This window comes from Vidua macroura, chromosome 2 (assembly GCF_024509145.1).
Source record: "Vidua macroura isolate BioBank_ID:100142 chromosome 2, ASM2450914v1, whole genome shotgun sequence".
Lineage (NCBI taxonomy): Eukaryota > Metazoa > Chordata > Aves > Passeriformes > Viduidae > Vidua > Vidua macroura.
Genome location: NC_071572.1, coordinates 56,379,762 through 56,451,850, shown reverse-complemented (window position 1 = coordinate 56,451,850; position 72,089 = coordinate 56,379,762). Strand labels below are relative to the sequence as shown.

Below are 72,089 nucleotides of genomic sequence, written 5' to 3'. Positions count from 1 at the left end.
ACAATCATTAGATGCTATTTTTCATCTTAAAATCCATTGAAGCACCAGAGTTATGTCTTGAGGACAGTCTCCCAAACTTTAGTGAACCTCAGTCAGGAAGGGTTTTTAGTGACTGTCTGAAGAGTTTCCTGAAAAGTGATTATTTCCTCAGTTGAGACAAACCTATTTTGCAATCACTTTCTAGACAATCCTTGTGATATTTTGATATGGTAAGTGATAATATTATCATAACGTTATAGTTAATGAAACTGTGGCAGACATTGTGAGTTAAAACCAGATTTTCAAATTAAGTGCTTAACATAAATTATTAGCTTTTCAAAATATCTCATGTTTTTTGAGATCACTTGTTCCTACTGATAGAGTAAAGGGCAACACTGAAGAAGTGGTCCCAAATCATCAGACTCTGGACCTAAAAGGAAGTTGATTTATAGCATATTCAGTGAGGAGCATTGCTTGCAAAAGACAGTTTAGAAGAAACTAAGACCTTTTTCTCCTGGATAGTGTAGGAAGTGTAAGTGATCCATTCCAAGTAAGCAGTGTGGATGAGATTGCCCCAGGTTTTTTTGCATTCTCTACTCTTCAGTACTATCCCAGAATGCTCTGAACCTTCAGATGCCATTACCTGTCCTACTGACAATGTGCTATTTATGCAGCACAGTCACATCTTCCTGCTTTTCAGAAAAAAAATCTAGTTGTCTACAGCACAGTCCTCAAACTGTTTAAAACACTTGGACTGAGAATAACACCCAGTCTCCCTCTTCCTCATCCAGTTTTATCCTGTGGCAACCAAAGTGCAGTATGGAGCCAGGAGACCCAAAGCTGAAACCTGTGACGTCTTGATGCAGCCAATCTGATGTAGATGGGGCACCCATGAGGAGAGTGGACACAAGCCTGTGTAACCCCTCTTTACCAGGGACCCCACATGGTACATATTCAGCAGCATATCTGTATCTTTAGTAATCATTTGTGCTGAAGGTGGTACAATACACTTTCTTTCTGGTTAAAGATAAAACCAGCATGTATTGCATTTAAATGCACTGAATTTGTTGTAGAATTAAAGAAATTTATTGTGAAATTTTAAGGAATTTGATGCTTGATCTGATAAACTATTCTGGCAATAATAATATTTTTCTTTGTTATCCATTTATCTGGATATATTTTTGAGGGGAAGTTAGTGTATTGGGAGGTTGTTCACATAAGAACACAAGTCTGTCAGATACAATTATGTCTGCTATCAGTACAGCAGCAGAAGGTCCTTTCTTATCTAGAAAAGTCACCAAAACACTGACTCCCTATGTTCAGCAGACAATCCTAATACGGCTTTTGTGTGCACTTCTATTCCTTAATAGCAAACTAATATGTTACTGCAAATTACTGAAGACTAAATTAGAATTAATGATGGAAGAAAACTCATTAAGGATAACATGTTCATGAACCCATATCTTCTATAATAATAAGATCATTAAACATTTTATCTCATATTAATAGTGCTTTACATTTTGAATAAATATAAGCTAGTAAATTCTTGAAAAATTTGGGTGTGGTAGTTAAATAAATATTATATACTTCTAAGGTATTTTTTTAATAAAATGAAAAACTTTTATCCAGGCGATTGTAACCAATCAACAGTGTAACAGGGGATCTCTATTCAATTTTAGCAATGGTTCAGTGTTTTTCTTTAATTTTTTTCCCCAGTTTATTATTTCTATGCAATGAGCACATTCCCATTTTCTTTGCATGAATCCATTGTCAATTAGGTGAATATCTTGTCATTCGTACAGAAAATGTTAGTACTTTTCGCAGGAAATTTGACATACTTCAGACTGATTATTTTTTGGAAGAAAAAGAAATCTTTTTCTTGCACTAAGTAAATGATGTGAAGTCTCTACTGCATTGCATGAACTGAATATCAAGTATCTTATTTATACAGTGTTAATTTATACAGTAGCAGCTGATTATGGAAAATATAATCTGAAGGTTTTTTCCAGAACATTTATTGCTATCACACTTATTTATTAACTTTGCTGGTTTAGATAAAGACCATATACAAGAATTCATTGTAAATAAAATAAAAGTAAATACAGAAGTATTTCAGTTTCTGTGTAATAAAATGAAATTTTTAGTCTTTCTTCTTTCATCACTATTAGTTCATAATCTATCTAATTTAATGTAAATTTATGGGGAAAAATTACAGAGATTTTAAAGACCATTACATTGCCTCCTCAGAGAGGACTAATAGTCATTTTCCTGTAACACATATTCACTACTGGTCGGATCTCCACACCTTTTATTCTATAAAAGAAGTGAAATAAACAGAGTCCAAGATCTGACCCATTCATAAAGTCATGTAATAAAACTCTGTGAAAGACAGACAGAATATGATATTCTAAAAGACAGAACCTGAGGGCTAGAATTTACAGGGAAATATGTCCATCAATGAAAGTCCTATTTCAGTCAAAAGGAAGAGACTGTTTCAACTCAAAGGTGACATCTGTAATGGGTTAAACCTTAGTTCAGTGTTTATTTAGAATGAATATAAATCTTTTTCATTTTAGTAATTATATCATGTTGGCATTTACTCATATTTCTTATTTATTAATGTGTAATGGCTTTTTTTCCAGTATATGAATTAGATGTACTTCTTATTTGTTGATGTGAAATAGCTTTCCTTTCAACATATGTATAACCATATAGCTCCAAAATTTGTTTTTAGTCTTAATGCATTTGGGGTTAGAGAGCCAGTCTTCAGGCCAATTTCTGCACTACTTGCCATGATACAAAGATCTAGAGAGAAAAAAAAAAAAGAAAAATCAGCATTTACTGCTAAATGCTAAGTATGTTACTGCACAATGACTATCATCACTGTATAATAACATCTGACAAATAGGCTATTACTATCAGAGGGGAGGCTTTTAAATCAGGACTTAACTACTTTTATTAAAGGCTTAGAAGGTAATCACTGAATTTTTTTTTTTCTTGAGTGTTTATGCTTCTGTCTAGAGTCTTTAGAGATTTGCCAGTTACAATCTATCTACTCCCTGTTGTGAAACACTGGTAAGGAGATAATACAAGCAATTAGAAAAACATTGCTCTCTCCTGAAGTGTAATTATATTAAAGTAAGTTTTCCAAAGGGAATGCACAATAGTGCTTCAGTGACATTTCTTGTTCCTATATTTTCTTAGAGATACCTTTTGTTTCTTACATATTCTGTCTAATCTGTAACTCACAGGTGGCTACAGAATATGCATTAAATATACTCCCTTAGGAGTAAGTAACATTAAATCTCAAATCCACAAAAAACAAGGTCACTCTACGATCCCTTTATACACTATGTCAAAACAAAGTCTTTATACATTATGTCAAAACAAAGTAACTCAACACCCCTTCTTGGTTAGTTTTAATCTTATGTGTCTTAAATATTTCTAAATCTGTAATCTCTAGACATGCCACAAGGTTACACAAGTAATAGTGAAAATTAAGATGTGAATCTTAGCATACTGAAGTAAGCCCACATATCTCCTGCTTGCCATGCTGTGCTGCATCTATTTTCCCAATTTGTGACCCTCTGTGATGGTCCCAGCTGGTCACTCCAGTCTGTGACTCACTGAAAGCTTCTCATATGGGGAGACAAAACATGGGCTTTCATAAGATGGGGTTATGACCTGAAGCCCACCACTTTGCCCTCATATCTGCCAAGGGCTATTGTGCTGTTTTGCCTCTTATCTCTGCCAATATAAAGCAATTCTGAACTTTTCCAGACTGTTGCTAGTCTCTGAGAAAGTAGGAATGGATCTACAAAGTGATTAGTAGGAACAGTAATGAAATATATTAAAAAAACCTTCATCACCTCACGTGTTGCCAGTACCCTTCCTGTTGGGTGAGTGTCCAGCCCTGCAGGGGAGGTTGATCAGTGGATTCCTGCCCTGTTTTCAGAAGGTCTATATTATGAAGTACCTCTACCTTGGACAGTAAGCTCTGGAGCTGAAGCTGGTAGAGATGAGTTCTTCTGTCCACACGCCCAAGGGTGTTCCCTCACAGAAAGGCTGGACATATCCGCATAGTATAAGATTTGCTTTCACATCTCTTCTGAGCCCGGAGTACAGAATTTAGGACTAAAAACCCCACTTTTTATGTGTGTGCTATTTGTTTTGTTTTGTTTTTACTTCAGAATTAGCAGAGCTCACTAGAATCATGTACTTTTTAACATGAAAATGAAGGTACGTGGTGGACATAAAGGACATTGAGGACATAAGGCTTTGCTGGCATGTTGCTGCAAGACCATGTTAGAGGACAGTAAAACTTGTCTTCTGCAGTACTCTATCCACACCAATTAACACAAAAAAGGTAACCAAGGTTCAAGGGTAAATTTAATTGCTAAGTTATTTCACAGTGTAGATGTCCCCTTCACCTGGTTTTGAATACGTCTATGCCTAAGTAGATTAGTGTTTCTGGAAAGCTAAAGAATTGGGTTCACAAGGGTAGCAAATTCATGTACTTGTTTCTCTCTTTCCACAGTCTGCAAAAAATATTTGCAAAGTGAGTAGATAATGTAACTTCTTTTATTCTACTAAATGGATAGGTGATTTTTACACACAAATATTGAGAAATTCTGTTCAGAAACGTGAATTTTTGGGGGCTTACCTGTAACTCTTATCTCTTCGAACTTGAGTTGGAGAAAAAAATCAGTACTGTTTATATTCAGCCCTACAGAACATATAGAATTACTGTATCATAAAACTATTTTGTCCAGAAGGGACTTAAAGGGTTGTCTAGCTTCAATTCCCCTGCCTTTGACAGGGACACCTTCCACTAGACCAGGTTTCTCAGACCTCCATCTAGCCTGGCCTTGAAGAGTTCCAGGGATGGGATGTCAACAACTTCTCTGGCTGACCTGTATGCCTCACCTCACAATAAAAATTTCTTCTTTATGTATCATTTAAATCTACCCTTTTTCAGCTTAAAACCAGACATACTATACTTAGAATGCGATGCAGGAAAAAAAAGAATTCAAAAGTAACAGCCACAGGAGCTGTATATTTTATAAACTTTTTGGTTTATTTTTTCTGATTGTGATTTGTTTTATGTACTACTTTCCTAGCAACTTGTCTTATGGCTTGTCTTACAGTTTAAACCACACTATTTATCATTTTTTCAGGCAAGTAAAAACGTACTTCTTGTTTTCCTCTTAATGTGTTTATTTTTTAAGAAACTGCTGTTCTTACATATGGTATTGTGGCTCAATTACAACAAAAACAACATTCATGCCAGAAAAGTGAGAGGTTTTTTAACTTTTAAAGGATACAAATTGGTTTTCAAAATCAGGTGTCATGGTCAGCTGAAGTTAAATCTCTCAAGCACATTTTTTCATCTCTTTTGATAAGATGAATATGGGAAAGTTCATGGCCACCAGAAACTGTAAAATGAAGGACAAACCTATATGATCTATCATAAAAATTATAACTCTTGTTGTACATTTTTCTTTGAAAAAAATGAACAAAATATACTTATTTAAATTAATAGACTTACATTAAGTATGATGGAAAAATAGAAGCAATAGCTACTTTGCAGTCAATTAAAACACTTTGCATGGTGAAGATACAAGTGGCACTTATTCCCTTTGAGCCACTTGGTTTATTGATATATTCAGGGCCTGAATCGGTAAACAGCAAGGAAGTTTAATGTCTAGGGACTACTTCATTGTTTGCTACCCTTGTAGAGAAGATAGCTCCTTAAGCAAGCCTGTGGGTGATGCTTGCCACATTAATCTCCTGTCAGATCCATTTCACAACCTATGTAGTTGAAATATACATGAGTTCAGTTGATAAGAAATGCAAAATAATAAATCATGAAGAAGCTCAGTTAGTAAGGGGCTAAAAGAAACTTACTATTTGGTCTGTACGTATGTACATGTATGGAAAACCTCTTTGCAGTCATGCGGGTCTTAACTGGAACTTTGACATCATAAACTCAGGTCAACTTCACCAGGTGCTTTAGGATGGAAAGTTTTATCTAAATCATCCTTTGCTTTATGGGTATAGATAGGCATTGGTTCAAAAAAGGGTACATTTTTGTATATGTACATTTGGAAGCAGAATGTGGAACTGATGGAATAAAGAGTCTTATACTTCATCTATATTTTGAAAGTGAATTAAAGAAATGTCAAGTCACAATGGACATTTAAACTAGAATACTGCAGTTGTCAATACATCAGAGACACAAGTCAGTGGCAGTACTATATAGTAAACAGTAATTTAATTAAGTATATCAGTATGTTTGCGTAAAAATCAAGTTATAGTCAATATCTGACTTTTTTCTAAAAAGAGGAAGCTGAAGGCTGATGAGAGAAAGTCATAGACATAATATGTCCATGCACTAACTTACAATTCAATTTCTAAGTACTACACAGGCTGTTAGCTAAGCAATTTCAATTAGAGAAGGCAAATGAAAGCTTATTTCCTACTTTCAAATTGTAGATGTAAAAATACTTTTTGAAATACACCTACAAATTTGGTGAATACATTACAGTACTGACCTACTGGCTTGGAACTCCCAAGAGAAAGAAAATGTTTTAAATGAATGGTCAGAGGCGGGAATAGCTGCTAAAGCAATTCTGCTCACTTTGTAAAGCAATGACACAGAGGAAGAGATGTGCAGTAGAGATAAAATTTCCTGATACTAAAACCCAGAGTAGCCATTGACAGAAAAAGTATAGTACAAAATTACTCTGATAGACTGATTGCCTGGACTGGAAAATGCAGCTAATTATTGAGAAATTTTCCTGTAGCTGGAGAAAATTTGATAATAAAAACAAGAAAATAGAACATAATCTAAATGACTGAACACAACAGACTTCTGAGAAATGTCTGAGAATAATGGCTGAAAAGAATAAGCAAATATTTTAATTGTTTTTTTCCTATTCAGAATCATGGTGTTCAAAGTGTCATGTGATGTACTGAGAATAAACTCCATGAACTTGACTGATGCCTTGGGAATCTTACTGGCTGTTCTGACTTATCTGGCAGTTGGCTTCTCTATTCTGTACCAGCTGTGTGCCTTGTCAGTATTTAATCACTGTACTTGGGTGTCTGGGGTCCCAGTGACTGGTAAATGTAGTGGACATCAGTGTATTGCACTCTGATATACTCCTCTGATATATCCTATCTCTTTCCATCCTTCACACATGATAATTTTGTTACTTCTGTTACACCATATTAGAAAAATAAATGTTAGGCACTTTTGGTTTTGAGCTTGTGGAATCACAAGGTAATTCAGGCTGGAAGGGACCTCAGGATAATATCCATGTTCTTGCTGAAAGTGTGGTGAGTATCAAGGCTGGACTAGATTGCTCAGGGCTGATCTAGCCTAAAAAGTATCCAAGGAGAGAGATCACAGAGTGTCATTGGGCAAAATCTTTCAAGGATTTATTGTCTTTGTGAGAAGGTTATTCCTAAGCAAGGTAGATAGATATCACTTGTTGAGTTTTGTGGAAGCAAGTTTCAGATTTTTCTGATTAGAAGTCATACGGTTTCATTCAAAAATAGATGATCATATAAAGTAGCAGAGAGATTTCTGTGAGTGATGCAAATCACTGTTTTCATAGGGAGTTCATGAGGCTCTGATCACATTGCAGTAAATTCTTGCTCCTATGAAAAATTCTAGTCATGTCAGTGGAGATGTTACATGGACATTTTAGGTTGGCAGCAGATATCAATATTAAGCCCATAAAAATAATCTGAATTAAATTTCATTAACTCAACATGCAAATGTTAGCTCTGTGAGAGAAAAAAAGAAGAGTAATTGTGATTCAGGGAAAAGTAGTAGAGATTCAGGGAAAAGTAGTAGAGTTTTCAGCTCATGTTGAGTTAGATCTCAGGACTGCATGATGGTATGCCAAGCTATATCCTCAGAGGAATTGCTGTGCTTAAGAGAAAGCAGATCCTAAAGGCAAACAAAATTATAATCTGAAATGGGATTCAAACTGATAAGAGGCTTAGGAGGATCTGTTTCATGGATATGGCTGCATTAAATGATGCAGAAATTTACATGTTATTGTATGTCAGTGCTAGGAATAGTCACACTGAATAGTGTCATTAACACTGGCAGAATGTTATATCTGTTTTCATAATTAGAGACCATGATTAATTTTACCATCTTACTTTCACAGAACAGTGAGCCTGAGTAATTTTGTGGGTTACATGAATTCACAACATGTAAAAAGCCAATAATACCTGTGGTTGATGAGCTGCAATTCACACATGCCTGTCGTATGCCAGGCAGTCCAGCTCCCAAGTCACCATTTCATAGCTTTCTGTGTAGGAAGGGATTTGTCTGTCTTTAGATATCAAGAATTAAACATCTGTGCCTGGGGCAGTCACAAAATAAGCATCTACAAAAGGTGAGTCATTTTAAGATATGTACTTTAATAACATCTCTGGGGGAGATGAGTTTTCTTTTACCAGTTTTCTTTTATTATTGTTTGTTAGAGGAGAAAGAATTTTACCTTTTTCTAATCCATAATTAGGCATCTAATTTGGATGAGGAAAGATAATTTCTACCGTATTTTTTTTATCATTGCATTTTTACTTTACTGCATTTTATGTAACCATTTCTAGATTTTCAAAGGTGATCTGCATTTCTTGTCCTGACATACAAATAGTCTTACCAAGTTATTCAGATCTGTTTCTTTATGGAAATTGGTAGATTCAACACAAGATAACCAGGATGGTAAAGGGAATACAAAAATATGGAACCCTAAGAAGAAAAAACTGAGTATATGAAGAATTATACCTAAAGTTATTAATATCCTTGAAGAAATTGCTTAAGCCCTGTGCATAGCTAGGCCAGGGAATCTATATAATTACTGTTCTGCAAAAGAAACCGTAAGAACTGTTTAATTCTGCAGCTAACAATTTACTACCCACCACCAAAGGTTGTAAACAAATATAAAGAACAGATAAGAAATAAAGCTGAATTTCAACTGAAGTGTAGCATAAGTGATGTTCTTTACTGATGCTTTCCAGTTTCACTTCCTTGTGTTTGTTTAAAAAAAAAAAAAAAAAGGAATTCCAGTTTATTATTTTTAAAGTTGGGGAATTGGGGTTTTCTTTTTTGCTTGTTTGTCTGTTGGGTTTTTTTAATTTTCTCTGTTTTTTTTTTTTTTTTTTATGTTTTTACTGGAGGCCTCATTTGTAGCTTTGTCAGCTCACAGATATAAAGTAGGAAAGCCAGCACTGAAGAATCTTAAATGAGAATAAGTTGTAGAAAATATTCCCTAGTCAACAAGGAGGGTTGGTCTGTGTCAGTTGGGTTTCACTCCTGACTCAAAATGTCATTAATATTGACGTGCTGGAACTGATGCTGTGTCTATAAAGCTTCACATACTGAAGCTTCCTACAGCAAGGGGTGGACAATATACTTCTACAGTCTTCAAGGCCTCCCTAGGGCTCAGATAAGCACCGACTCTGTTTCTTCTCTCCTGTTATTTGCCTGGCCTATTGCCTGACCATCTGCAGAACTCTGTATTTATGTTACTATTTCATTTGCTTTTCTGAGGTGAGCTTTAAGGAGAAGGCAGCAAGATGAATTTAACCTTGATGCACGATGTCTTAAGATCTGTTGTTCAAATAGGGCAGCCCTAATCTAGCAAGCCAAATTAAATCCTACCTTGTATTAACTCACAGGCTGTGTGGCAAATAAATAGCCATGAAAGGAAAGGAAAGTTCAGTGCTTTTAAGAGCCTTCTTGCACTCTGATAATGGCACAGAAAGAAACAGCTGTGGCTGTTATAGCTGTGGTTGTCTGATAACAGAGGAAAGAAAAAGTTTGCAGGTGAATGGAAGTGGTTTTATTCAAACAGGTGAAAAAAACATAGGAAAATTCAAATTCACAGGCATACAAGATCTGCTAAAGTAAGTATATACACTGGGAATTTACATTTGAAAGAAATAAAACATCTTGCTGTTTCGAGGTATTTCTGTTTACAAAGGACAGAAAACTCTTCAGGTCAGTGAGAACTGTGGCCATCAGAAATGTGTTTTAAGTTGTGTATTAGGAGATACTTCCTGATATGTTTTAGCTATCAATAGAATTTACATAAATTTTTTCCACATTATTTCCCTTTTGAAAACATAATATATATTGGGAAAATATTTATGGCTTTATTCCTCACACAAACAATACTCCATCTATAATTCTCTGTCCCCATCTCTGCTCTAGCTATATTACAAAGACTCATAGAATAAAGTGAATCTTTCTCCTCACTTGTACTCTTTTCCTTTGTCTGTGGCTGCCTCCAAAATTCTATTTTGACAACACAGCTATGTTATCAGGAGGATTTATAAGCAGTTAAATATGACACTTGACATTTACATGCTTCTTTTCTTTCTTAGATCTCAAAGAGAACTATGAAAAAGTTTAAACACTCTCAAAAATTCATGCGGGGAAAAAAGTAAGATACAGTCAGAGGCAGAACTGAGAACAGAACCAGTTCTTCTTATCTCTAGACACAAGCTTGTCATTTTAGACCAATTATATTATCTAGTTTGGGTTTTATGGTGAAAATAGCCCATATGTCTGAGACTCCAGTATGCAATGTGAGAAAATGTATGTAATCATACCTCTCATTAAGAGTTTCTTCCTTGCAGAAATAGCCCATCTAAAAAGTCTGCTTAGTTTTTGCTCAGGCTCAGTGTTCTTCCAGAATAAACAAGATAGGAGGTATTTTTATGTTTCAGCTTCTCACTAAATTGTGAGTAGCAGACAGAAACCTTTCAGAAAGAAAAAAAAATTGCTGAGAAACACATGAAGGAACTTTGTATCTCCTAGGCTAATTCTATAACCTCTGGCTGTAGATCTGAAAATGTTTATGAGTGAAGATGTGATTTATGTTTTAAAGTAAGGAAAGATGATAAAGCTGAATTAGATCATCCAGTCTATTTGATCATATCATAAGCTGCAGTGGCAATTCTTTGATAGAGAATGAAATCATATTAAAATGATAAGAACAGAATTAGCAGGGAACCCAAAAGAAAGAAAAAATATTAAATGAGATGGTTTTAGGGGACCAAAGAGCAGAAAAAAAAAATCCTTGAATTGTGAATAAGAAAAGGCTCATTGTGAAATAGAGGTTCCAAATTTGGTTTTGGGAGCTTAAATATCAAACAGTGCTGTAGAATTACCTCAGAAACAGCAGTTCCACTAGCAGTTAACCAGTTAGGATCAGGAGGAGATAGTCAGCACACTGCATATTAAGTTCTTCAATAACATAAAATCACATATTAATTTAATTATTGACATGAGTAGAGCTACTGCAGGTCACATAAGGGTTTCCAATGGTGTCTTCTGTTTTTATAGACCCATTTCATCATCAGCAGAGTGAGACTGATGTATGGTTCTTTCAGGTAGCATTATGGGTTTTATAAAATAAATATGGGGTTCAGTTTTTTGTTACGGTGTTTGTTACAGATCTGTTTGGGCACTGCTCAGAAAATTTTCCCTTTGGGAGAAAAAAGGCAATGCCCCTCCTCCCAAATAAACTGAAAATTAATTTTAAAATACATTGTTTATAAAGAAGAAAGTATTAAATTAAATATCCTGGTTTTCAAAGCAAGTCTGAAGTGAAAATCACATGGGATTTGAATCCAAACTCCACGCACCCAAGTTTCTGAACATTATAAAAGGCTATTAATAATTATCTTTCTTCATTCTATGCTGTTTGGTGCAACTTAAGCAATTCATTTAAAATACTTGAACACAATAATCTGGATTTTGCTCATTTTTGCTATTTTGTTCATTTTGCACTGAACAAAAGAGAGGTGGTGAGGAACACTCTTCTTTTTATTCCAGCATTAAAGGTCTTCCTTATTTTAGAATTCTCAGAATAACAACAAATCCCAACACCAGACATATGACACACTATGGCTTTGTCATAGCAACTAGAAAAATCTAGTCTAGCATTGGGAAAAGAAGTTTACCCTTTCAAATTACTGTGGAGCATTCCTGTACAATGGCTGCTTGACTGTAAAGTTCCTCCTGGGCAAAGTGCCCCTGAATACCTATTAGAGCTCTGCCTTTCAAAGACAAAGAAAAGTGGTTTATGTTGCTATGTAAGCTGAAAATTCTGGTTCTTAGGTACATTACTTGACAGTTCACTGTGTGAAGTGATTACTAATTAAAGAGCTTTGTTTTTAGAAGTTTGTGAATTTCATAAAAAGTTTAGAAAACAGTGTTTACACTTAATGCAAACAATCCAAGCTTAGATTCAAAATACTTACTTATTCATGAAGCTTTGGGCTTGCAGGGCTTTTAGTTCCATTTTGTTCCCTACTTGATTACATGTGTGTGTTTAAGATTCTTTTTATTTTTCTTTTTTCATTTCCATTACAAACGTTACTAATTCCCAACACAAAATTAGCAATCTCTGCATGGTGTTTTTCTCTTAATAGATGATGTTGATGCTGTGTGACATGAGTTAATATAATTTCAATAATAAGTTAAAGTGCAGAAAATGCCTTTAAAGGTAGGTGACTGAACCACTTTGATGGAATCTTTTGGTAAAAAAAAATAAAGAAAACACAAGGAGGACAAAAAGCCCAAAAAGCCAGGGAAAAACTAAATGAGAAACAGAAGAGGAAAACAGATGTGTTAAAAGACATAAGCGACACATTTAGCACAGCCATCATAAAGAGTTTCTAGCAGAAGTCCATTTATGCAAGTCCAGTGATATATTTTGCAATCCTTTATTTGCGAGGAGAAGAGATTCAAAGCAGAATGAGAGGGTGGGCAGTTTCATGAGTACCTGCTGATCTAATTATTAGCTTTATTAATATTTTACCATTTGGTAATATATTGTGTAGGTCAATGTGAGTTGATAATATAGAAATGCAGAGGTAAGTATTGTTTTTACACTAAGCAAGCAGATTAATTTTGTATTTACTTTTAAATTTTTTATATTATAGATATGGAAGAACTTGGAAGGGTTTTTTTTTTTCTTCCTGGAAAAGGGATTGTATGGTATAGAAACCACTTTTCCAATAGATTTTATTGCACCTAGATAACCTTTTCTCCTGATCTCAGATGCAGGAATTTGAGAACATTATTAAATTTAATAGGAAATATCAGATATTTATAATGAGACTCTTGAGACCATCACTGTTCATTCAGAGGTCCTGAGTCACATGAATAAACTGAACTGTACTCTTCAGCAGCTATTGTTTGCTTTTCCAAATTCAATGAAGGTTTCTGTATTGATCATTTGCTTAATGTCTTATTTTACTTATTCAGTTTTTCCTACCTTAGGTAAAACATAGTCACAGAATAACTGATATCAATGCTGTTCCCTCAAAAACCTCTTTACTGTGTTTGCAAATTGAAGAATTTCATCATTTGCATGTAAGTGCACAATATTTATTTTTTTCCCTACTGTAGCAAAAGTAGCATTGATGAATAAACATCAAGGAGAAGTTCTTCAATTTGCAAGTATTTCTCCTATCTGAAATTTTGTACAAGACACCCTATGTTGTATTGTTCTGAATGTGCTTTAAGTGTAATAACTGCTGCTTTGTATGAACAAAGACCAGTATTTTCCACAGATTTTGCATGAAGCTTTGACTTAGATAAAATGAAGTCAACACAGAAAGCAATGCCAGTTCTTATTACTATCTGGATTTTAGCTTGAGTAGAAAGAAGGATGAGAAATCTAATCTAGTGGCTTATGACACTGACTACTGGAGTCAGATATTGTATTGTTTCCTGATGCTACTAGAAATACACATCTTGAACCACAAAAGCTGAGGCACGTTTCCTCTACAGCCTGGAAGAAGAACTGAAAAGTTAGTGAAAATGTTTGCCTGAGTTGCACACAAACTCAGTAAGCAGGCCAGGTATTTTGAAGATGTACTTAACAACAGTAACTTTCTTACAGATGCTCTGGAGAGTAACACTTATCTCCCACACCATTTCAAGCATGAGTTAGTCACTTTGTCAATCAGCTCAGCACAACAAAGCACACTGAAAGGTCATTGTCATTCAGTTTCTTGACACAGGTATAGGACATGATTTGATGGCTTTCAGTAGCCACATGTGAAGTTAGTTGCAGAGGCAGAGGCCTCGTAGATTTCCACTTTATCGTTATTCTATAAAATATGGTAGATAATTTCCAAAGAAAATATGCCAGTGTGGCTGTAATGCTGTTGATAACTCGTCTTTCATCTGTGAAATTGCTTTTAGACTTGGTACCTGCCTTGAACATAAGCACTGCAGCTTCGCTACTCTGCTGGATTCATTTGAAAGATACCCTGCTGCTATAGCCTGGAAGAGCTACTGTTGAATTTTAAAAGTTGTTTTGGACTAATGCAATGATCACTGAGGACAGGTATCAGAGACATGATATTTACATAACAGCTTTTAGAAATACTAGTAGAAAGCAAAATATTGTAAAAGTGTGGAGGGAACTTAGCACCAACCTATCCTAACTACCTTTCAATGTTCAGCTGGCTCTTCTCTAGTGTCTGTTCTAATGATACCTACCCTGATTACAGTATATTTAATAGAAACATGCTCAGCTAATATCTCGAAAGTAAGCAGGTATACAATCCACTTAACAAATTAATTTACAGAGAAGTGGGTGGCAAAACAAGAATTCAGATCTCTGTCCTTTGGGTTCATACTTACTGCTTCAAGCAAAAAGGGAGCTCTGTTATCTCAAGCCAGAAAACATGCTTTCAGATTTATCCACTAGTTCTTTTTATACTATTTTAGAGCAATGTTTATCTTTAAAGAACCACGGGAACTTAATTAAGAGGGACACTTACCACAGCCTTCAAAGTATACTGCAATGTCTAATTGATCAATGTTATTTCCCAGGTGTGAGTGCAGATTAAGGAGAAAAGAAAATACAGATCATGATGATTATAACTACAATATGGGCATTACCATATTTATATGTTTCAGTTAGAGTTGAAAAATTTTTGCCTTCTTGCTATCATATATTGAAAAAGGTAGACATTTAGAGTGTAATGGATATTTTTTTTTTCTTATTGACCGTCATTTCTAATAGGGAAAAATTGGATTTAAATTTTTTTTTCCTCTTTAATTAATCTTAAGAAGCTGAGGTTTTAGTACTTTGGGTTTCTTGCAGGTCGTGAGCTAAAATGTTTTTTGTGGATTATGAAATAAAAAAATCTGAGCTGCACTAGTTCCTTGTTTGTGTGTCCCCAAGTTGTCAACAAAACCCCCCAAGCATTCTCAGATGCCTGAAATGGGAGGCTGGGATGTGGCGGGGAGAGACAGGGAAGCACAGAGAGCAGTAGGATGATATTTATGTGAACCATATCCTTTTGGAGCAGACATCCTTTCAAAAAAATTATCTCTTTGCTCAGATAATTAGTCTGAGTTTCAAACAGCAGGAAAAAATAGTACATGCCTAGTTTGCATCTGCCTGTTCACTTTACTCATGCAAATATTTAGAGACATAAGACACTCACTTTGTTTTTCTGGTTACCTGAAAATCAACTCATAGTTCAAGCAGGGGCAGCAGTTCTGTGGTTGCACACATAGAGCTTGCAGCAGTGATCTTTCTCTTTGGATATGCAGGGGTATGGATATGTAAATCCAGTACTGTTCTTAACCATTGGAACAGTGTGCTCTCCTCAGATGACATTTCCCACTGTGTAGAGCAGCTACAGTTTCCCTTCGGGAAACACTTTGAGCTAAGCTACAAATGACCCTGTCTTTTATTTTGGTCTACCCACAGTATGCTGTTGGTCTCACACAGGCAATAACCAGTGTGAACAAATGTTTTTTTGCCTTGATATCAGATTTTTTGCCCAATAAGATTTTTTTTTTTTAATAAACAAAGAAAGCTGCTCTTTGCTGGCCAGCTTATTTATTTGAATTGGAAATAATGTATTACTTTAATATTTGCTGTATGGTCCTGCAGCTAGGATCCTGAATTCTAGGATTTGCCATTCCAGGATGGGTCAGAACCCAGGATGGGTCAGGAACAAACAAATAAAATGGAAACAGGTACTGATATCAAAATTATAAATTTGAAACATTCAGAAAAAGATATTAAATTCTTTCAAAATAATAACTATGGCTGAAATTAAAAAAAAAAATATGCAAATGCAGTCAAGGGAAAGAATTTTTTTTCCTTTGTCTTTTTTCAAAATATATTTTATCAATATTTTATTGGACTTTTCAGCTCTGGAGTCATCAGACTCACAGTAAAAGCATAAAAATTGGTAACTCTGTGGAACAGCATTTGTACCTCCATAGTGAAGATTTACCCATGTACGGCGTTTACTCTTTCCCCCAGGTCCGGAGAATGTCCGGTGCCCTCCGGCGCTGCCTCCCCCTGGACTTCCGGGTCCACTGCTTCTCTCCCGCGTGCCACTGACACTGGCACGCCGGTCGAGGACTGCCAGGTTCAGTCACCCGCGCGAGGATCCGAGGTAAAGAGGGAAGGAACGTCCAGATCACTCACGAAGGAAGGCAGGAAGGATTTATTGTCGCTGAGAGCTGCAGTGGGCGGGTAGCGACCCGCGCTTCCCACTCCACGTGGGGGAAATGACACTGGGACCCAGGAGGGAGAGGGATGATATAGGGGATGTGATAGGGAGGGCAGATGCCCCCCCCCAATCAGTGCGGGTGCCGCGATGATGACGTAGGAGACCGACCAACCAGGGAACCGCAGGGGCGGACACCGAGCCTCGGGCTGAGTGGGATCGTGGGGATGGGCGGCGGACACGGGGGCTCCCAGGACTAGACAGAGGAGTGGTCACAGGAGTGGCAGGGTGGGGCAAAACTCAACGTCAGGCAGCATGGGGCCAGAAACTGCGGTGGGGGGAACGACATGGGGGAAGCACGGGGGCACACAGGACTCGGCTAGTTAACACAAATAAGAACCCCTAAAACCCAATTCCAGGATGCAACAATTCCCTCTTTTTCAAAATATAAAAAAGAAGAACGGCTCCTTGATCTTCTTCGCTGCTCATCTGACTGCTTCTTCGCTCAGCTTCTGCTCTTGGTGTTTCAGCTGCTGCAACAGCTGCCCTTTGCAGATGGAGAGGGCCTGCTGCGATGATGCTGGGGTGGTTCTTCCCTGGGTGCTTGGGGATAGGGGAACTGGGACAACTTTATTACAAGCATGGGGATTTGGGACACACACAGACTGGGGTGGCTGGAAGGTTTTTCTGGGGCTTTGGGGAAAAGAATTTTTTAAAGAGATGGTAGGGTCCTTTTTCTTTTTGCATTGCCTGCAGTTTGATGCAACCCCCCGATTGGTGGGGTCATCTGCCGCACTCACAGGCACCCTGATATTTTGAACTACCACCTGCACAATTACTTGATAAATCACAGCTCCCCTTAAGGTGCTGTGGCCTGCCCTATTTTTATCTTCACGCGAGGAAGATGCGCATTATTTTTTCAGTTTTTTTGAGGGAATGGGGTCTCCCTCCTCCCTCCTCTCCCCCCTCCCACTGTCCCTGGGAGTGCCCTGCCCAAAAATGGACATTGAACGACAAAATGTCCCCTCTGATTGCAGTGGAAGCATTGATGGAGGCTGCTTCGGACCAGCGTTCTTTGGAGGCACAGCATCCAAGGCAACCACGTGGCTTTTGGGCCTTTTAGGGATCTCAAGCTGTGTGTCAGTGTTCATGGATGCCGCTTCCAGGACAGACTTGTCCTGAACCTCTGGTCCCTCCACATGCCTCTCAGCTGCCACCTCGACCCATTCCACGGAATCTGGAAAATGCTCAGAGACCTGCCTCTGCTTCCCCCTCCCCCTGCTTCCCTCCCTTCCGGGTCTCCGGGAACCGTGGGACTGCAGAGTCAGGGTCTCTTGTCCCCCTTCCCTCCTCTTCCCTCCCTCACGGGTCTCTGGGAATCATGGGAATGTGGAGGCAGGGGCTCAGATTCCCACCCCCCTCCTTTTCCCTCCCGCCCGGACGTCCAGGGCCCATGGGAACTTGGAGGTAGGGGTTCCCGTCCCCCTCCCCCTCCATGGGAAGATGGGGATAGGGTGTGGGGAACAGGACAGGGGCTGCCTCCCTCAGGCAGCGGGGCGGAGACGGCAGAGCTCTCCCCCGTGGGGGAGGGCAGGGTCGATGACTCAGCAGGGAGGACATGCAAGGGACTCGAGGGAACGCCCACATGAGGGGGAACAATGGGTGAGGGAGTAACCTGACCTCCCAAGGGGGCGGCGCCCATGCCTACAGGGAAGCAGGTGGGGGTTGGATTAAAGGTGGGGACACCGGGAACGAAGGACAGAAAGGGGTTGTGGGAAGAAGAGACCCTGCCATGTGGCTGCCCTCCATCATGGGAAGACAAAGGGATCGACCATGTGGCCTCAGCCTCCTCAGGGAGACAAAGGAAGGGGTTTAAAGAAACAGAGCAGTGCGGAGCAGCTCTAGAACTGGGATTTTCAGCGGGGAAAAAGAGATTGGAAAAGGGGTTTAGGGTCATTGCCTCAGTGATTCGGCTGATCTCACTAAAGCAGAGGTGCCGGGGGAGCCTGGGGGAGCCAGGAGCATGGCCCACGCTTGTGGGGCTGCCCTGTGCCTTAAAACAATGGAGTACCCCCCCCCCCGCCCACCTGGGTTAGGGGAAGAAGGGGTAGGAAAGAAAGAGTTCGGGGGAAACAACATTTTTGTACGATGGCTCTTTCCCCTCCCTGCTTGCTTCTCGTGCGGATTCAGCTTTCACCACTTCTGAAATCCGCAAATGGAGGGTGGCAAAGGAATCTTTCACAAAGGGATCCCTGCATTCGATCCCCTCTGCCAATTTCGCTCCCACCTGCTCCCAGAGCTCTTTTTTGCAAGCATCCCCCGTGGTTACGCGTGGGAAGGAAAAGTACAGCCACCATACAAACTGTTTCACCAAACTTTTTGGGTAGGGGCCCTTCACCAATAGAGTTCCCTTAAGTAGGGTATAAAATTCCTTCTGGTCGGCAGATAGCACAGTCTCCCTGCTACTTCTACCCACCACCTCACCCCTGGTGCAGAAAAAGAGGAAAAAAACCCAAAGAACCGCAGCAGCCGCCGCTTCACACAGCGCGCTGCATGTCCGCACACTCAGAAGCGCAGCAAAGCCCACCCAAGTGAAGGAGAGTACAGCCCGGGTACCCTCCCATCACCAAATACTCACCAAACCGGGATCTCTGCAAAGAAAAAGCTGGCACCAGGGTCCTCAGTCCCGGGAAGCTTCTCTTCTTTGGCTCTTTGTGGCCAAGAAGAGTTTCACTTCCCCTCCCACACGGGGGGCACCACATGCCTCCCTGTGGGCGGCGGAGAGTTCGCTGACCTCCTTTGGGGGAGTCTCCTTTCCCATTTTCAGTCTAACACAAAGCACAGCTCCGGCGCAGCTCTGTGCCTGCGCGGCGGCGCTCCGTGCGGACCGCACACGCTCGGCTCAGCAGCGCTCTGTGCAGCTCCCAGTACTTCGCAGTGAGTCTCCGCCAGCTCAGGCAGGAGACCCACATTGGGTGCCATTTCCAGTGTTCACTCTTTCCCAGGGTCCGGCGCCGCTCCCCCCGGACTTCCGTGTCCACCGCTTCTCTCCTGCGTGCCACTGACACCGGCATGCCGGTCACGGTCTGCCGGGTTCTGTCGCCCGCGCGAGGATCCAAGGTAAAGAGGGAAGGAACGTCCAGATCACCCACGAAGGAAGGCAGGAAGGCTTTATTGTCGCTGAGAGCTGCAGTGGGCGGGTAGCAACCTGCGCTTCCCACTCCACGTGGGGGAAATGACACTGGGACCCGGGAGGGAGCGGGATGATATAGGGGATGTGATAGGGAGGGCAGATGCCCCCCCCCAATCAGTGCGGGTGCCGCGATGATGACGTAGGAGACCGACCAACCAGGAAACCGCAGGGGCGGACACCAAGCCTCGGGCTGAGTGGGATCGTGGGGATGGGCGGCGGACACGGGGGCTCCCAGGACTAGACAGAGGAGTGGTCACAGGAGTGGCAGGGTGGGGCAAAACTCAACGTCAGGCAGCATGGGGCCAGAAACTGCGGGGGGGAGGGGGGTTACAACACGGGGGAAGCACGGGGGCACACAGGACTCGGCTAGTTAACACAAATAAGAACCCCTAAAACCCAATCCCAGGATGCAACACCCATGGCCAAAGTGAAATCATACCATAGCCATAATCATGACTATAATGTTCTAAACAGCAACTCCAGTCAGACAAGTCTGATTGGGAGTGACTGCATCAGAAGTCCTTATACTCCCTTTTGTCTTGGATGTTGCATTACTATTATACAGTCCAGCAGAGTGCAGTCATCTCCAATGTAGCATTTTATATACATTGCACAGTCATGAATTATTGCTAATGCAGCATGCTTCCCTTCTGCATCAGTGTTCTTCCCATTATTCTGAGCACTACTGTTAGTGTACCCATAGCGTCTACAATATGTTTTGGGAAGTTTGCACTGTGTAAATGTAAATGGACAAAATGGAAGACTTTGCTGCAGAGTTTAAGAGCTGAAGTGATGTAACAAACTGGTATAACTCACAAAGGGAAATGTCTCTTTTAGCACTGGGAAATTCACGTGTTTCTCTGAAACTGCCCAGAACAGATGTTCTCATATTGTTGTCCTTGAATCACAATTGATCTTAAGGACATTTACTTTTCTTATCCATCAGTTATTATGTTCTGCTCTCTCTCCTTATTTCTAAATAGTACTAAATTTCACTCAAAGATGGCTATATATATTGAGCCCTTTCATAATATCACTTTACTCAGTTGGCCACAGGCATGGTATCTGACAGTTTGTGGCAGAAATACTCCACATAATTGAAAAAGAGAAGGAAGCTGTACTGCCAGGTGTTCTCTGACAGGTGCTTCTCCTTAAGAGAGTGATTAATCTCATCCAATCTTTGCCATACATAAGGTAGGTGTCTAAGTTAGTTCTTTATGCTCTATTTTAAAAAAGGACGAGAGGTAAGAGTCTTAAACTTACCTTGTTTTGGGCTCTATTAAGTTCCAGAAGAGCTTGCTGCTTTGCAACAAGAGGCCTCAATATCTGCTTGAGCCTAGACAATGATTTTTTAAACAGTTGCAGTTCAGTAAGATGAAGTTCCCATTCATGTATCAGAGTGCTGTGCATTGAACACAGTCCTCTGTGACATGAATTCGCTTTACCAGTTGCTCAGCCTGGCCAAATAAAGAGCAATTAAGATAAGGTACCAGAGCATCAAGACCAAGGGTATATTTTCAACACTTCTCAGAAGCACTTAAGGGTGCATATGAGAGCACAGATTCACTTTGTTATTCCCATTCTTCTGACAGAGATTCTTGGAAATCACATATGATAGTTACAACCAGTTGAATCAGAAAGAATTATTTACTTTTGCATTATTATTGCAGTCATAATTTGAATTGATAGTCTTAGTTTTCATATCCAACTTTTACTTTGCTTGCTTCTTTTACATCCAGCTTTCCTAAACTAGTCTCATACAATATGCTTGGCTATAATGTCACATGCAAAATAAAGCTGAAAAATTTTTGGGGGAGCATCTATGAGAGAAGCTGCCTTCTGGCTCATATCTACTTTAATGACTCAGGTATCCCTGGTTTGATTTGAAAACATGGACATATTCAAAATAAAACATTGATTTATTCCAAGTCTCTACTTGAACCTAGGAGTGGTGACTAAGCTCATTTGCATGTCAGAGTTCCTTACACTTTTCAGTGTGGATTAATTGCAGGACTGGGTTCATTTCCTGAATTTGCATCTCCAGCTTAGTAAAGGTATTTAGAATTTCATTATCTATGTGCATTAAAAACCATGCTAAAATCCTTTATTACTAAAAAGAGTTCAAAACAATGGAATTTTAAATACAAATCCCTTGAGCTGTTATGTAAGTGCCATGTATTGCACAAAATTTAATTTAAATAATAGTAGTAACAAAGAGAAGTTAAGCATAAAACAAAGAAATTTTCTATGCTAATTTAAATTTGTTTTCTTATGTTTGTATATGCAAAGGTTCTTGGGAAAATGAGTTATTAACTTCTTTGTCCAGTGTTGACTTAATAGGTTTAACTTGACAGTATTTAAAATTCAGATTTATGTTCTGAGGTTTCAACATCTTTCTATTTGGCTCAAGTAACTATGCTTTATTTCCAAGTGTGTATATAACAGTGCACTGCATGAATCCTTTACTAGCATGACACATAAATCTCAGATTTTGGATTTCTGTATTTGGTATCTCTTGTTTCTTCTCTGTCTAACAGCTGTAAATGTTCACAGAAGGTTTAGATGGAAAATATTTAACAAGAAGAAAACCTTTTTCCTTTTACTTGGCCTTCTCAGAAAATTGCTTTGAGTTTTGTCTGCACTTCCGCATTGTGCATGTATGTACAGGTTGAGTGCTTTGTGTATGCATTATATGTTGCACATGATCTCTTTTATAACATAAACTATTTTATATATTGTCGTGGTTTGATATGGAAGTGAATTTTTTTAAGAAGTTGATTCAAACCAATCAGTGGTTAGATTTGGATATTAGCATTTGGACTGACCACTGAAGGTATGGACATGCCTCTGAGAACACAGGGGGTTAAAATCAAGAACTCCCAGGGGAACTGTCTCTTTTTAGTTCCAGTCATCAGAGAGTGCAGATTCTCTCCTGCCCAACCACAGGCTGGGAGGGGAAGCCATGCAGCCTGAAAGAAGTAAGCTGAGGGGGCTGAAAGACTAAAACCGAACCAGCTCCTACAAACAGAAGAGTAGAGAGAAACAGAGATACCTTTGTTTCCCTCCCCCCACAGAAGGAAGGAGACAGAGAGTGTGACAGTATCTAAAATTTACCAGCAAAAGAAAAAGAGAAGCGGGGGGAGATGCCCAGTGTAGAAATTAAAGTTAGTTCTAAACAGAAATTTCAGCCATCCGGGGAGTCTAAACTTTTAACCCTATCCTGAGATATAAAATCTTTGTAAAATATTACTCCTCCTCAATTTATAGTAGAAGAGAGACAGTCCAGGACCTAAAATGTTAGAAGAAGAAATTTTTAAGTAAGAGGAGATGATAGAGTAGCTTTTAGCTAGACTTTTCTTGTTAACCATAAACTAAACCAAATTCTCCTACAATAGAAACTGCATTTTTAGAGAGATGCAATAATAAACCAAAGAGACCTGCTTCAGCAAATACCAGCACTGGAATGGCAAGAACAGAAAAAAGCTAAAAAAAAAAGAATAGTGATACCCTCTGTCTTCAAGAAAAAAATGATCTCTGTTCTTAGACCCTCAGCCCCAGGGGGAAAGAAATGGAGGGGGGGGGGGGGACGACTGTAGTCCCAAAATAAGAAACTAAACTGTTACCTCTTTAAGTCCGTGGCAAAGCATCCTTAAAAAAGCCCTATAAACAATCTGCCCATGCATAGTAGTAAGAGCACTGTGACATAGAAAAGAGAATGTCACACAAGCAGATTTTCTCCAGGCAGTTGCCATGTGTGATATGGAAACACAGGAAGTAGCAACTGTTTCCTAGGGAGTCTATGGTGCAAGAAAGAGTCCTCTCTGCCTTAATAGACTGAGTATTAATTATCTGAAAAGTTGCAACTTAATCAGGAATCCCGAGTGATATCTCACTGTAGTTGTTTTAGAAATTGGGTAGGAAAAAGAGTGTTTTAGAGAATCTTCATTCTGAATTTAGTATATGTGTCTTTTACAGTAGTAGTAGTTTAATAAAGTTTTTTTTTCTTTTGTTATTAAACTTAAGCTTGCTCTACTCTATTCCTAATAACATCTCACAACATTTATGTTAAGAAAGTATATTTTCATAAAAACACTAACATTGCACCAGTGTCAAACCATAACATTTTTGGTGCATTGGCCGGGAATGAAATTCTGAGCAAGATAAGATAATGATAAAATGAAAACTGTGAGATAAAATCAAAAATGAATAAGAGCAAAGCATGTATTAGGTTATTGTTTTATATAGAACTGTGTTAAATGTAATTTTGATAATAATTTTAGAAATGTGTGTTCTCAGAGGCGAAGAGTGGAGTATTGTGGTTTGACATGGACGTGAATTTTTTCAAGAAGTTGAGTCAAACCAATCAGTGGTCAGGTTTGGATATTAGCATTTGGACTGACCACTGAAGGTATGGACATGCCTCTGAGAACACAGGGGGTTAAAATCATAACATATATATATATATGTGTGTGTGTGTGTGTGTGTGACAGTTAGTTGCTCCTTAAATAAAATCCAGTAGAATCCTAGCTTGGTAAATGCCACACACTTCTTTATCTGGTTAAGTATAAAGTAATTTTCTTTGCTTTCTATGACTGTGTATCATAGAAATGGTTGATGAGATCCCTTTGCCTAAGTTAGATATTTAAATGTTACAAGTCTGTGTGCAAATTACAGTCTACCCCTTTATAGCCAATAGAGAGGAAATATATTAAATTAATTGGCATATGGATGTGCATATTTTTATTAAATTTCAAAGATTCTGGTATGAATAAATTAGTTGCTTTCCATGTAACTGGGTCATAGAACTAAGTCTGGGTGGTTTTGACCCAATAAAAACACAGTTTATGCCTCTTTAGAAGATAATTCTGCCTTCTGCCTCAGGTAGGATGCTATTTGCAGGCAGATTTGCAAGATAAGATTGATTGAAAAAGGAATTCACATAATCCCTCCCTATCTTCTTTTTCTAAAACTGTTTACACAAAATGTTTATATCTTTATTCCTAGCTCAGATTTGTATCCAGACCATTAAGATATCTGCAGAGCTACTGAACTCTGGTTCTAGTTAGAGGTCTTTTACTGTTGGCAATTATCTTGAACAAATCTTTAAATTACATTTTTACTCTGTATAATATGCTTTTGCAATACTGGTAAATACGCATATCTGCAAAACGTAATGGTCTATCTTTATTCCATATTACCCAGAGAAATAAAAGTTTTAAAGCCAAAACTATTACTACTATCAAGTGACATACCTATCAGATAATGATCTATTCCTTAACTTATGTTTTGTTGCTGTTGGTGGTGGGGGTTTTTTTGGTTGGTTGGGTTTTTTTTTAATTTTTCATATTTTTCTGAGACACCCTTAGATGCAATCACAATTTTGTCACAGAATATTTTTATTCTCTGGAACAAGTTAGTGCATATTATACTTTGTAAAATAAGGTAGTTTCTTATCTATATGTGTTGTAACTACTGCATTTTGGACTCTAATAATTTAATTCTTCATAATAAAATTAAAATTATTGAATACTGCTGCTTTTACTTTCAATTATTTTTCAAGTATTCCATTTTAATTTTCAGTATTTAAGCTTAGGTGGTTCCTCCAAAATGCACACAGCCTCTTTTCCTGATAACTGTACTTAAAATTTATAGCACTTTCGGCAATGAGGTAGGAAAGAAGTGACATTTAGTATCAGCTTGATTTGAGTACTCATTCAAAAAATCTTTTAGCTTTGATTGGCATGATAACAACATCAATTCTTATCCTTCACAGAGCTTGCTGTGTGCTGAAAATGAAGAATTTCCATTAGTTCCTCTACACTATGTGACATTAAAAAGAAGTGATACAGGATGGTCCAATATCCAGTTAGGTAAGGGAGTATGTACAATATTTTGTTGAATTAAATTCCCATATGAGATAATAATAAAATGATATCTATTTAAACTCTTATTTCACTAGCACATTTACACAAATCTTAAAATCTTAGACAGCAACCAATCTCAACATTGCTTACTGACACTGTTATAGGAACTTAGTCCATTCTGGACTTAGCAGATGAATCATAGAATCATGGAATCATAGAATGTCCTGGGTTGGAGGGGACCTTAAAGATAATCTAGTTCCAGCCCCTCTGACACTGGCAGGGGCACCTTCCACTACACCAGATTATTCAAAGACCTATCAACCTCGCCTTGAGCATTTCCAGGGATGGGGCACCCACAATTTGTCTGAACAACCTTTCCAGTTGTCTGAACAACCTTCACCCTCACAATAAAAAAATTTTTCCTAATATCTAACATAAATCTGCCCTCTTTCAGTTTAATGCCATTATCACTTGTCCTATCACTACATTCTCTTGTAGAATTCCTTCTTCAGTTTTGTAGCCCCCTCTAGGTACTGAAAGGCTTCTCTAAGGTCTCCCCAGAACCTTCTCTTCTCCAACCTGGATAATCTCAGCTCTCTCAGCCTATCTCCACAGAACAAGATGAATGCCTCTACAGTTAGATAATTTTTTTCTTCTAATAGATTGTTTTATTTTTGTATTCATTCTACAGGGTTGTGAAGATTGTCTTTATATAGGAGTCAGTAACAAAGGCTAATATGTCCTTAGAAACATTGCAAAGCAGAAATTTTTGGGACTAGAAAGTACAAATATTTTAGAAAAGGTATTTTCACAGCGTGAGACTGCTAATAGCTGATAGCTTATTTCAGCAATATTCCAAATATATGAAAAAAGGGGTTTATGGCTAAGAGATCTAAACATATGTGACAGTTGAGAGGCTGCTGGGTGCCAATTTTTAGCAGACACCTGCTTATGAGTGTCCATTGCTATAACTGAATGTAACTAACTGAGTATATCTTTAAAACTCTGTAGAAGATTTATGGCACTATTTAATGCTGCCTTTTATCTCTATTTTTTAATAGCCTGATGTTTAATCTAAAACAGCTCTTATTTTTTCATTATTGTGCTTACTGCTAGGCAAATGAGATTATCATGAGTATCTAGCCTAACTAGACAGGAAGTAATGATTTTGTTTTGTTTCTTTGGGGCAGTTTATGGTTTTGGGCTTTTTTCCCCTTTAGTTAGGACCTCTTATGAGTGGTATCCTGGGGAATCAGAAAGAATAAACATTAAGGAATAGTTTTTATATAAACAATATCTACACTGTATGCATGCAGATAGTCATAGACTTTTGCTGTTGTGAGTCAAATGATTCCATTATGTATGTATATCTATATATCTAATCTTTATCTACATCTTTCTATATCTCTGTCTATATCTCTCTATATCTATATCATCTATATCTAGATCTAGATCTATCTATATAATCTATCTATCTATCTATCTATCTATCTATCTATCTATCTATCTCTCTACCTTTTTATACTAGCATTGAAACAGAATTCTGCCTTAAATCATACTTACCTGTGCAGGCTGCTAGGTCCTTGCATCATCAGAGTAGATGGGAGTTGATGAATTTGATCACTGACCTTCACCAGTTTTGAGATTTACTAGCTTAGTCCAATATACAGGCTTTCCTCAAACACTCCAATATTCAGAGCTTTCCTCAAGGCAAATGAGTTGTACAGTAAAATTATTCTGGGATTTCTCCATTATTAATGAAAAATTTACTTTCAAACTGTGGAACAGAAGGGAAGAATGGATGTTTTTATATGGCTAATGTGATATGTCCATAACAAAAACAAAACTGATTTAACTTTGCTTCTTAAACAAATTATACTCTTTTAAATAACTTTATTATTAGATTTAGTTCCATTCATTAACTTAATTTTTATTGCAAGGATAGGTACCATCAGTGAGCTCATGTCTTAACAGAGGTAGTTCATAAAACCTGATGGTGCATTCATTGTTTCTCATCAGATGTACCCTACTTGCTAGGATTTTCATAGGGGTCTCTTGTTTATATCCAGGATTTTCTGAGGGAAAAAAACCCATGTATTTGTGCTGTGCACTGCATGAACAATGCTTGTACAAATGACAAATTGTGTATCCTGTCATGGTAGATTTACTGTGTGTATTTGAGCCACGTTCATGCAAGAAGCTCAGAGGCTTCCTTGTGGTGCATGTAGTGTGCAGATGATACATTCTCCCTTTCACCATTTAGTGACAATAGCATTTATCAGAACATCCTCTTGATCCTCAAAGACTTTCTGAGACACTGCAGCCTTTGCTAATCAAAACAAAGAATTAGAAAAATAGAACAAATTGGCAACATCATGTAATAAACTAGAAGGAACATCAATATCTTAATCTTGAATATGACATTGCCTCTCTCTGTGCTTTATTTGCATTATATCTGCCACCAGAAAAATGGTGATCACAGCTTAAGTTATCTTGGAAATATTAATAATTTAAGACTTGTGTAAGTGCTTTCAAAGATGTCAAAAAGTTTGTTATATGGATTAATTTGTTTATTTAATTATCTTTCTCAAGTTATAGGATAGAAGAACTGTGAAGCTCTACAAATGTCTAAAATCTTTGCCTGACTATAGTTGAGAGCTTGGAGTAACAGTAGCTTTGTAATGCAATATTTTTAGGGAAGCACAGTCATTTACAGTTTCTGTAAATTCTTTAAGTTAGAATGCATTGTAACAATCAGGTAAATTGATGGTTGCTATGGCAAACTTTTTTTTTTTTTTTTTTTTTTTTTTTTTACTTTCCAGATTTTCTGCATCCTATTAGTTCCAAATGCTTCAATAAAATATCTGATATGTTACTGGCAGAACTGTTTCTACTGTTTTCCTCTCCTTTCAACTGTCAGACTCTTTGAATTTCATGACATCATTTAAATATTATTTAGACTTAGAAATAAAGTTTCCAACAACTGTCAAAGGACTAGAGAGGCCATGTAAAATATTCAGGGACAATTGTTTTAAAGTCCCAAGCAATAGGTATATTTATTTCTCTCAGAAAATCCTTTTGCAGCAGAGGTCAAACACACAGAGTGCCTCCTCTACAATTGTCACTTTGGGGGCATTTGCCTCCTTCTTTTTCTTCTCTTTTCATGAGGCCTTTCCCTCTTATTCTTACTCTCTTTGTTGTGTCCTCCTTGTGAATTTCTTATTGTTACAGTTTTAATATTTTCATTTGTTCCAGCAGCTTAAATAGAAAATATTAGGGTCAGCCTGAGATTGCAGTGCTCTTTCTTATACAGAAGTTGAGAAACAAGATTGGCCTTTTCAACACTTCCTTCTACATTTTCAAGTGCCATGAAAGGGGAGTAGTGCAGACCTAGATGACCCTTTCCTGCTTAGTAATCAGTCTTTATCTTTGCTCTCTGTGAACAAAGCAAATACTTCATTGACTGCAACTTCAAAAATTCAACTGTAGATAGTTAGAATAGGGAACTACAGCTACAGGGTTTAAATATTTTTTTTCCCTTGAAGATCTAAAATCTTCAAAGATAATCGATGCAGTATTGGTTATTGTTATCTATTTTCTTTATTAAGTACTAGTAATGATTCAAAATTACACTAAAGCAAAACTCACCATACAAACACCTAAATTTTGAAGGAGGGAAGATTGGAGGAAAGAGATTTTCGAATCTTCATAGGAAAATGAGGCTCTACTGTCACCTTAATGACCTAACACTGAGACCTAAACTGTCTTGATTTGCCTGTCCTGACTTAGGACTGAATCTGGTTTCCAGCTTTGTAAGGAACTGGCTTAAACAAGATACAGTAGTAATGCATTCATTCTTTCATGTTCCTTTATTTATCTTTACAAAAATATATTAAACATTCACTGGAACCAAGACTTCCAAATTCCATCTGCCACAGAAGGTGTGAAGGTCCTGCAAGCCAGCAGTTCATTTCCACATTTGTCAATATATATTTAGCTAATTAAGAAAGAGCAACATAAACAGGAACTGCTGAAAAAATACTGCCTGGGTTTGTCTCTTTAATTTAGTGTTTCAGGCTCTCATCTTGAGACACAGGCTTGAAATTACCTAGGGACTTCTGGAATGCCTATTTTTGTCTTTAAAAGTGTGATTTCTTTGCTCTTATGTGTTAAGAGATCCTGTTTATAGGTAAGACAAAAGATTTTCATCTCTCTCAAACAGGAGAACAGAACAAACTGATGTCTACAGGAACGCAGTACAAGCAGGCCTGTCAAATAAAAGGGCAACAGCATTACCAGCTCATGTAAGCAAAAGAATTTTTTTCCTGTTCTGGAACAAACCAGTAAGAAACAATGTTAAATTTATTTCTTGCTGGCCTAAACAAGATAAAAAAAGAATATTTTCCATTCTTTTGTAGAACAAAACGCCATTACTTTCTGTGATGATGGTCAAAATAATTTCTTAGGAAAAACCCTGCCCAGCACTTTTTTGTGACCATCTGAGTATCTCTCTTGGAAAAGCTGACAAACTCTACTAATGCATCTTGTGTACCACTCCAGTCAATAAGTAGATGCTGTAATATCACAAAGTCCTGCTAATATAATTAATCCATTATATGCAGTTTTTCATCAAGGAGGGTTGAGTTGGAGATTAATTTAGTAAACTGCCCATATACAGATAATGCATTCAAAGGTGAGCTGGCTACTGTTATTAAAAGGCCACTATCAGCTTTCAGAAGTTGTGATGGCCAGTACAGTACTCCAATACCTTGAAAAAATCTAATATATTCAGTTCCTAGGAAGAGGAATTCTGGCTGCATACTAGGCTGCATCCAAGAAAGGCAAAAGCTCCAGGAAGACAATTGTTCATCTCTTTTCAGCATATAGGAGGAGGCCTGTTGGAGTCCTGTGTCCAGCTTAGGGCTCACAGCTCAAGGGAGATAATGACAAACTGGTGAGTTCAGTGGAGGGCTTATAAAGGGAATGGAGCACTTGAAAGGCTGAAGGACTAATGTGGATTTCATGGAGCAATGGAATTTTTAAGTAGATACAGAAATATATTAAAATCATTGCAATCAACTTTGGTAACACTTCAGAATAAATGTTCATGGAGCTATAACACTTCTATGTGCTTTGAAGTATGCAGGTGCTATCGAAGTAATTGTACAGAAAATGTATTCACTTGGCTCCTACTCGAGAGCCAGAATCCTGTGGCACATCAGGACAATGACATAACAGGATTAAGACTTTCTCAGCCTACTTCTTATGCAGAAATGTGTGTAGTTGAATTCTTCCTGCTGAACAGAGCATCAATGATATCTGATGTTACATCTGGTGTTGCCAGGGATTACTGCAAATGCTAGAGTCTGAACCAAGTGGCATGTTTAAAAAAGGAGGGGTGTACTATATTTTTTAGATTTTAATCTCAGAGCAGTGAAATTCCATTAGTACATTTGTTGCTGAAAAAAATGATTAAAAATGATTTGTGATTCTGAACCAAACTATTTAGTTTGTTTAAACAAACTGCAACAGGTAAAGACCTATCACTAGCACATACAGGTACAGAAAGTTAAAAGCAGTCATTCTGAAGGTCAATTTTTATTTGGCCTTTAAATATTTGGCTAAAATGTATCATTTCACCTTTCTCAAGTGAATTTTCTCTCTTTGTGAGAAACTTTTCACAAAGAGGAATGTGGAAAATTGAAATGTGGAAAATTGTCCTAGAATCTCAGATAGATATGTGGAAATTTGTCTTAGAATCTCAGAGAGTATAAATTGCCCTTGATTTGCTAGTCTATAGTGATCTATCCCATATTTTTTTTCCTCAGTAATGACATAGAATGCTAAAGAAGAGGAACATGAAATGATGAGCATTAATTCCTTAAAAAAATAAAGTAAATATTTTAACTAAAAATAGGTGCAGTTTTAAGTGAGTTCAGATTTTTCAAGGCAGCTGTCTTGAAAAGCCAAATTTTGTCTTAAGCCAAAATTTGTGAGAAATGGAAATTTTGGGTTCAAAGAAAATAATCTGAATTGAAACAGCCAAATTCTACTTCACTCCATAAGGTATTTTCATCCTCATATGTCAACTGTGTTTTTAATTTCCAGATCATTGCTTTGGTATTTTTAATTGTATTTCAGAAAGTTCTAGGACAGCAATCCTCTTTAAAATACAAAAACTAAGAATGTTCTTTAACATGAGGTTTTTCCTTCCAACATGAAAACTACTTTTGATCTGGCCTAGATCAACATCGCCATTGTCATTGCTTGGTTCCATTTGCAGAACCTCGTACTTACTATACCAGGGCACTAGGAAGGTGGGGCAGTCACAGTGGAGACTTACTTTCTGCATCCAGCAGGAACTTTTCATCATTGTCCCTTACCCCTTAAAGTTACTGTGAAGAAAGCATATGGAATGAAGAAAGGATAAGGAATCCTCTGTATCATCTGTATCTGCCTGTTGGGCCTGTCTTAGCAAAGGTAGGATAAAATTCCAATAGTTAGCCTCCTACTCTCCTTGATATATGCTCTGCCTACTCACCTCCCCCCAGAGCTCTGTCACTAAGCAGAGGAGTTCCTTTACCTTGGACAAGCCTATCTAGTACTGGTACTTAGGTCCAAATTAATCCCACTTAAATTTAGGCCTCAAATTTAAAAGCATATTTACTGATATTTCATCTATGCTCAGTGAAGAGATGCAGCTGAAGAGGGTAATACACCCTAGAGGGATAAGTAAGGAAATCCTAAACAAACTTGAATTCAGCACTTTCCACTGTCGATACCTTATCACCAGATTAATCTTACTGCCTTTCCATTCCATTTCATCCAGACGCTCAGTGTGCAGCACCCCAACTTCAACAGGAGGAAGGGACACTGCTCTCTGCCATTGTGGCTTTGTGGTAATGTCATACTCCTACCACAAATATTTGGGATTCCTTTCTTCCGTATAGGTAGATTTGGAGTTGGTCCTTCATCTTAGCATTTGGCTGATACCTTCTACCCTGTTTCCAGGAAGCTATTTTGGAGGCTAAAGTAAAGTGGTAGAAGGCTTTGTGTCAGATGGGTTTTTTAAATGTATCTTTGTTCTGCAACACACATGGTAAAAAGCTGTAACAGTTGCATGTTTTCATTGTTCAGCTGTTGGTACTTTGATTCAACAGAAACTTCCTTTTGGAGGGAGGGATTCGACCTTCCCAAAAGTCAGCTAAGAGAGGTCTACTGGAGAGACGTGTTAAGAGCAGATGAAGAAGAGACAGGGTGTGTTGGAGTTTGCAGTATAAGCAGGGACTAGGAGGGCATTGAACAGGGGCCCAGACCTCAGAGGACCCAGAAATAAAATATATTTTTCCTGTTACTTTGAGATGACTTTGTAGAGTTTGTGAACCCAGGCAGCCAGTTGAAGTTACTGGAGGAAGGATAAGGAAAAGATGCATTGTACATAGAAACAGGGAAATTAGAGTACTTGGAAAAATATTTGTCTGATAAAATAAAATATTCCTTTCAGGTAGTTTTAGAGAGCAATAAGGTTCTCCCTCCCCCTCCTCTTCTCCAGGCTGAACAACCCCAGCTCCCTCAGCCACTCTTTACAGGATTCTTGTTCAAAACCCTTCACTGACCTTGTGGCCCTTCCCTGGACACTTATGAGTTCTGTGCAAACTTTGTGTTATTTGGATACTGCTAAGTAGCGAAGGAAATGGAAATTCTTTAAATTTCTTATCCTTGTGAGCCGAAGTGTATTAAAGATTTGTGATATACAGACATGACATGGAGAAAAACATTAATGGTCAATGACTATTATCAAAGCATTAGAAGTTTAACCAATACTCTATTCTTCATACAACATTTTCAAGTGTTAAAATTTATATGTAGATGTGAAATTTACATTAGGGTTTATGTGATAATAAAAACTTCTTTTTTAGTTGAATGTTAAGTTTGCATTGGTTATGACAGAGAGAAAAATTATTTTGTTAGCCCCAGAATTTGTTAAGTTTTTGCTGAGAGTTATTAAGAACCACTCAATATCAGAGAAAGCTGATAATTTCAGAATAGATTGCTTGCTTATTGTCATCAATCTTTTAATAAGGCTTTCTGTTGCACTGAGGCTATTTATTTGACTAATATACTCCAGATCTTGGTGTAAATTTTGTTCCTAGACAATATGCTTATTTGTCCATTGTCATTTTCTTTTCAATATTAAGTTTTTTTTTCCTTAATTCAAAGGAACTTATGACTTTTGCATATGATTTTAGTGCACTGTAAAATCATATTAATCTATTTTGAGAGTAAGTATATGATCTCATCTAAATGGTATCATCCACTGTCTGTGGATGTAATTTTACAATTACAAAATTGTAGAATAGCCAAAGTAAAAGCTAAAACAGTAAGGGAAAGGCAGAGCAACAAGGAAACTTGTACAGCTGCTCCAAAAAATGTTCCTGCGGAAGCAGAGTACAGCTTATTCCTTGTGTATGTTTTTTTTCCCCCTTGCATTTTCTTTGTAGCTTGGATGTAATGCCATTAATTTCTTTAAAAATCGTTGCTAATCTGATTTAATGATTTTGTGATGTCATTTATGTTACTGTGCCTGACATTGGCATTAAAATCTTTTCTGTTTAGATTTTCACAAACTGAATTTTGTATCTTGTCAGTCTTTATAATATAAAAATGTGTGAAATAGGCAGGAACCTTTTAGTCTTTGATGGATGTTTAGAACTGGGAAATGAGATATGACCTGGATGATACAGAGTGTAATTCAATAGAGTTAACAGAGCTGAAGATGGCTATTTGAAAGAAAATTAAAGAATGTTCATTTCACATATTATGTTTTAATAAAAGATGAATCTTGGCCTTGTGTAAGTCAGCATAGATTCATGAATACTAAGAGAGATCTGTGGAGCTCTGGCTGTTAACTAAGAGCTGTTAAAATTAGCATCTTCAACCTTTTGTTTTCTTTGTCTTTCAGATGGGTTGTGTGTGATGGCAAAAAATAACAAAACCTGTTATCTGTATTTTATTTTATGACTGCATTACTATTTTAAAACAGATACTTGAGTCTGATTTCTTCACATTTTGTTCCAGGTACGATGGCTATAAACTGATTTTAAGTGATGCCATTTAACACAAATAAAGTTTCTCTGGTTTTGTATTGTAAGCACTCTAAACAAACTGCACAACAATATCAAAGGTGCATAGGTCCATATTTCGATACTAGGCTAACTGGCTGAAGTTTGCAATTACACGATGAAAGCTCTAAGTTATATGAAATGATATATTCATGTTTAATTAGAAAATATATTCTGATATTAAGCTGTGATTCTGGGTGAGGCATTTAAAAGAAGCAAAAAAAAAAAAAAAAAAAAAAAAGAGCTTATTTGGTTTAATTCCGACACTGCTATTCTAGAACATCTTTTTCTTGTTTTCATGTTCATTTCCTGATTTCAAGTTTCTATATTACTTTAAATATTTGCAATAACGATCATCTTTGAGTCCAGAAAAGGTTCTCCAAAAACTACCAATAAATCAAAATGGTGGCTTTAAAAGTTATTTTTTACAGGCATTATAAGATTTAAAACAGAGCAGATAATAAGAAATTTTGTGGTAAAAAATTATGGTGCTGAGATGAAGTCTCTTTTTAGACAAGACTTTTGAGTTGTCTAATATTCTAATGCCATTTTTATCCCATTACCTCAGCACCACTGTAATTCTTATCTTTATGTGAACTATACAGAAGGCCATGTTATGATGAGCTAACTAATTTAAACCAAGAATCTGATTGCTGAACATAAAACTTGTGTTGGCCCACTGTTTTTATTTTTTAGTCTCTGTAACAATTCTTTTTTTTCTGATTGTTCCACATCTCAGTATTAATTTTGACGGTAATTCTTATAACTATTTTAAACAACTCTGCAATCTAACTAAAAAACTTAGGGCTAATTATGACTTGGGGTTTCCTTTTGTTTTGAAAGTGAGTTTATGATATTTTTCATATGGTTGAAAAATTAAATGCCAGCTAACCATGGTTTGTTCTTGTTTTGTGTAGTGGTGTGCAGCACTCTCCATCCATCTAGTAGCAACACTGCAGTTACATTTTTGTTCTGGTTTTACTGCTTGGATTCTCTCTCTCATCCCACTGATGGGCATTTGAGTGAGTGGCTGCATGGTGCTGAGTTGCCAGCTTGTGTTAAACCATAAAAAATTTTAATTCACCTTCTGGCTGGCTGATAATGATCTTTAGACCAAGAAACCTTGATTGCAGATTTTCTCCAATTCAGTAAAGGAACTTTTCTTTACAGTTTACTATATCTTTCTGTCTCTTGCTAGAGGTGAGGTTTTAATGGAGTTCTAGCCTTTCTCTTTTGTAACTGCTGCTTGGACTAGTATGGAGTAACCTATGGAATAGTTGCTGCGAAAAACAGAAGTGTAGCATTTAACATCTCTGGTTTTGATGTCATGGACCAGCATGTCTTTTGAAAAAATTGCAGGCTGTTAATCTTTGATCCTATAAACTCTCCCAAATGAGTTACTCCAGGGTTTAAAGGCCTTTGACGGTAACAGGTTGATAGAGGATTAGCATATAAATATGAGTTTTCTATGTTCTGACACTTATCTTTATTATTCCATATTGTACAGCAAGGAAAAATGCCAGGGTAAGATCCAGTCCAGTTAGGACTAAGATGTGGGTGCCAGGACAGAAAACTGATGTGCTGACTGTCAGAGATATATCAGCTTTAGTTAAAATGTCTGCCACAAGAATCTTGGGTAGCTTAAAAGCCTTATAGTTATTTTGACATTTTCAGTAGAAAACAAAAAACATAATTCATGTATACAATTGCTTTAATTTTATGTATAAATGCAATGTGGAGAGTATTACAAAATATTTTGGGACTGCAGCTCTAGGAGGTATCAGTTTAGGTTTCTTCCCCCAGTTTGATAACCTATTTTATTTACTGTCTTGAATTAGCTTTCTCACTCTCTTGCTAAACTCAATACCTAGGTATTAAACAAAAGAAAATATTAAAAGCCATTTATTCCTGTTTCTTACATTATTGAGTCATGATAACTTGAGGAAAGAACAAGATAACTGTCAGAGATATAATCTAATTCAGTTTTTTTAAAGTAAAAATCACATTAATTAGAAATCAATTTCTCTCCTGCATCACTTTCTTTAGGAGAAAAAAAAGTAAAATAAGCTTACTTCTATTCAAATCATCTGGATTCCTGGGTTTGATTCAGTATTCATTCTATGTGCCAGGAATTTAAAGGTTTCAATATGTAATCAGTGTCATGTTCTTTTTATTCATAACAAGATAAAATGACCTAATGCAAAATGAATTTTAATGTGCTTCTTCAAAGGATGTAATGTGCTACCAGTTGAAATGTAACTTGCTACATCAATTTGGACTTTATTTGTTAAGACTAGGGAACAATGACACACTACTTGTTCTCGTGTTACATCAAGCTGTTTCACATTCACACTAGATACGTGGTGAATTAATCGGTTGCAGTTTTTCCACCAGCAAATAATGATTACTCTAAAACCATTATGATTTTGGCCTTTTCCTGACATTTGTTGTAGTCTCAGTGACATGCTATTACCCTTGTCACAATTTGGTGTAAAGCATCTCTCATTCAAACACCATTCATTACCCTTGGGCTAGACTCACATTCAGTACATGTCAGTAAAGGGGCAGGAGGTCAAATCTCAGTAAATTAGCTGTCCTCTGTGAAAAAAATAACTCATCTCAGAAGATAATTTACCTTTAAACAACTGCAAGATTTCCACTTTTGTAAAGTTAGATTCAATTTGGGCTGTATGCTGGAAGAACTGCTTGCAAAACATGTTTACATTTTTTAATGTTTCCTGGATTGTCCCCAGGTGCCAATTTGTGCATACTGGTCTCTGTGTGACATGGTCTGAATGCTTAGTACCATAGTCTCAACAGCAGTTCTGAGGTACGCAGCCTGAAATGCCTTTTGATTCTCTTCAGAGTGTGAAATTTTGTTCAGGAAAATATCATCTCTTCATTTTATAAATCATCTTTTTGGGTACCAAATGACTGTTTGTTGATTTTCATCTTTGAAGCCATTTTGTATTAAAAAATACAGTGGTTTTACACTCTGATTGTAATCCTGTCCATGTAATTTATATAACTGGCTCAAACTGGAATTTTATGCACCCAGTTAAGTAGGCCTCATGAAATATATATACATTTAAATTGTGCATTACTTCTTGGCCTGTAAGGCTGATTTTATGGTGTGGCTGTGCCTCAGATTCTTTCTCTGAAACACCTGGGCGATGGTTCAAAGAGTCTGTTGCTTACACTTAACTTGAGTCTGTAGCATAATTTCTTGCTTGGTGGCTTGGTTTCACAATGAGCTGGAGTCCTGTACAATTTCTATATGGGGAGAAGCTCAGACTGATTATGTTCAATGATAATATTACATCTGGATCCTCGATTTGGTGTTTCAGTCCCTATGTCAACCCTCAGTGGTGTTGATCATGTTGAGCTGGGAGTGTTTTTGAGAACAATTCTCCAGAGGCACTTTTCTTCCCACGCACTTGCACAGGCTTACATTCAGTGATCCCAGAAAACCCTTTGTGAAGGCACATGTAATAAATATAAGGGGAGGAACTGATGTTCCTGCCAACTCTCTGTTCTCAGCCTGAGTCCAGCGGATATGAAAGGAAAACACTTTGTGAGGTTTGAGCTCTCCAAACAAGTCTGGTCTTCTGTTCACTGAACAGGAAATTTAGCTACTGGAGTATTATATTTTAGGGATGTGGTCTTACCTCCTTTGGGCAAATTTTAAAGGAAGAGAGTTTGTTTTGCTAAGTTTTCTACAAAGATATTGAGGCATTCTCCATGGAACGTACCACCTCTGTACTTCTCAGTTCTTGGCTGACATAGGGTTCTGCTGGTCTCCTAATGACCTGCGCCATGTCTCAGCTTTGACCAAGAGGCAACTACAGAACAAGAGGACACATCTTAAGCTGTTCCAGGGGAAGCTTAGGCTAGAAATTAGGAAAAATTCTTCACTGAAAGAGTGATTGGGCACTGGCATCATCTGCCCAGGGAGGTGGTGGAGTCACTGTCCCTGGAGGTGTTTAAAAAAAGATTGGATGTGGCACTCAGTGCTATGGTTTAGTTGATGAGGAGGTGTTAGGTCATAGGTTGAACTAGATGATCTTAAAGGTCTTTTCCAACCTAGTTAATTCTTTGATTCTGTAAAAGGCACATATCTTTGTTCAGAAACTCCTGCTGACTCTCAGCAGTCTTTTTCCAGATTGCTCTTTTACAAGACTGTTTCTTCCTCTGTCAGGGAGACAGAGGATAAGTGGCTTGTCCAATGAATCTGAGTGCCAGAGCCTTTCTTCATATAAGCTGTGACAACAGTCACTTTTTAAAGCTGAACATAAAAGATCCTTATGCCTTTTTCAGGTTTGAATCTTTAACACTTGACTTACAATGTATAGTGACATTTTATAGTCTCATTAAAATCAAAGTAATTTGGGGAAGAGTTGGTGAATTCCCTTGATACAAACCACATCCTCATTCCCTGATTTTTGACTATTCCTATGAAATTAAAGAAAGGAAAAAAACAACAAATTTGACTTTGACTTTTGCCATTATGTAAATTACATTTATATAAAAAAATAAATTGAGTGAGTCACAGAGACTTGAAAATCAGGGCCCACAGTGGAACCTGACAGCTTTTCCTCAATGTTTTTAATCAGGCTTAATTGTTGTCAGCTGAGTGATCTATGAAGGCCTTACCTTTATGAGAGGCTTGTAGGTGTGGTTTTTTGCTGTTGTTGCTAATTTGGAGCCAGAAATAGTTGTATGTAATTAAGGCTCCACAGGTAAGGTGAGATTTTGTGTTCATTGAAAGGGACTTAGCAGGGATTCATGTGATGTGACATAATTTTTTTCATTAGGATAAGAAGCTTATATTCTTTCATTGTTATCACCTCCTCAGGAAAAAAAAACTAGAGCTCCATACCGATTGGCTAGAACTTTACATGGCCCTGTTATTGAGCACTGAGTGTACTTGGTTCTTCATTTTTCTCTAAAAATATTACATTTTCCCACTTCATGCAAGTTGAATGCATTTATTAAAAAAAAAAAACAACACTCTAAAGATTTTTACATTTCAGAACAAAATTCCATACACATGTTATTTTCTCATATGTGAATATACACGTATTTACCTGTAGCAAGCCAAAGACATAGTTGGAAGAAATGCTGGCTGAACTGTAAGTACTAATATAAAGGAAGCATACATCAAATAATATAGTGTAAGCATAGAAGAAATGCTGATGTGATGTTTTATAGATTGATTTTCAGAAAAATGTTTCTTAAAACGTAAGGAGGGATTAAAATCTCACTAGTCTGTAGAACGAACAGCCAAAAAAGTCATATAGACTAGCCACTAAGAAACAGAACAAAACAACAACAGCCAAGGTGTTTGAAAGTCAGGATCTTGCTTACTGTTTTTAGGTGACTGCCATGTGATAAGAGATGACCAGAGTCACCATCCCCTTTCTCCAGTGGAAGACAGCAGTAAAGAAGCATGCAGACATAATGGGACCAAACATGCAGGCAGCTAGGCTGTGCCTGTGAATCCTTTTCCCTTGCCCCTCAAGCACACAGGTGCCTTAGGCACCTTTCTACTCTGATTAAGCCTTGAGTCATTTCTGACTTCAGGGTGCTGCATGCTGAGCATGCTGATTGTGGTTTGCTCACTTCAGAGGGTACTGACTCCTTTAGATCTTTGTCTGTGGTGTCTACCTCTTTTGTACAGAGAGCCTAAGCAAATTCCACTGGAAGGGTGAATTGCGTGTAAGTTACAGATATATAACTTATGGTACTTTGATACATAACTTTTGGATAACTAAACTTTTATGGGAACTGGCCTACTTTTTGTATTGACCTTGTTAGGAGTTTTTCCAGAAAGTTTTGTATTGTAACCCTGGAAGTGCTGCCAAAATAGAAAGTATTACAGCAATAAAAGGCGCATTGTAATTTATATGCCAGCAAAAGATCAGGGTTTAAATGGTTGATGGTTCCTATTCCTATCTGATTTTAATGTTAAGACAGAAAATTTCTGATCTGGGAAAAAAATACCAGAAGGACCATAGAGAAGACAAAAAACTTCAAGACAGGACAAAAGACAAGACAAAACCATGGCTGACTTGTCTGGTGCTCGCAACAGTCCTGCTGTGAGTGGGAGTTTAGGCAAGAAGACACCCAGAAGTATATTCCAATGCAATATTTTTTTATTCAATATTTTCTACAGGGCTCCTATAGGGGTTTTTTTTTGGTTTTTGGTTTTTTTTTTTGTTTTTGTTTTTGTTTTTGTTTTGTTTTTTTTTTTTTTTTTTTGTTTGGTTGGTTGTTTTTGTTTGTTTGGTTTTTTTTTTTTTGGTTTTTCTTTTGGGGGGGGTTGGTTGTGTTTTGTTTTGTTTGGTTTTTTTGAAGCACAAGTAAGACTACAAAAAACTCCATTCATTTCTAGAAGAGTAAGTATCAAAGACTTAAATATTATATATATTATATTATATTATATTATATTATATTATATTATATTATATTATATTATATTATATTATATTATATTATATTATATTATATTATATTATATTATATATTATATTATATTATATTATATTATATTATATTATATTATATTATATTATATTATATTATATTATATTATATTATATTATTTTCCAGACCTGTGAGGGAAAACAAAAAGGAGAATCTCAGACATGGTCTTGTTTAAGGAAGAGCAGGAAGGAATGCCTTGGAAGAGGCCTAACTAGAACAGAAGTAGCTCAGAATCTGTCCTAAAAGGGTTATTGAACTTCAGTCCAACCAGTAGAGGAGCTGCTAAAAGTTGTGGAATTCAGATAATTCCTGTAGTAATAAATATGGTCATAGAGGAAAAGGTGTTAAGATAGAGGTTTATGTATTTAAGCAGCAGAGAGACTAGGACTTTTGTAGACTCTGTCAATATCCCAGTCTTTGAATCTCAATGAAATGGGGGTTATCTTCTTCCCTCTTTGTAAATACCACTTGTCTGAAATTCACTGGCCTATGAAAAACAAATTACCTGTACAGGAGTATTATAGATACTGACTATATAAAATCAGTATGTAACATTATTCTTTGGAAATACCACTTGCTGAACTGAGCTCCTCCATTCTCACCATGTCCAAAAACTTTGAAGGAAAAGCATGGTGGTTGATTATACCAGGAGGTGTCTAAAACTTTCCCTTTGGGGTGTTCTTGAATATAGGCAAAGCCTGAGACTGAGCTAGCTCTCAATCATGAAAAATGACATGTCTGAATTTGAACAGGCTTGTGCTTGACTGACAGTATAAACTTAACTTACAAAGTGGCTTAAAAATAAGCTTTAAAATACCCCTTATTACTGTTTGTAATCAAACTGCAACATCTCATCCTTAATGAGGTTGTGGCAGGAGAATGAGATATGCCTGTGTAAATGTATCAGGAAAAAATCAGTACCAGTGTAAAGTAGGTCCATTAATAAATGAGATGGAGAATTAAATTACTAATGACTTTGAAATGCCTGAGATAAAGAAATTCCATGCCAAGCTGCCTTTAGTAAGAGAAATAACATTAGGTCAATTAGGAGTGCTGAAAAACCCACACTAAACTGTGAATTCAGTGTGAGAGAACAGCTAAGGAAATTGAACATGACTGCTACTACACAGTAAAATGAGGCTCTCTCTAGTGCACCTGCAGTTCTAAGACCCCTCTTATCCTCTGCACTGGTTAATACTGGGACTATATTTTCCAAAACCATTTTAAACTCAATTCTGTCAAAAGAAATAACACTGTTTTGGCCTCTAGTTTTTTTTGTTCAGGCCTTTTCTCTTGCCCTATTGCCCTATCTGTTTTGACAGAAGCATTTGCACTGCCTTACATCTTACTGCATTTTTGTAGTTTTCCACTGGGACAAATAGCTTCTAAAGAGTAATACGGTTTATTAGCTTGAGTGAAGGTAATTCAACAGTATTGCTTCCATTAAACAAATGTATTTGTCAACTCAGGTATGTCTTCATCACACTGGATTCATTGTACTGTTTAGATTTACTCTAATTAGATGTTAAACTGAAGATTTCTTACTGCCACTGGAGCTGGTACTGACAGCCATTTTTGCTCTTATCTGGTTTTATTCTAGATGTTTCCTCCATATTATGCCTTTCATTCTCTCCTTTTCTGCTCAGGTCATTAAATCCTACCTGACTGATTTTTCCAGTCACACTCTTTTGCCTTTCATACAACACTTTAAACTCTTTCTTCTTTTTGAGGAATGTGGTACATTAGGAAGGCTCATTTGGAAATGAAATGCCCATCTTTTTTATCATATTTTTCATGCTCATAAAAGTATGAGGTGCATTAGAGTAATGTAATCTTGAAATAATCACCCTGAGAGGTGTGAAATGTCTCTCTTTATAGAGAGTTTCCTGTTTTAATATCAAGGTGATTAATGATTGGAGGGGTCAGTAATTTAGCAGGACCATTTCAATTACAGGTTGTTTTATAATCCTCAGTTTTTGATACTGAAAGACCCAACTATTATTTATGCAAATGCAAATACTTTCAAGCTGCTTTTCTGGTAACGATGCAAGTTCTGTTTTTTGATGTAAACAAAATAAGTTGAATAATGAAAATCAGAAATGCTAAGGCCAATAGAGATAATTATACTTTTCTACAGTAGAACCAGAAATGGAACAAACATTAACTTTATTGCAGAATTTATCAGCATGTTGAACTCAAGGTTTTTAATTTACAAGGCTCTTTCACACTATTCTAATTCTGCCACAGAGATGTTCCAATGAAAGCAGGGCATTATAAATCAGAAGCAGAGACTGATCTTCCCCAGAAGAAGACTTAAAAGAAAAAAAAAAATAAACAAACAAACAAAACCACAGAAAAATAAGAAAATCAATGGGAGCCTCATTCTTCTCCCTCCTAGATCATTTATTTTGTTTCTGAAACATTTTATGAGCCTTATTCATTAGCCATTCCTCATCTGGTGTTCCTGTTCCATTTCATCTTCCCCAGAAGCGCTATTATTTCATACCAAGAAATGGTTGCTGGTTAGGGAGGGAAAATCAGAAGATGAGAGACTGCTAACATTGCCTTTCTCCTCAGACATATAGGGAAAGAATGCCAGATGGTGAGGGAGCCTTTCCTTGGAATTTCAGTGGTGGATAAAAGGACAAACATAATATCAAATACTGAGAATTATCTGGAAATATAATGAAAAAAAAATAGTTTTCACAATGCTTTAGAAACAAGGTGTGTGGCTCTCTGCATATGAATTTCAGTAACTTCCTTGTGAATTCAAAGCTCTTGTGCACTGTAAACTTTGTTGAATATTCAGACAACCTATAAAAACTTCTTGAATATCTCAAATCAAGACTTGCACCTGGATATGTCATTAATTAAACATGTTTTGTCTGATGCTGAATCTAATGAAATCTAACAAATGATAGAGAATGATTAGTAAAAGTTCAGACAAAAACTTAAAAAATGTTAAGCACATTATTTTGGCTTCTCATTTACATTCTGAGTTCCATGGATTTGCATTCTCCTTTACATTATTTTACATTAAAGTAATGGCATAAGGTAGCCATATGATTTTCTTATAAATGAAAAAAATCATATGTACTCTGAATCTTACTGTTGAAAATATTGATAATACAATGATACTAGAGAAAAAAGTTTTAGGAAAATTATAATCAGAGTCTTACTGGACCTGACAGAAATCTAAGAAATGTAGGTTAATAAAAATGAAGCTCCTGAATTTGATAGAAGCACTTTGATATTTTCCTTGAAGTAGTGAAGATTGATAAAGTATTCTTAGGAAAAGTCCTTAAATACCAGAACTAGTGCCAGCACAGAGAATGGTAATCGGAAGCTTCAGTCAATTCACCTTGTCAGAAGAATCTTCTTGTGTCATATGCATCATCTGAGTCCTACCATAGCATGCTTGTATCAAACCCATTAACAATCATGTTTTGGAACTATGTAAATGTTCTCTTCAGAGAAGCAAAAGTAAATAGTGTTAAAACACATTGAAAGTACTTCTTGCACAATCTTGCAAGAAATAAATTTAGCCTGTAACTCTGATTCTGAAGGAAGATTGCTTTGTCCAGCAAAGAAAACTAAGACATTTCCTTGCAACATGTATTGAAATATTTTGAAGAATATTTAATTTCACATATGTTGTTGAAAATTAATGATTTTTATTTCTTTAGCAGCTTTGATAGCAAGAAGCGGTGAAGAAATGTTTTGTTACAGTTTTCAAAATGTCAGAGAAAATATTAATTTTAGTTTTTTATGTCTATCTAGACTTCAAAAAACAGGTAGGAATACACTCATGGAAATTAAGTGTATACATCCACCTTCATACTAATAAAGTTTGTTATTAAACCCACACTTTTTCTGTAAAATTATCTAATGCCTATTAAGGATCTTTAGTATTATTTCAAACACCCAGAGTTTTGTACTGAATGCTCATCTTCACTGGTGTCTCTTTGGAGATATAATGCAGTGAAGATATACTAATGTTGAAAATGGTTTTTTTTGAAATGTGAGAAGAACCTCATGCAAAGTAATTTTTTATGTTAGTTTCTATAAAGCCATGAGAAAAAATTCCTTGCTGTAGTTAATTAATCTTTTAAAATTTATTCTTCATGTATTATGCAACTACTGGAGTGTAAAATATATGGGTTTTAAAATAATTTTATCTTTTTCTCAGACAGCAAATTCCAGCTTTGTAATGTGACTTTAATCCTACCCACTGAATGATAAAATGTAGAAAAACCCCTTTGAATTACCATGATGTAAATTGTACAAACAAGTAATTTTTGAAATGACAAAAACTTAAAGATTCATTTTACTATCTAGCATATTTGCTTCACAATACTGCATGCATGATACCAGCATATTGCTGTACCACGCTGAATTAACACTGTCACTTTGTTATTTTGCACACATATTTTAGAAGTCAATCTTTTAAGCACAGTTTCACTTGAATTACTGTTTATGCATGCTATGTGCCATTGCAAGGCTTATTTTTGAAGTTTATCCAATAGTGATTTAGAAATTACTTTAGAAAGACTGTAATTGATTGCAATCAAAAAGTGCAGCTGTGTACAGGGAAAAAAAAACCAAAAAAAGGTCTCTTACAAAAGAAAGTGATTTGCGATTTAATTGGGATCTGGAGCAATTTTAATTATATTAAGATTTCTCCACCTGTTTGCTTAATGGAAGACAAGATAAACATTTGCTTATAATTCATATTCATGAATATTGTGATTCAAATAATTCAATTTTATACTTTATATATTAAAAATGTTCAGTATTAAGTATTATACAGAGCAGGATAGAATTTGCAGCTTGAGACACCTAGATATGGCTGACCACATGCAAACACCTGTATGTTTAGCTGGGTCAAACAGGCCAGTCCCATGTATATGCCGAGAGTACTGCTGGGTATTGCAGGTAGCACAAGGTGACTCTTCTTGACAATTGAAGCTCAACCATGTCCAGTGCAATTATTGCATCCTAGGTAATGACTCAGCTCTCCAGTCACCAGACATCTGTTTTAGGGTGAGAGGAATAGCTCTTTGGGGCTTTATTTGCTTGACTAAACATAGGGATCTGGTGTCATCTATGACATCATAGAGATCCTGAGGCATCATCTTACAGCTGCAGACACACCTTGGGGCATACAGGAGACAATGGGGACAGTGGGGACACCTCAGGATGTGTTAAACAGCACTAGATGCCTATGTGTGGGCAGTTCCATCAACTGTATTGACAAGAGGCTTGATTTAGTTGCCTACACCTAGAAAATTTAGAGGTAGGACTTATTTGCCTTATAGGTGACCTGTGTTACAACATGCCCTAAGTCCAGACTTCTCAATACTACTCAACAAGGTATGGCTTCAGTCATCACCAGGATGATTCAAGTCACACAAAGGCACATCAAGTCACACTTGATGCTACATTGAGATATTTTAATTGAGAACTTAATGTCATTTAAGAGACAGAGGAGACTCTTACCCTTAGGGAATAGCAACCAGAGGCCAGCTGGAATGGCTTCTCACTGGTGCTGGAGTTTTTGCTTTAGATCCTTGATAAAAATTTCCAGATATCCACTGCTTGTAATGAATATTTTTACATTTAAGTCTCAGGTAAAAACTTATTCATAGATGCCTAAGCACAGGTGTCTTTGTGTTCTGAATTTTATCAAAAAGGTTATCTAAAAATGTCTATTATAAAAATGGCTGTCAGAACCAAGAGAATAGTCATGCCTGTTATTTTTAAAATTAGCTAATAAAATATTATGCTAGCTTCTTTTAAAATTATTTCCATCCAATATACAGTGGTTCCATAGATTTATGTTTATTTAACTCTTTCCTACTACAGCATTACTTGTAATTTCTTCATCTGCAAAATAAAGCCAAGATCTTTGTTCCATAGAAATGTATTTGTCTATATCTGAAAGCTAACTCTAAATTAATACATATTAGGTTTCTCTGGCTCCTTTCAGCCTAGTCATTAACCTGTAGGTACAATTGGTCTAGTTCAACATAGGGGAATCGTGGGATTCCTCGTGATGTTCTATGTAAGGAAAAAAGCTGAAGGAAGAGTAAAATGGTATGCATTGTTTCTTAATGCATGTCCACAAATATAATAATTCTGGTAATTTCTCAACTATCTTCTGCTTACATTTGGTCAGACCTTATAGTTGTGTCCTCTTTGAATTTACATCCACAGGCAGTAGTGGATGGACATACCTCTATACTGCTAAACTGATGTGCAAGGGCAGGCTTTGACACAGGACTCGGATTTGGTCTGTCTGCCTAGGTGTTGGCCCACTCCACAGATCAGTTTTGGTCTGCTTCCACTAGTCATCTCCAGATGAAATTTGCCTTAAAGGAAACTAGCCCTAAGCAATGTAGGTGTGTACCAGATAGTGTTCATGTCTCTCTTTCATTTAGCAGTGCAGCATATAACTACAATGACTCTAACCCTTTTCTAAATACTCTCTTTTCCCCAGAACACTCTTTCTAAGTTAAAATTCATAATTACAGTTCCTTTCTTCACCATGCAGCTGTCCAAATAACCTGTTTTTATGAGGTTGAAACCAGTACACCAGCTACAGCTACCTCATAATGAAGCAGAATGTGGTTCACAGGTACTAGCTCTGACAAGGACTGGAAAATCACAGCACAGTGATATGAAGACTGCCTTTTGTTTGAGTAACTCTCTTTGAGAAAGTCTTTGAGAGTAATTGCTATTTTGTCTAAGTCACTGAACGGCAACCATAAAATTCCGTGTCATTGTGTCTCTTGTAATGGCCACCCTGACACTTGATTGAACAAGGATTGCACCTTTCTCTCTTGAATTATTTGATGCAGAGCCTGTGATCTATAAAAATCTAAAACAATGTTATTTTATACATTTAAAAATACTGCACGCCCAGCTTTAATTTAGTTTTATTTGGAATCCAAGATAATTATCCCTGGAATCAATCTATTTTAGAGAAAACATTTTCAGCTGCAGCTGCAGGCAGATATTTCAGCTTCAGACACAATAGCCATAGTTAATTATCCAGTCAACAATAATTCTGTTTAGTCTGAGGAGAAAAAAGCCACCCAGGTTTTCATTTTCAAGCTTTAAATCAGCAAATGCTGGAACTTAATCAGTCTTTGTCTAATGATAAATTAAGCACTGTAGAAAACAGATTTCACTCCTGTCTTCTAGGGTGAAAATTTAAATTTACATTTGCCTTAAAAAAAATCCAAATTACATTTTTAGTAGCTACAAGAAAAGTGCAATGAGAGAAGCTGGGAAAAGTCATGCATTACAAAAGATCACACTTGGCATGGAAACACCTTGAGAGATTTTAGCTGGAAAAGCAGACAGAAAATAACACTAATCTATTTAATCACAAATGCTTTACAGTTAAAATGCAAGGCAAACAGTAAAAGAACCCTTTTTCCCTCTAAAGGGAGTTCACTACTAATTCTGAAATATCTAGCAGCATTGGACCTCTAACACAAGAATTGAAATTCTTAGACAGCAGGAATAGAATAAAAACTAAAAATATATTAGATGCATTGAAAAGAAGCTTTTGTTTTCTTATGTAATGTGCACATTATCTGCCTGATACCATCTTCTTTAAATTCCTTACTTGAGAAGGAAAAGAGTATACTAATGTTGCAGAACTATTATACAAGTAGTAAATATTTGGAAAGGAAGGTCCATAACATGAAAGCAGAGTAGTTCGGGCTTTCATACTCTAGTTTTCTTTTCTTCTTTGGAAAAAAAACAAAACAAAAAAAAAATCAAAAGAAAAAAAAACCAAAAAAAAAAAAAAACCAAAAAAACCAAACCAAACCAAAACAAAACACAGTGATTTGTTTCCTGTCCCTCAAACTAAGGTGACCTGCAGACAAATGTATCTGGGGTGTGTTGGGATCTCCTTAGAACGAAATCATTATTTTGGGTTGGACCTGACATTCATCTGGCCTATGAATTCTGGCATCTGTATGTGAAAACCAGGGCTTGTGGGAAAGGTGGACATAGGGGTGGGAAATTTGCCTTATTAAGTGTTTGGTTGTGCAACAGGTATGCACACTGTCAATACTTTTTAATTTTGTTGGTTCCTGCCTAATGGAGGAATGTATAAGCAAGAAATGACTATTGACACTCAGCTAGAAGGAGTGAAAGTGTAGAGGATGAGGAGTTCCTGCCACCTCAATAATTATCTACAGCTCCTGGCAGCCTAATGAAGCTGAAACCATCCAAAGACCCATGCTGTGCTTGCCCAGTACCATTAAACCCTTACTATATTGAATGCATTTTGAAGGTGACAATCTTTTTCTCCAATTACATCTTTATGTCTGCTTCACTGCAAGGGTGCTGCCATTGGCTTGTCCTTTCTTCTAGACAGAAGGGCAGGGCACTTTTGAACCTCTGCTCAAAGGATCCACAGCCGCCCCTTACAGATACATTGACTTCCACTATTTTCAGCTCCTCTGTCCTATTCAGTAGAACTCACACTACCAAACCCAACGGATGTAATTTCTTCCCCCATATCCCAAAATGCAAACTAACATTAAATTAGGCATTTTCTGCCTTCCCCCTTTCTAAAGTGAAAGAATCCTCATTTCCTCCTGTGCTAATCAGAGGAGGGAGGTATTAAGAAACCCTCTTCACAGTGTGGCTTCCTCTTTGTTGCCTGTGACACGGCCAATCATGGATTCACTTAAGTGCAGCTTCACAACTACAGGACCAGGTCTAACAATGCTTAGCAATAACCATTTTGTCTGTGTGTTTCACTGTGTCATAGAAAGGGACTATAATTCTTTATTAAGGAGAGATATAATCATTGAGACAGTAACTGAAATTAATAGTGTTAGCCTATGTGGAAAATAAGACATCATGTGTTAGGGACTACCTTTTTGTAGGGTAATCTTGAAAGGGCTGGAGAAGAGTAGACCTAAAGAACTATGTGATTGGTAGATCTGTTAGAAACAGAGAAATTTGAACAAAAAGGTGATTCTTTTTACTTTTTAAATACATTGATTCTGGGTCTAATAAAATCATGTGCTTTTAGAAGGGAGCACATAAGATCCAGGTGGCCACAGAACACATATTTATGTCCAAAAATTTGAGAAAAACCATGAAGAGTCAGCTAAGGTGAAATATTTTATATCTTTTTTAGTACTAGAAAAGTGTGCGTCACTAAGTATTTTTGAAATCAAGTTAGACTTGAACAGAGGCTACTTTCATTTTACATGTCACAAAACATGTCCTTATGATTTCAGTCATTTACGTGTATCACTGCTAATTATAATTACTCCAGTTAAAATATTACTTTGATTGTTTTATGCAATTTTTTGGATTAATAAATCTCTAAAGCAGTCTGCAGATAGAAGGAGTCTGTCATTTGGATGAGTAGTGAATTGTTTGAATAAAATGAAATAGTCCATTTTGCTTAAAGAAAAAAATTATAGATATATGCCAGCTATTTTTAAAAGCAATTTTAAATATACATACCTGCTGTGCATATATGCACGGGATTATATCTTGTCCTTTTTTTTCAAGTACAGCAACTATTGCCCAGATAGATAGCAATAGCTCAAAGTACAAAATGAGTTAGAATTTACTGTGTCACAATGTGTGGATTACAGACTCCCCAAGTACATAGTCATAAAATAAAGCAAATGACTCCTATAGAATCACATTGGGTCATCATGGCAAAGTACTGTAAAGATCACTTGGAATAGTTAGGATTGCAGTGGAGCAAACATAATTGGTTTCCTATTGCCAAAGTATTCTCAATTACAGTTTTTATTTTCTGTTTATCAAAAAAAAAAAAAAAAAAAAAAAAAAAGCACAATAGATTGAAGGTATGTGTAAAGGCTCTTGCAGCTTGAATGAAGGTATTGAGGGGACATGTAAGATTTTAGTCCAATCAGGATCCCATTCAGTGTGGTTGCTACATGTATGGAAAGACTGGAGAGAATGAGAAGGTGTTTCAGGTGTGTTGGCATTCCTCTGTCTTACATTAACAAACAGTAAGTGATTCAGACCAGTGGAAGAAAAAATGACTTTCAGAAGCTATTTAGTTAGCATGAGGAGAAAAAATCTTCTCTACCTATGAAAAGCTTTAGTTTTCATTTTTATAACACAAATTTCCCAAGCACTGCCTCTGTCCTGAAGACAGAGAAGAAGCAGAGGCCTGAGAAAGAGCCATGGGTAGGCATAGCTTTCACTGTGCACAAGGAAGAATGGATGCATAGTCAACAGGGTAGATCACATTCTCTCAGTGAAGAAGGAAAAGCAATTTACATATACTAAAAGAATAAACAATATTGTACAAAGGCAAATGGGATAATCCCGGGTGGTGTACTGAAAATATAGAGTAGCTTGTTTAAACTATGTAAAAATGCAGGTTTCTTTTTGTAAATTATTTATTTTTTATGAAAGTTACATTGACATATTTAAAAACCTAAAGGTCCTTCATTTATAATCAGATATACATCCTACACTTATTCATAATAACCATAACATTGTTGCTTGTTAGTTTAGTCATAAGTACAGCAAAATAATGAACATGACAGCTATTATCTTGCTATATATGATGTAGTGGAAAACTCCCCCTCCCCAATAGTCATGTCTTGGATCTTTGCTGTCTGTTTACCATTCCTCCTGTGGACCTATATACCAAACAGTTGCACCTCTCATAGAAAAGCAGAAAACAAAAGCCATACAGTATTAAAAGTTAAGGGATAGAATTTTAAGATTTAAGGGGACAACTCACACAGGACTAGATTAGACAGCAGTGATTTATATTAAAATATGTTACACTGAAATATTTTAATCTGTGTGTTACTGCAGGCAGATATTTAAATCACATTGAAGTTAGAGTTGCTTACACTTATCTGTGCATTCATGATGCAAGACCCTACATTTAGTGCAATGTGATGGAGCACATCCAATGAAAAATCTATTTTGATAGTCATGGAAGTAGAAAAAAAAGTATGTATAAAAGAGTGGTTTCTAAAGGGAACTAGCAGAAGATCCTTGAGCACTGACTGATTCCCTGTGTACAGTAAATATCACTAGTTATTGCAGTAAAAGACCAGTATATGAAGTGCTTTGGAAAGAAAAATATTACCTCTTATAATACTTGATACTATAGACATAGCAGACTGATAGACTTTCCAGGGACTTCTTGTAAAATTTGAAGTCTGCGGCGTTCTGCTGTCTCTCCTGGCTCCGGAGCAGCTGCTGTGCCCGGCAGGGCACCGCGGCTCCTTAGATCCCGGTCCCGCCACTGTTCCCGGGCTCCGCGCGCTCCGGGAAAGTGGGTCAGCTGTTTCTACTGCCGCGCGCGAGGGACCTCGATAAAGGGGGTGAAGGAAGGACCAAATTCCCCGCAGCAGGAGCTGAGAGCATTTTATTGGTGTGCTTCCCATTCCTGTATGGGGGAATATGGCCGCCCCCCCCTGGCCGCATGGGGCTTTTATTGGGGGTGGAGCGACGGGTATCATGTGGTCTGGGGAAGCCAATAGGGACACAGTAGGGGACGGCACCGGGCCCGGGTCTGCGGGGGTGTGGTGTGGAAAGCAGGAGCCAGTGGGGAGGCGGCAGGGGCGGCGCTGGGGGCCTGGGGCAGCCCTGCAGCCGCAAGGGGTGTGACATGGCCCGGGGGGGAGGGCACTGGGCATGCGGCAGGGGCTGGCACTGGGGCCGGGGTGACCCTGGCCACGGGGGAGGGGTAACGGCAGGAAAGGATCCACAGGAAGGGACGAAGGGACGAGGGGATGGGAGCTGGGCCTGCATGGTAAGGCAACCCGGGAACCGGCTACTGCAGAGGAGAAAACCCAGGGGATACACGGGGGGAAAACACAGGAAATACACGGGGGTACACAGAATCTGCTAACACACATCAGAACCCTGATCTAAACCCAAAGTCCGAGATGCAACAGAAGTCTAGTTGAGTTTTCTAAAATTTTTTAAAGCAATTTAATGTTATATGAGAAGAGGAAAAAAAGAAAAAAAAAAAAAAAAGAAAGAATCCAAAGCCATGATTTATTTTTGCTTGAGGCTAATTAAGAAAAATGAGAGTATGAGTTTTACAATTTGTGAATATTGGCATGCATGGTCAATCAAGGGAAAAGAAAGCTGAGAGCTCATAAAACACAGACCATCTGTCTTCTTTACAGAGATAATTAAGTATAGTACAACCTGTGGCAAAATGACAAAAGTATTGATACTCAGTATAGGGATATTAAGGAATCTGATTTATAAGTTAGTAGTTGGTTAATAATTATTTTTCATACAGCATTCAGTTTATATTTCTCCTATCTTGAAATCTATTTTCAAGGAAGTACTATTGGATGGAAGATAAAATTCAAGAAAATATGATTTTTGGTCATGCCTACAATTGAACTCTAATGAAAATGTTCAGTTATTTAAAATAAAAACCCATTAAATAATATTTTGTAGTTTAACAAAATATTTTAAAAGTCTTTTTTTTATATAGGTAATACTATGAAGTCTTCCTAAAATTGTCTGAAGTTGAAACACCCTTTTAGAATGGAGAGAAAGTAATAAAGAAAATATATGCATCTATTTGTTTGACTGCGATAGAGGAGTGCCTAGTCACCCTAAAAAACACTAAAACTTGTCCAAAACATATTATTTAAATTTATGTTATATTATTAAATTGATGTGTAATGACCCCGTGAGGTCATGTTGTTCCTGAGGTTTTGGGTGCTTCCACCCAGCGCCCTTCACAACTCAAATTTATTTGATTGTATTTTCCCCTGCAAGATATTTGAAGGGCAAGTGAAGGCGTTTCTCTGTAGTGAAAGCTCAGGTGCCCTACAAAACTCTTCATTGTAAGAAACACCAAGGGCTCTTGTGAAGCCTATGAAGACCCTATGAAGATTTTAGCACTACTCTGTGGAAGTTCTGTGCAAAGTTCTGCTGTAAATGAGTTGGGTCCTGGTTTTACTGACATTACTCCTGCCAGTGAAGTTTTAACCCTCTACATCTTTTAGAAGTTACTATCATCACAGTTTAAAAATATACGTAGAAGGTGAATGCATGAAAGATGCACATAAATGTAACTAAAGCAGAATTTTGGTAGAAGAGAAACTGACTACACTAAATGTGCTTAAGTTTTTGACATATAAATCATCACAATGATGCATAAAGTGTAAAGGAAGTACAATTAAATTTGAAGTGGAAAAGTTGGCTATGTGCTCAGTCAGTATTTAAAGTCCATTCATTTTTATCAATGTGACAGCAGAATCCCTCAAAAACATTGGATTTGGTACTTAAACTTTAAAATCTCAAAGAGAAAGCATTACAGGGTGACTTGGATGATTGACCTACATTAGTCATTGAGGAAATTTCTTCTGCTACTCATTGCTTTTCTAGGCATTGGCTACTGCCTTGCATTTTTCTGCAGAGCTCTGTTAGCTTTGTCATCTTATTTTCTTATCCATTGCATCCCCATTCATCTCTTTTGATTACTTCCTGAATGCTATGCAAATCTTAGATTGCATTAGATAAAATAATGTATCATAAACATATTGATGTCACAACTTTTTAAAATCTTATCTTCTCTGTATCATCTAATAGAATATAGGCAAACCTTTGAGGTTTGTAATCACTCTCATTTATGAAGTATATCCTGTTGTAATTGTAAAAAAATTACTTCTTGCTTCCAGAAGAAATAAAACCCCACAGCCCCACTAAATACATCATTTGAAAGCTCTGAGAAAACTTAAACTCTGGCTTTTAGGAGGAAAGTGTAGTTTATACAATCAGAACAGAATGGTATTTTACTAGTAATCTCTTGAAAAATCACACAGACAATCAGTCCTTCCTCTGGGGGTGTGTATACACACAGAATTAACTTTGCTGCTGCTTTTCACACTGATGCCAGCTATTGCAGCTCTGTTCAGATGCCAAAAGCAGTCAATATACAGAATGATAGTAAGTTTACTCTCCTTTCTGCAGTGCTATAAATCACTACCTTAGCACATACATGGCAATGGTATGCATTTATTGTGTTCTCTGATTTGTACTGCTGTATGTCTGAGTCATTTACTATTTCAGTAAATTAATAGACTGCTACTTTTTATTAATAGATTCTTGGCTATTTAGAAAGTGCATGTGACTATTTAACAGCTTAACACAATAACGGGTTCTTCTGAGGAGACCAGTGATTCTTCTAGAAAACTATCATGGCTCTGAGTGTAATATCACTGAGCTGATTTAGATGGAGATGTAAAATCATACGTTCTGACAACTGTAGAATATTTTTTCTGCAATGAAAGGTGCTTTGAACTATCAGTATTTAATCTGTGGGATTTAATATATGACTATGTAGTTTTAAGATGGAAATCAGGTTGGTAAGCTTTTGTGGGTTCTGCCACTACTACACTTATATCATGTTTAATTTATAAGGTTCTGCTCATCCATTTTAGATATCTTCCATGTGGGAAGTAGATGGACAGTGAGACAGTGCTATTCTTTCCCAGAAGTCTTTACAGAGGGCTTATAAATTTGCAGTCCTCTCAAGTATATCTTACTGAAGGTTTATTAAAGAAGATTGTTGCATGGGGAGGAGATCACTAGCTCCTATGGAGCATATTAACTGAATCACACATCATACTAAAGATTTAGCACATTCAGGTCAAATAATCTCTGTCTTTTAAAATAAGATTTATCATCACTGAGTTATTAAAGTTTTGTCTATTATCCTGAATAGTCTTTTATTGACTCAGACAATCCTTTGTACCTTCCCAGTATGAAATTATGATAAAAGGTTGAGTCTAAAATATCCTTGAAATGGAAATGGAAAAGGGCCTAGGTTGCATTTCAAAAATGAGTACATATCACTCTTCACAGAAAAATGAATTGATTTTGTATTCATTAGATGATATGTGAAATATCTTCAATTAAATGAACAAGATATTTCTAGTTCCTACAAAGATACAAATTTAATCTTACATGTTTTTTTTAATTCCTTTTTTCACATATCAATTTTGTGGTTTTGTTAAGACAAGGAACTGAACTAGAATAGAAAAGCAGCCATAAGAGAGCTCTCAAACAGCATGGTAACTTACACAGTTTTACAATTGTTTTAGCACTCTCAGAAGCAATGAAAGGTTTATTTGGCCAGATAATGTAACATAAACCCACAGACATTTCGCTTTTATACCAATTTATACCTTTAGGACATGACCTAATGAAACTTCCCCAGGGAATGGGGAAGCACTTACGGTTTTACTTGCTTTTTTTATGGTTTTACTTGCTTTTTGAGTTCAAGAAAGATTATCTAAATTTTTCTTCTCTCTTTACGTGTATTATAATGATTATTTGAATTATAGAAGTGCCAATGGACTCAGCCATGAGTTAGACTGTTTTTTTTAGATACCCCACAAGTACATAAGAGACCTTTACCTCCAAAAATCTGATGGGGAAGAAGATTGATGTATGCTACAGCCAGATAATGGGAAAAAAAAAGCCAACCAAGACAGGGGAAAATGAAGCATTGTCTATAAACAAATAAAAATCAAAGATTGAAGGCACGTTTTCACTCAAGTGTGAAATGACTGCTTCATAGGAAAGACAAAAATGATTTTTTGGGAGGGACAAAAAACTACTGAATGTTAAAAGATATGTTGTTTTTGGCTGGGATAGTGTTAATTTTCTTCATGGTACCTGTTATGGGGCTATGATTTGGATTTATGCTGAAAACAGCAGTGATAATACAGGGATGTTTTTCCTAGTGCTGAGCAGTTCTCACAAAGAGTCAAGGCAGGAGGGGACACAGCTGGGACAGCTGACCCCCACTGACCACAGAGATGTTCCATATGGCATCATGCTCAGCATATAAAGCTGTGGGAAGAAGGAGGAAATGGGGGAACATTCAGAGTGATGGCATTTGTCTTTCCAAATCACCATTCTACATGATTGAGCACTGTTTTCCTGGAGATGGCCAAGCACCCTCCTGCCGATGGGAAGTGGGGAATGAATTCTTTGTTTTGCCCTGTTTGTGTGCATAGACTTTGCTTTAAACTGTTTTTTTTTTATATATGCATGAGTTTTCCACTTTTACCCTTTCCATTCTATAACCCATCCCCAGGATGAGTAAGTGGTTCTGTGTGGTTTACTTGTCAACTAAGGTTAAATCACAACAAAAGGGTAGAACTGAAGCCAAAGCATGTCTGTTACTCAAACATCAAAATGGAGCTGTTGTTTTCTTCTAGGAGACAAATAGAAGGTTTGTTGAAAAAAAAAAAAAGGGGAAAAAAAGGGAAGAAAATTCAGGGAGTATAACTTTTGCACAAGAAATATGGCCCAAATTCAGTGACTGCCCTCCAGGATATTTTTATACTGAAACTGAAATATGGCTGAGAATGCAGCCCATACTTCCTTATAAAAAGATATGGAAACATCTTCTGCCCCTGAAGTTCCTTGGGCTTCTTTCCTAAAGTGCTTCCTGTGCACGCTGTTAGTGGGAGAAGTAGAGGCCCTCCAAGCCCTGGGATCTCATTCATTAACTCCTGTTATCAGACCAAAATGAATAGTGAATATTAATGATACTTACATCATGTCTCTGAGCTTATTAGCAACACTTTATAAATGTTTCCCTGTTTCTTCATTCTGTAGTTTCTGTAGAATAATTCCTGTTTTAGCAGAAGGAATGAGTGTCTAGTGAAACAGGAAACGTTTCCTTCAGAAAGAATCAATCCTGTGTTTCTTGTATTGCTCCCTTCTCAGCTGGCAGCCATAATCTTCCCTTGTTTTTTTTTTTTTTTTTTCCAACATAGTATTTGCCCAAGACCTTGTGCTGAAACAATGACTAAAAATAAACCTCTCACCTCAATAATATGCTTTTACTCAGTTAGTGCAACAGTTTGAGGACATTATCTGCACAGTGTGTGGATTTCATTTTTGAGACTAAGTGTTCTGCTACTGCCTGACAAATTGCAAACTTTATTTTTACTGCAAAGACAATCATTGCTTTCCTGCAGTAGTTTAGCCCGAACCTTAACTAAAATCATAAAGGGTTCTGATCCAGGGCTAACAGAAGTATTACAGGCTTAAAATGTATCACTTAAACATAATTGCTCTGACAATAAGTTAAATCCCACAGAGGAGAATTGTTTTGTCACCTTGGCAATAAAGTCATTTGGAAAGGATCAGAGAACAGCTTGTAGGGCTGATCAGGGATTCACAAGGCAGAGCAGCTAGAAAGTTATAAAAAAAGAAAGCAAGTAAATTGTTTGATCTGCTTTAGTCTTTTGCAGCAACTAAGGATGAAGGAAAGCTTTTTGTCCCAGGGGCAAAATAAAGCAGAGAAGGGCAGAGCATAAGTAGGTTCTAAAGGGGTTCCAGAGAAGGGCTGAGACAGAATAAAATACCTGATGTTGTGAAAAAATGTCAAAAACTGTGTAATTTTCTTTAATTCCTTTATAATTCATTTTGCTTTATTCTTTAACTAAAAGCAATAATATGCTTAAAATTATTTGTCTGTATTCTTCTTCTGCTGGCAACAAGTTTGGAGAAATATTTTTGGAAACTCCTATGGTTATCTGGTTTTTTTAGCCTTCTAAGAAGAAAACTCATGGCTTTTTGGTTTTGGATGCATCACATTGTTGGAAAAGTATAATTTCTCTCTTATTAACTTCAAAGACAACAGGACCAGAGTTTCACATTAAAGGTGAGGAAGGACTGACAAGATCTTCTGAAATGCCTGCACTCATCCTGGCTCTTGAAAGGTCTGGACTGTTTAGAGGCAGCTACAAAGCCAACCCAAGCCAAAACACATCAATGGAAATACATCCATTCATTTAAATGAATTTAAGGAAGAGTTTTCATTTCAGCTTTTCCTGACTGTGATCCCTCCAGTCAATTAAATGATAAAAGAAAACCAGTAGGCTAAAGCTTAATATGTATTTCCTTCTTCCTTGACTGCTGCTCATTTTATATATATATATATATATATATATTTGTGTATATATATATATATATATGTGTGTGTGTGTGTATAATGTGTATATATTATATATAATGCATATATATATTATTTGTGTACATATACACTATATATACACACACTATATATAATATATATAGTACACATATACTATATGTACTGTAAACACACACACACACTATATATATATATATATATATATATATATATATATATATATACACTAATATATATACTTATAAATTTCTTTCTATGCTCCAAATAAAGAATCTTTTTTTCACCTTGGGTTCCACCTGTGTTGTGCTGATTTTTATTTTTCTCTCCAGAAAATATAAAAAAACTACACTATGTATAGATTTTGTTGCTGTGGAGGCATTTTAATTTTCTCTAAAAAAGAAAAGCTGTAATTTTTCTTCTTCTTCCTAACATCATGTGCTCATTCATCTGCCATTCATAAGTATTAGATGATAATCCAAACGTCTTGCATAATTTGAATCAAGTGTTTCCAAACCTTGAATGATTACAAAAGCATCTTCTCCTTTCCTTCTTCCATTTTTCACAATGTTTTTATGCAAATCCAAACCAATTTCCCATTGCTGAATCATGACTCTACAATATCATATATTAATAACTAACACTGAGTCAACAGCAACTGAATTTCTTCCATGCTGACACTGATTTGCCCAGCTAATACTATAAAATCCTGTCTGGGGGAAGAGAGAGCCAGAACTCTACATTTCTGTTGCTTTTTGGACTGGGTATGTGTGCATGTCTTCAGCTGATTTAAATAAAAAAAAACTACAATCAAGACATAAAATGGAACAAATTCTTTACTGTGAGGATGGTAAGGTCCTGGAACAGGTTACCCAGAGAAGCTGAAAAATTTCTGCAATGTAGTACTGGAATTTCATCTTGAAAGACACAAGATAAATATCCCACATTCCTTCTGGTTTGAATAATTTGACTTATTTTAGACATCACAGTTTGAAGATAAAAGCTTCAGATATGACTTCACATTTACTTTAAGAGGAGCCTAGGGCACATAGCTCCTTGTATACAGCCATGACATCTGCATTATTTATATGAGGTATGACCAACATTTGAGTTCTTACAGTCTGAGGTAGGAGTCTACCTTCAAGAGATAGTAGAATTACATGGGTCACAGATAAGCACTGTGGTACATTCAATTCATATTGTTATTTTGCTGATCTTCACATTTTATTCACTTTTGCCCTTTATTATTTTTCCCCCATGCTTTTATCTCTTTATGAAGCTCTTGTATGGTGTTCTATTTGGCTTTTTAATGATTAGAAATACCTCAGAACACCTTGGAAATACCATTTTCCTGTTAATGAAGATATACATAAAACCACAAATACAAATGACACAGAAACCTTAAAATCCTATTTGGTATTCTCAGTGTTGTCCTTTCGCGGCATTCTGGTGTTTCTCCCGGGTCCGGAGCAGCCGCCGTGCCCGGTGGCGCATCACGGCTCCTCCGGTCCTGGTCCCGCCGCTGCTCCCGGGCTCCGTGGCTCCGGGAAGGTGGGTTGGCCACTTCTACCACCGCGCGCGAGGGACCTTGATAAAGGGGGAGAAGGAAGGACCAAATTCCCCACAGCAGGAGCTGAGAGCATTTTATTGATGTGCTTCCAATTCCTGAGTTGGACAATATGGCCGCCCAGCCCCGGCCTCGTGGGAGTTTTATGGAGGGAGGAGCGAGGGGTGTCACGTGGTCTGGGGAAGCCAATAGGGATGCAGTAGGGGATGGCACCAGGACCTGGGGCGGTCCCAGGGAACCAATAGGGGCACGGCACGGATGGTGCCAGGGCCCCGGGCACTCCCGGGGGTGCGGGGGTGTGGTGTGGAAGGCAGGAGCCAATGGGGAAGTGGCAGGGGTGGCGCCGGGGGCCGGGGTGGCCCCGGCCAGGGGGGAGGGATAACAGCAGCAAAGGACCCACAGGAGGGACGGGAGCCAGGCCACATGGTCAGGCAGCTTGGGAACCGGGTACTGCAAGGGGGGGAAAACCGGGGGATACATGGGGATACACAGGATTTGCTAAGACACATCAGAACCCTGACCTAAACCCAAAGTCCAGGATGCAACATCCTTTCATCCCAATTACATAGTGATTCGTTCATTATAACAGGCAGATAGGATTTTTCAAAAACAAATTAGGTAGCACATTGCCTACATTGGTGTGTTTAATTGGAGTTATTTGCTTTCATTCATAGCAACTACAGAAGTGAATTTTAACTCATGCCAGAAGTCTAGACTTGATATACAAATTTTTTAATGCCCTGAGCAATATCTTGAAGAACCATGGTACTGTGTATGAGGTATTGTGCAAAGGACACCAGGGGGAGAGCAAAGAATTATGAACCGTGAACTATAGGATCAAATATCTGTCTTTGTCATGCCTCTTCAATTAGTTGATTAAGTAAATCACTCAGAAGAGCTTGGATGCTGAAGCATATTTTATTCCTATAGGCAAGCTGGCTGTTGGAAATCCGCTTTTCATTCTACAGTAATTACTTTTATAAAACTTGTTTATCTGACTTTGTTTTTTTAATTCATGCTTTTAAAAATATTTTATATTCTCTAAAAGAACTGAATTTGTAATCACTAGCTGTGTTGATGGCTACTGTTTAGGGAAAATATCTCAATTTTTCTAAATCTCAACATACAGAATTCCAGTACAGAATCCTGGGCCTGTGTGATTGGCAGGAGTTGGATGTTAGCTTATTTATGTATTAAAAAATCTCAATAGGTTGGCCTATATCCAAAATGTAAGCTACCTCATATCATTTGCCCTGGTGGAGGTTTATCCAGCCAATGGAATAATAGCCTGAACTTGGTGATAAAAAAAAAAAAAAAAATAAACAACAAAACAAAGACAAAGCACAAACAAAAACAAGCACAAACAAAAACAACAAAAAACTAACCAAACAAACAAAAAAAAAAAGTCACTTGATTCATGAGAGGGCTAAAACTACAGGGATGAAATTACACTCACTTCTGCAGATAATGGATAAAGTAAACCAGTGCTTTCTTTTATGGAGGTAAGTGTGCTAGGAAATAATCTTGCCTAAAATTCATGATTTAATATTTAGTGAGGTGCCCGTAAGCTCTGCTATGAAAGACCTTCTCTTTCAATAGCACAAATCTCTATTATTTTCTTACTAAGGCTTAGAAGCTTCAATTTTTTGTACCTAAGAGACACACCTGAGTGCTTATTGAAGAAAGCTTTTGATTTTCCTTCTTTTGAGAAAAGTAACAAAGAGATGAAAATAGTGTTTTCTTTGTTAATCAATGTTTTGCCACATTTTCCATTCACTAACTTTTACTGTATTTATACAAGTATGTAACAATTGATGTGTTGGATTCCTCTAGCCTTAAATCCTGCATATGGCAATGATTGTTTGATATTTAGGAAAGAGCACAAGAATAAGGCAATTTTATAAATTCTGGCAGTCTTTTTTTCAGAGAATTCCTCAACTAGGTATTATGCCCATCGCCATCTTTCAGACATATTGTAGTCTATTCATACTTTGAAATCTCACATTAACTTTCAGAATCCACAAATTTTGCAGCAAAACTTCTACAATTTAACTTTATATCATATCTTTCAGTTAAGATGCATGACATTTTGTATTTAAAGTTTCTGTCTGAAATTTCAACAGTGTGCTCCCCGATCTTCATACTATGAAAATTCAGTAAATAGCTCCTTCTTCACTTTTGCTGTATCATTGATGAAAGCATTTATCTTCAAGGTATTTAAACCTCACTAACATTTCTTTGTACAGAAACTGTTCAAGCCCTTTGATTTTACTTACTGCTCTTTTTGACACTTTTTAAAATCTAGTCTACCTTGCTTGAGGTAAGACAGCATCAGGAATGCACATCTTATTCAAGAAACAAGAGCATACTGGATTAATACATGGACATAACACTGTTTTGTTCTCTGTTTCGTATTCTATTAACCCTTTTGCCAATGTTAAGCATTAAGATGCTATTTCATCAAAAAATCCTCAGTATGCTGAAGTGGAGTTAGTAATTTAATACCCTTGTGTTTTGTAATTATTTAATACATTCAAGACACATCAGTTTGGGAGTATCATGGACACTATGATTAACTCTCACAGATCTTTGGACATTTGCTTTTGGCAGGGTTCTGTTTGCAGAGAAGGCAGAACTTTTGGAGCAGACAGAGTGCTAGTGCCTTATGGTTTTCCTCGTGCTGTGAGTCATGCACTTGCAGTGGAGATTTCATGGAGATTTCACCGAGCCCCCAGGAGGATTTCATCTGAGTATGCCTCAACTTAGCACAAAATGGAGAATATTAACAGGCTGACTATGTAAGCCTGATAACATCATTTTACTGTGGTGTGTTGCACAGTCTACAAACTGTTCTTCCCAGGTGGGCAGCAGAAAGAGCACTTTTCATTACACAGGCTGGCACTGTTGTCAACAATGGGGTTGGCACTGGGAAAGGAGGGGAAAAGGATAATTCCATCTGGCTAAATGTAGCACAGGAATGTAGTAGAGATGTGTGTTGTACTTGTTTGCTCAAAATGACTTTTAAACTGCTCTGAAAAGAAAAACTAAATTAGAAAACCTTGGAAAAAAAGAGAGGTGCTACACTATCCTTTAGAAAATGATTGAGCAGGTTAAGTCAAGGAATATCTGAGAGCTGGGACTCTGCATCTTATATAGAGAAGCAGCAGAACTCAGTTCCTTAAATGGGAATGTGCAGTACTCCCTTAGATGTAAGGCATTCCACCCATCTGCCATTCCCCATTCTGGAAGAGTTTGGCTTACCTGTGTGAGGAGTTCCTACATCCTGTGTGCTGTTGCTATGAAAATATTTCAGATAGCTAGGTACAGAGATGTATCCAAAGACACTGGACACCTATGTTTAGGCAGCTAACATGAATCCAGAGGGCTGGATTCAGTTTAGTATTTTAGATAGCTAAATTTAGATAACTACCTGTCAAGATGTTATCTAAACTGGAGGTGTAATGGACACCTATGACACCAGCCCAGTTAAGTGCACAGATGCATCCTGTGGCAATGTGCTGCTTCCAGTAGGACTCAGGGACATTCGGAGCTTTACTGCAGTGCATCAATAAAACCTTTAATCCCAGGAGAAATATAGGCAGTAAAAATTTGCTCAATACTAAATGTTTAAGAGATGTTGAATATTCAGCATCCCAACCTTCTGTCTTGGAGTTTTCCCACTATTTGTGGACCATTAATGGTAAAAGTGATTAAACAGGATTTGTACATTTTTGACAGACTTTTTGGTAATCAACCGAACATTTACTAGATGCTGAGAGCAGGTGCCTATTTTCTCACCTCTGCTTATAGGAAGGAATGTTTGTGATCAGAAACATGCATATGAGGTTGTTACAAACCAACTGTCCTTTCTTGGTGTGTTTTTCAGGAATGATCAATGATTCTTGAAGCTCATTGTCTGCCAAGATGCTTGATTTATTTCTGGGCTATTATATTACTGTCTTCTGAAGTAGGAAGGGAGCTGGGTGAGTGACTTTTTTATTCTTGCTTGCTTTCACACTTCGATCAAGCTTTGCAAAGTCTAAGAAACCAGCTCGTAGCTTTCAATCATGCTTTGGCGTATGGCTGGTAAAAAGAAATATTGATGCAGTGTTGTTTGGTGAGTTTTTTTCCTTTGGTGGGAATGTAAAAAGATTTGTCTTTAGTGACTTAATTTTAAAGCTAGACACAGATCTTGCATGAGATGTTATTTCTACTACGTACTTATATTCTTGAAGTAACACTGATGGTTGTCTTAGGAAAAAGAGATCAGACATGGAACTTTTGATGCTTTTTTTTTTTTTTTTCATTTCAGTCATTACATTTAAGATACTCTTATGATACTGTTTAATAATATTCTTAAAATTGTGTATCATATATATCTATGTAATAAGGATTGAACAGCTGATGGAATTGAACTCGGTTAGGTTTAAATAAATATTCAGGATATTTTGAATTTATTAAGATGAGAAAAACACCAGCCACATCAAAGGTATTAATAATAAATATAAATTTTTGTAGTATGGATCAAAATCTTATTAATTTTATGTGTTTATACAGCTACGTTAGAGATTTTGAAGAGTTTAATTTTTACATTTCCCACAAACAATACCAGTCTTCTTCTGTTCAGTGAGCAGCAGGCTCAAATCTAAGTAAGAAAACTGGAAGTAAAGCTACATCCATCATCACATAAGCTTGTTTTAAATCCAAAATTTTATTTAATTACTAGAATAGTTTTCTGAATATCATTCATATTTATAGAGCAGTACCTGACAGAAAAAGACTGAATAGCATTTCTTGAAATATTCTTCTGAGAAGACACCCAGCTGAGTGGAGAGCTGTTATTTTCTCTTTTTTCCCTGTTAGATTTCATTAACACACAACAGATTAAATTTAAGCAGGGGATTTATTTTCACTTAGTTAGGGATTATTTGCTAAAAGATTCTGAGGGCATTTGAGTTTTGAATGTACATAGCCTATATAGCAGCAAATAATCTAACAGCTCATTTACTTTCAGATCCACCTACACACCTAATATTGCCTTTTTGCTTGTGTGTGCAGTTAGCTTTCTTATAAACCCTCATACATTTTTTGTACTAAGGAGTAAATTGTTTTCTGAAGACAGCATCTTTGAGTTTTGATCCTTACAAATGTTAGTTCTGAGTGAAGGGATACAAGAAAAAGGAATGTATGGAAAAAATACTGCAGAGAAGATAGTTCCCAATGAACACAGAATAAATAAAGTGCAAAACTTTCTTGAGGAATATGCTAGTTTGCATTTGATAGTTCCCTAAATCACATATATGTATACATATAGCAAATTCTAATTAACACTTCTACAATTCAGCCCTTCTCTTCTGAAGTATGCAAAAAATACAATTTTACACAATTTGCTGTGATTTTATGATTTTTTTATTGGCTGAATATATTTTTAGTGCTTTTTTCCCCTGACAAATTTGACTGCCCATTCTCATTTTTTTCTTTACTGCTGTCACTCTACAAATAAATAATAAAATACTGTGAAGATGGAGACTTTGATAGTTTCCTCAGTTTACCTTGAAGATATTTCTTTTTTTTCTTTGACCTCTGTGTAATTTTGTATATTTTGTAGTTTTCAAACCTGAAATGTTTAATGCTGTTGAATTCTGTGGTGTAGTGACCTTAGCTGGCTGCCAGAACCCAGCTGTTCTCTATCTCTGCCTCCTCAACAAGGCAGGGGGGAAAAAATAAGATGAAAAGCTCATGGGTCAATCTAAAGATATGGACATCACTCACATTGACTACATTCATGGGCAAAACAGACTTGACCCAGGAAAAATGAATTTATTTTATCAATTGTTAATTGATTAATTAATTAATTGTTAATTAAAATATATTTGAAAGCTACATGTGCAAACATTCAACTAAAACCATTTAAATAAATAAGTGATGGAGGCAAATAACTACAGATGTCAATTAAGCAGTGCTATTTGAAGGTTTCATTCTATCAACTCAAAAGGGGGATATTTTGAAGTGTGTTTTTAATGATGCTTAAGAGCCAAATAAAATAGCAATTTAGAGACTGCATAAAGCTTTAAAGCATAAAATACAGCGTTTGGTTTTCCCTAAAAGCATCCACTATAGGTAAAGAGTCTATATAGGCAAAATTAAAGATAAGTAGCCTATATTTTTAAAGAAAAGCCAGTGTTGCCTTTTTGTCTGTATTCTCCTCTTGTCCTGTTGGGAACATATTTTGAGATGTATTTTTGGAAATTCCTGTGGCTATCTTTATTTCTAGCCTACTAAGAAGAAAACTCATGGCTTTTTGGTTTTGGATTCATCACATTGTTGGAAAAGTATCTTTTCTCTTTTATTAATTTCAAAGGCAACAGGACCAGAGTTTCACATTAAAGGTGAGGAAGGACTGACAAGATCTTCTGAAATGCCTGCACTCATCCTGGCTCTTGAAAGGTCTGGACTGTTTAGAGGCAGCTACAAAGCCAACCCAAGCCAAAACACATCAATGGAAATACATCCATTCATTTAAATGAATTTAAGGAAGAGTTTTCATTTCAGCTTTTCCTGACTGTGATCCCTCCTGTCAATTAAATGATGAGGACAATTTTGTGATTGTCAACAAAGTGCTTTTTCTTCAAAAGTAATGGCATCTGGTGTAAAGAAAACCAGTAAGCTGAAGCTTAATATGTATTTCATTCTTCCTTGACTGCTGCTCATTTAATAAACATATTGAACAAAGCCTTACAGCAGTATTCCTAAACCAGTGACTAGAAAGAAGCAGAATCATACACAGTCTCATTAGATCTGAACTTGAAGTTATATTTATCAAACAAAAATATAACTTTGAGACATATATCAGGCTTTTTAATGTGTTTTCTGATAAGTTATGCTATGATTTGGAAGTAGTTGTTTGTTTTTTATTTTTATTATCCAGTAGTTGTTTGGTTTTTTTTATTATCCAGTTATGGATTTAGGTTCATAACTTTTCCAATATCCTAAATTTGATTTTGAAAATGTAGAAGCTATGGATGCATTAAACTTTAAGAATTTACACTTTTCACCTGCAGAAACAGTCACATGTCCAGTCTGGATAATTTCTCATGTTGCAGTGTTCAAAAAGGGTAGAATATGATGACAAGAACACTGGAAATTGAGTTATTCTAAGGGGTTAAGAATGAAGAGGCTTAACAATAATTTAAGCATGTTATGTAGAGCATCTGGGATATGGGAATTTCATTTATTTAATTACAGCTATCACTAGGTAAATCAGTTTATAGAAGATACATGAGCCTGGAAGACTGAGATAAGTTTTTGTGTTTAACCTTTGCTGTCTGAAAAGTTGATGTCTTGGGCAGAAGGCTAGCTGAATATTAATTGTTCCATGGTGTCTTGCAAAGCAGGCTGCTTGATATTTTGGCTTTGATTTGGATGTAACAGCTATCTTATGAGAGTGGCAACCCGCTTATTCTCAGTTGCATCCGTGCATGCTGGAGGACATACATGAATAGTTCTTATCCCCAGATGTTCACGGCTGTATTCAGCAGAGATCCCAAACTTTAAAAATTGGTACCTTGCCAGAAATTCAAAATTCTGGACACTATTTGCATATAGTCACACAGATGGTAGGTACCTCCATTGTTAATTTGGAATGTTACATCTCTTGGCTTAAAATATTCCATCTTGATGTTAGCACTTTGAAAAATCTTTTCTTTTGTCTATGGCTGAAAGTCGATCTGTTTTGGTAATATATCAAATAATGTACCTATGTATATATAGTTCATAGAAATAAAAATACACTCATGTATCCATATACATCATGACGTCTTGTGCCATTTGTGTGCACTTTTATGTATCTATCTTTATGTACATATATAAGAAAACACATTTGTTGATAAACAAAGGAAAATATTAATTTTTTTACTAGAATTCATTAAAAAATACCTGGCCACTTTCAAAGTTTACTATTCTTGATCTAAATGTAAATGACTGAGGCAGGTCTTCATTTTATCTAGAAATTAATTTATTTTTCTGTACTGCTGCAAATTGATTTTGAGCACAAATGGATTTCATTTGTTGCCATGTAAGGAAATTTTCATAATTTACACTTCAGTGTGGACTAAACTTCTAAACTTTGCCTGTTGGCAAGAATAATGAGACCATCAGAGCAAAATAATAGTGCTTATAGAACAGAATACCTTCTGTAAAGTATAATATTTTGGAGAGGCATGACAAAATCTATAATACAACTAACTGATTACGTATTAAGTCATTTGACATCAGAATACACTCCTGATGGCTCCTAGAGTTATCTTAAATGCTTCATTTAAAATCCTAGGGATATGTTTTTTTTTTTTTTTTTTTTTTTGTTGGCCTTAATAGTGGCACGTATCACTGAAAGTGAAAAATATTAAGAAGAAAGAAGTGGGTTATTCCTTTCTTTCCTTTGTCCCCCTGTATTTGCATTCCAAATTTTAGAGTTTTACAGTCATCCATTACACAAAATACGTAAAGATTTTATCATTATCAAAATCCTTCAATGCAGATGCTTCCAGCAGTAAAACACAAAGTCTATTACTTTAAACATTGTTTCTTTCTGATCAGATTCATTGGAGAAGGTGAGATTTCCTGCTTCGACTCTTGCTGTAATTTTGAAGGGCCCACATTCAAGCCTAGGTCTTTGCATACTTCCCCCATGTACAGTCCTGTGCCAATATTATAAAAAATTAGTGAAGCTCATGGCAAAATCAATGTTATGGTTTATAGTCATGTGGAAGTCCTATGGCCACTTTTCTCAAGCTGAGACTAAAATAATGTGACAAGCAAGTGAGATAAAACACTGAAACACACTGAACTGTACAGTCGCACAGACTGGAATTTTATGTCATCTATGCAATGAAGCAGGGAAAAGACAGAGTAAAATTTTATCATTGAGGAGTTTCTCATTGAATAGCTAGAGGTCCAATATCCACAGATTACCATTTTAAACAATCACAATTTTTGTTATATTTAGTCTGCAGCTACTCTGGCTACAGGATCTATGTGATGGCATTCCAAAGAGCAAGAAATCTGATCACATTATTGTTTGTGACACAATTGTACCTATACCAAAGACTTGGATAAGAAAAAGGGAAGTAAAGGCAGACTAACTAACAGAAGAGACTTAAAAATAAATCCTATAAAGTTTGGTGGAAATTTATTCAAATCATGCTACAGCTGTAGGTATTAAATTCAATGAAGTCAATAGAGATGCATCACTTTAACTGAAATTAAGTTCTGTGACAGTATCAAGTCCCTTTTCTTGCCTAGCAATACAAATACAGTAAAACTAAGCTGCAGATTGTAGACTTAGAGCACATATGTAACATTTTCTGACTAGAAATAAGATTATATAAATCAGGAAAAGCATGAAAACTCTGGACAGTAGCTGTTAGGGGATTTCAACCTCACTACATGCAGAGCATCTGCATTTAGTCTTTAAGTCCAAAAGGTACTTTTATGATTTGCTTGAACTTTCTGAATATAAAGCAGGTCATAGAACTTCTCCAAGAGGCTCTATATCAATTTCTGGATATATATATTATTTGAATCATAATGGCTCACCCACCATTAATAAAAGGATTTTGCACATTTGAAGTTCATATACTGAAAGTGCTTTTATGAGGAACTGACATTTTATATGCTCGAATATTTATTTATAGCTTGATTCTATGTGAGTTTTATGGTGTTGTGGTGGTTATTTAAAGTGCTGTAATATTTTTTGCAAAATACTACCTTTAAAGGACATTGTATGTTTGTAGTTCATTAGTAATCCCTAAGCACACAGAGCAGCAGAATAAACGCAAAATGAAAATCCCCAAGCACCTTTAGTTTCTACAGCACATGAATCTCCATAAACAGAAATCAGTCAAGTAAAGAATTTTATGATTTTAATCCTTCCAGCTAAGCAAAGAAATAGTCATGAAGTCTGAAATTATGAAAACAAAAATATGTCTCGATGTAATGAGCCAGAGAGGATACTAATAAAATCCTCAAACACAATGTCAGTCAATAAAAATACAACAGTGTTTTGCAATACACTTCACAAAACATGAAAACTGAACCTTTTTCCCAGTGCATCACAAGAAGTAACTAAGGTTCAATGTAACAGGGATTTCAGTATGTTACGAATACCTTGCTCTTTATTTGTTTTTATATCCAATAATAACATATAAAGAAACTTCTACACCAATACATAAGAAACTGTAATTATTTTCAAAAGTAGTCACTTTTCTTATAATTTGCCATTTCAGTGCCTTTTCCCAATTAGCTTTCCTTTCCTGGGGGAGGGATTCCCTTTAGGTGTTGCATGTGATCCAGTCATCCTCATCCTTTAAAAGGTAATGGAAAAAGACACACATCCCCAAAGGCCAGAAATCAGTTTCTGAGACTTCTACTTGAGGAACAGAAGAATCATCTTCTACAGGTGCCTTCTTCATCCATCAAATATAGAAAGAAACCTGTAAAGGTATGTGGAAGGAGAATGTCTGCTCCTTTAATGGTGTCTGATCAGAGAAGGCATGAACAAGATCATACAGAGACAAACATGTGATAAGGGAGGTCTTGATGAGAACAGCCTTGCTCAGATACACTGATTAATAAGGATATGTGGAATGTGAGGATAGTATTTTTTTCTCAGTTGGGAAGATAAGGAAAAGGAGGGAAAGAAACAGAGTTATAAAACATGATTAATTGGCACTAATAAAGACCACAACCAGAAACAAACCTCTCTGTCACACTAACTGATGGGGTATCAAAAAACTGCAAGGCAAACCAGGACTTTGCAATGGCTAGTGATGCACATCTGAGTGTCCAGAACATTGGAAGGTGTTCAGTGGGACTATGCCATGTACAGAGGAAAGTAGAGTAGGGAGGAACAAAAAAGAGATAAACAGAAAGAGATAGAAAAGGGCCTGACATGTGAAATGGAGCCTGTTGCTAAGTTTGTCTGAGCCCTGCTCATGATCACCCATCTGTCCTGTCTTAATTAATAATTTCTTAATAATCTGTCTGCATGATCTTGCCCTCTACTCTGTGTGTGTCAGTGCTTCAGGAGTTCAGTGACAGCTACTGGAGGGTGAGCAAGGGCATGAGCAGAGATGAGTGAGGGGCTCAGAGATGTTGGCTGAAACAGCACTGTGGGTTGCAGCACGGTGGGTCACAGCCTGGATGTCAGCTGATGGGAACAAGCATCTATATCTTCCCAGCTGGTTGTGCACTGGGTGTACATGCAGATCTGTTGGGAAAACTCCAAGCTGGATCATCCCCAGGTTCAGACAGGGCTATCAGGTAGGTGAAGGGTCTGTGCTGGTACTTGAGGGGACCTGGAATTGAGGGGTGTCCATGG

The 72,089-nt window shown here is 36.8% G+C and overlaps 3 long non-coding RNA genes across 4 annotated transcripts; 2 read left to right on the top strand and 1 right to left on the bottom strand.

Annotated features, from left to right (window-relative positions):
* The first annotated feature begins 23,520 nt into the window (after positions 1 to 23,520).
* On the top strand, positions 23,521 to 31,432 carry LOC128803609 (uncharacterized). Its single transcript, XR_008435773.1, has 5 exons — positions 23,521 to 23,613; positions 25,473 to 25,569; positions 29,786 to 29,867; positions 30,444 to 30,517; positions 31,392 to 31,432. It is a non-coding gene; the product is annotated as an uncharacterized LOC128803609 (long non-coding RNA).
* Positions 31,433 to 43,593: 12,161 nt separating this feature from the next.
* Positions 43,594 to 46,123, bottom strand: LOC128803610 (uncharacterized). Its single transcript, XR_008435774.1, has 3 exons — positions 46,039 to 46,123; positions 44,533 to 44,638; positions 43,594 to 43,690 (listed from the first exon to the last, which is right to left on the bottom strand). It is a non-coding gene; the product is annotated as an uncharacterized LOC128803610 (long non-coding RNA).
* A 254-nt stretch (positions 46,124 to 46,377) lies between these two features.
* LOC128803608 (uncharacterized) lies at positions 46,378 to 48,656 on the top strand. Of its 2 annotated transcripts, none has more exons than XR_008435771.1 (3): positions 46,378 to 46,467; positions 47,478 to 47,572; positions 47,671 to 48,656. It is a non-coding gene; the product is annotated as an uncharacterized LOC128803608 (long non-coding RNA). The 2 variants fall into 2 exon arrangements; XR_008435772.1 differs by having other exon boundaries at positions 46,411 to 46,467; positions 47,388 to 47,572.
* The last annotated feature ends 23,433 nt before the right edge of the window (positions 48,657 to 72,089 follow it).